General features: G+C 37.7%; 3 protein-coding genes across 3 annotated transcripts; 1 reads left to right on the forward strand and 2 right to left on the reverse strand.

Moving 5' to 3' along the window:
• The first annotated feature begins 6,345 nt into the window (after positions 1-6,345).
• Positions 6,346-30,700, forward strand: slc12a4 (solute carrier family 12 member 4). Its single transcript, XM_014977718.2, has 24 exons — positions 6,346-6,953; positions 16,126-16,223; positions 16,330-16,461; positions 16,780-16,926; positions 18,086-18,140; positions 19,517-19,647; positions 20,446-20,687; positions 20,913-21,127; positions 21,775-21,939; positions 22,066-22,164; positions 22,289-22,346; positions 22,474-22,648; positions 22,830-22,948; positions 23,494-23,592; positions 23,686-23,805; positions 23,944-24,048; positions 25,701-25,869; positions 26,154-26,349; positions 26,884-27,053; positions 27,298-27,429; positions 27,836-27,943; positions 28,025-28,212; positions 28,363-28,496; positions 28,610-30,700. The coding sequence occupies exons 1-24, from the start codon at positions 6,824-6,826 to the stop codon at positions 28,699-28,701; spliced, it is 3,279 nt and encodes a 1,092-aa protein (XP_014833204.2). The 5' UTR covers positions 6,346-6,823; the 3' UTR covers positions 28,702-30,700.
• A 361-nt stretch (positions 30,701-31,061) lies between these two features.
• Positions 31,062-38,782, reverse strand: dpep2 (dipeptidase 2). The gene is made up of 11 exons (XM_014977727.2): positions 37,823-38,782; positions 37,337-37,493; positions 37,104-37,230; positions 35,991-36,120; positions 35,713-35,863; positions 35,481-35,550; positions 34,929-35,105; positions 33,196-33,280; positions 33,027-33,102; positions 32,661-32,796; positions 31,062-31,988 (listed from the first exon to the last, which is right to left on the reverse strand). The coding sequence occupies exons 1-11, from the start codon at positions 37,995-37,997 to the stop codon at positions 31,803-31,805; spliced, it is 1,470 nt and encodes a 489-aa protein (XP_014833213.2). The 5' UTR covers positions 37,998-38,782; the 3' UTR covers positions 31,062-31,802.
• A 4,949-nt stretch (positions 38,783-43,731) lies between these two features.
• Positions 43,732-45,941, reverse strand: LOC106911010 (ribonuclease P protein subunit p25-like). Its single transcript, XM_014977742.2, has 2 exons — positions 45,633-45,941; positions 43,732-45,461 (listed from the first exon to the last, which is right to left on the reverse strand). Exon 2 carries the CDS (start codon positions 45,125-45,127, stop codon positions 44,288-44,290), a length of 840 nt encoding a protein of 279 aa, XP_014833228.2. The 5' UTR covers positions 45,128-45,461; positions 45,633-45,941; the 3' UTR covers positions 43,732-44,287.
• Positions 45,942-72,089: the final 26,148 nt, after the last annotated feature.

The raw sequence follows: 72,089 nt of genomic DNA on the forward strand, positions 1-72,089 counted from the left end.
CTTCCTCAGTCCACATGACTTTTACTCTCATTTAAAATCCTGTTTGAGCTGGTTCCTGGTGAGCAGTTCTTCAAAGAAGGAGTATTGCCCTGATGTTGTCAAACCTATCAGCAGCTGATATCTGCAAAAGATGGTTTGCATGTTTGGCTGAAATGTTTGGGTGTGCTTCTGCATGTGTAATCCCCTAAGCAAAACAGATGATTGTAATAAGTTCTTTGTGTCATGCACTAGCATCAAAACATTCCAAAACATCTAATTTATATTGAAAACTATCCGCATGTTAAGCTGCCAACTACTGAAATATTGAATGTTCCTGTGGACAGAAAAGACATTTACTGATTTATATGAAATTCTTTCTAACTTTAGGATTGATTGTATTTGACATTGATTCTCCTTTGCAAATGTGATTAAATGCGTTGTCTATGGTGAATCAGTGTAACTTATTCTGGTCTGAGACTGTATCTCTGTGATAAGACACGTAATGTGCATTTAGGTGTGTGAGAGGAGACATGGTGCTATGTTATCTGAGCTGTTTTCTTATCAGAGAGATTTATAGTCTCAGCCAGGGCATCTGGTCTCGGAGATGTGATCCGCAGATGTTTTAGAGAAACTGAGTGGCACACAGGGGGACACACAGATAGCTGGGTTGGTAGATAAGCACATTTGGCAAAATGGTCCTTAAGAAAGAGGAAACTCCATAGGTACTCTGTGTTCTTTGCACTTGCTTTTTTGATAGCGTCAGCTGTCACTCAAGTTTTATCTGTTATGTCAGTTGTGGAACTGCCTTTGCAAATTAGTCTCCAGTATCATTTTAACTGCAGTTTCTAGAAATAATACAGTTCATCACAGAAGAAGGAATTCCTTCAATACACACCATATTACATTCACATTACCATGTAACTTATGTGATGGACTCCAAGTTTAGTCATTCACTTTGATTTTCATCTTTAGCTTGAGTTCTGTAATTTCCCTACAGTGTTTACTTTGTATTTGGTTTATATAGCTTTTATTTTGTGTTTTACATTTAGTAGATTATTTGGTTGTTTTGCTATTTATTGGTTTCTCCACTGGCACTGTTATTGATATGATTGCAGACATTACCACCAATGCCTCTCTCTACAGTCCCTTGCTGCAGTATTAGATAAGGCAAAGCAAATAGAAGTTGCCCTCTAAGATCAGAGCAACATAGCAGAATGGCCCTGTGTCAAGAATCCAAGAATAATAATTTGGATTCAGGGAAGTTTGCTGTGTCAAAGGTTGCTGCTACATCAAAAAACTGCTGCAAATCATTTGATAGGAGTTTCTCAAATACCTTAAAGGGCAAACAGGTTAAATAAAAGAAATTAAAGGCCATGTGGATTTCTCATCAAGGACAAGGCCTCTGTTTGGGTTATTTCCTGATCACCCAATGTTTGACCAAACTTTGAAGCCTTACTTTTGGCAAATAATACCAGTCAATGCAAAGGGCTTCATGGGTGGTAGCTAATTGAAGATGAAGTATAAGAAACAATATCTGAGGTAAGAACAAGAAAACCTTTTTCCAGCAACGTTTGGCTTGAGCAGCACTAAAATACGAGAGGTTGCAGAAACTAGTCAACTTTTTTGATTAGACTAATCGATTCTTTGCTCTGCAATGACTTTGACGTGTCACGTTGACTAGTGGCAACCATGTGACAAAATTGCTTTTTCTAAGAAGATGAAATAGGAGGAATGGTCAGTTTTTCAGATAGTAGTATTGCTTATAAATGTAAACTATTTTACCAAAGAGATACAGAAAACTCTAATTTCGCACAAAACAGGTTATTTTATTTACAGAATTCAGTTAATTTTGTTTTCTTCACTACAAGAAAGTACTGGAAAGTATTTGTTTAGACATTCATCTACCTAACCAAAGCCTTATTTAGTAGATAAGGGTAGGTTTATTTAGAGAACCTAAAATTTGTTTAAATTGTTGAGCTTTTAAACAAAGCATATGGAAAAAATCCACAAATATCTAGGAAAACATTCTTCTGACTTATTTCTTTTACACTTTATTTTATGCATATTTGTGGGGGTTTGAGACCACAGCCTCTCTCAGTCAGTTAAGTCTTGCTGTTGAAAACTGGTATGGCTCCTTTCAGTGGCTCTCTCAGTCTAGCAGTAAGCACAAAGGGCCGCTGTGTCTCAGTGGTAGATTAGCCTACACGGAAAAAGGGGAATGGTTCTCCACCCCCACCTGAAATTCATTCGGTTGATTTATTTATTCATAACACTCGTTCCAAAAAGACAGACTCTTCATCTGAAGTCAACTTAGTTTTGGTGCTATGGAAAAAAAAAATAAGGAACCAAACATTTAAATGCTTATTTCCTTTTAAGTGACAAACATTAGTTGTTTTACCAATTGTGGCTCGTAAAAAGCAGCTTCTGAAGCATGCAACTGAATAAACACTCAAGTTAAGGACCCTAAAAGGATTTCATCTAAATGAAATTCAGCCATCTTAAATCCAATTAATTACAGCTGGGCTCGTTCATAGAAAAACATCTCAGTACCCTGAAGTAACTAATCAAAGGAAACTAGCTTCACATGGCTTTGCTGTAGCACAATGCAATCTTTTAGCGCACAGACTAAGGGACAATGTTGCAAAAGGAAAACCAGAGACTGATACATTGAAAAAGTAGCATACTTTCTTAACATTACTGTTGGATGTTTTTGTTGTCAGAGTGACAGAGCATCTGACTTTGCCTTTGAGATAAAATGTCTCTCAAAGGCATTGGCAATATGGACCACATATTGCTAATGCAATATGTGGTCCATCTGAAACCCAGAGGACCAAAACCCTCACTTTCATTAACTTAAGCGAAACTGCCTTCATTTACTCAGTGGTTTACCAATGAATAATTCAGATTTCATCTGAAATAGATCCTTTATGGTTTCATAATGACAGAGAATGGATGGAAAGCATAAGTTTGCTCTGTATGATAAAGGATAAAGGATGGAGAGTGATCACCTTAGAGATCAAAGAATTGCCTAAAATGCCATTTTCAGAGTCTTGGATCAAGTACCGCCTCACTGAATATTCCCAATTGCCAGAATGCTGTCAAGAGATTTTAAAAAAGGAACTACAGCAGCAGTTCCACTAGCTGTGTCTTTGTCACAGCAAGTGGAACTCTTTTTCTTTTTGTTACAAAAACAAAAAGACATTATCATCTGTCATGTTGTATATTGGTTGGTGAATGATGAAATACAGAAAGGCAGAGGCATCTCTGAAGAATGTTTTAATAAAAAAAATCATGAAAAAACTTACAAAAACCACAAGGAAGACAGGGAGCCAGAGCCAAAGCAAAAAACAGAAATCCAGAACAAAAGGACCTGCACTGATTAGTTAACTGATTGCAGGTATGAGGGGAGAAAACTGAAGACATTCTGAAGAGGAGAGGGAGAGAGAAAAAAAAGTGGCAAGGGGGCGATGAAGAGTATACAAGAGAATATGAAATGAATCTAATACTAAAGAATAACTAGACCTAAAAATATAATGAAACTAGGGTAATGAGGAATGATTAGAGGCAAGAAATAAACATCACTAGAAACACTAAGAAGAACTTAGCTAAAGTAAAACTAAAGAAAAACTGATCTAATCACAGGAAGAGACGAAGGAACACAGAATAATCCAACCTCAAAAACAACTCAAACAACCCAAGATCATGAAACTCGTCCATTTTTACTTTATGTTTTAAGTAAGAATGTACATTTTTAAATAAAAAAAACTAAAGAGAACCCTCCCCTCCAAATCAAGATTGTCAGTTACAACTTTGAAATCTGCATTGGCTGCTGTTGTTTAAAAAATAGTGACGACTGTAGCAGAAACTGTTTCTTTGGACTTCTAGTAGTTTGTATCTCGCTGGGTTTTTAGGAGGGTGAACTGTCCTCCGTATCTGGGTATTATCTATCCGGCATAGAGATCAGTCTACTTAAACCACTTATCATTTTGACTTTGTCGCTTTATATTACAGGTATTTGCTTTACGTTCATCTTGCAAATACTTGATACCAAAGTTAATCTGAGTAAATTTATTTGGGTCTGAACAGTAGATTTTCTCCTGATCTTTCTTCTTCCTTTCAGAACAAAAAAATTTACTCATAAAAATGTTAAAACTTCTAACATCCAAAATTGTTTTTCTATGGTCCTCTTCTATACTAACTCAATGACAAAACTGTAACACTAATAAATGGTTTAAGCTTTGCTACAGAAGGTTTGATTGTTTTTTTTCTGTCAAAGAATTAATGTCGCCAAGGTTTTGCTTGGCCAATCACACTTTGAAGTTTTTTTTTTTTCTTCAAATCCAAATCTTTAGTCCTGGACACAAACTGAAAAGGCCCCTGGGTTTACGTCGAGCTAATCACGGTATCCAAAGGTAATTGGATTGACTTAAATCCCCACAGGCAGAGTATTAGAAAATCCTAATCAGTGTCAGTGGTAGAAAGAAGACAAAGGGGCTCTTGGCTTTCACATACAATTAGTTTGCAAACCCACTAAGAAGAATTCATTCATAATGCATAGATATAAACCAATTCAGGCAGTAGCTTTAAAATATATCATACAATATTTAACGGACAGTTTAAAATGTGTGGAGTTTAGACGTAATAAGGCTGAAAAAAAGGGAATATTCTTTAATGCAAATCACATCAAATCACATTTTAGCAGCATCATTTTTTGTGTGTGTGCTTTTAAATAGTATCTTACCATTTTCTGTCTATGCCCATTGGGACACCAACTCACCTTTCTCAGTAAGGTTATTCTCAACTGTACTGCAACTTAGAGCCAGTCTCAAATATAATGTAAACATCTTGTTATAATATAAAATAAATACAGTCTGTCCAGCCCAATTGTTAGATATAAGATATATAATTATGGAACAAAGTAGAATAAAGAATTGACTGCTACTGCCTAAAATAGTTTAGGAAATACTTATGGTATTAACAGCGAAAAATATTTTCGCTGTTCTAATACAAACAATATCCAACATTTTATTGTCTAATATATCTAGTTATGATTATTTGTTATTCATTGACTATTAGTGGATTAGTTAAGCCTGTAATGTGATATCTTACCGCTAGAGGGAGATCTATTTGCAATTTCTCTTTAAAACTGAAAATCTAAGACCTTCACAGTTATGTTTATGACACATTCAAATGCTGCCATCTAGTGGATGATATTTTTAATTGCAAATCGGAAGGGTAAACTGGTTGCATCAAAAGCTAAATTCTTGTCCTACTATTAATTGTAGGATAGGAAGAAAAAAAAACTATTAGATTTTCTGTCGTTGGAAAGAGGTTGATTAACATCCTCCAGTTGACTTCTTTATATGATACCTTTGGACTTACAAATTTGAAGCAGGCTCTGAAGCATCTACCATAAGTTTTTCATCCCTAAGTTGACCATTCTGGGTCTTGTGTTTCTATGGACATTCCCCTCCTGCCTACGCTTCTTTGTGCCTCACTGAGTAATCATGATGGAAGAAACGAGTGTGGCAGTCTCTGACTTCCTGCTGGTCACTGACCTGCACAAAGCACCACATGAGTTACAGACTGACCTTGGTTGACAGCATTTCATAATTACTGCTTTGTAAAAAGTCATGGAAGGAAATCACTTTAGTCATTTGAAAGCATCAGGTTTCACATAAAGACAGCAAGCGAGGAGTCTTTTATTTTTCTTTATGGGAACTAATCTAGATAACTTACATTTATTACCTCTGAAAATGTGTGTTTAATTTACCACCATACTGACGTAGCAGTTTTACAACAGAATTTAAACTTTATACGTTTACTGTGTTATGTCATGAAAAAAGTCAAATAATCAAGTCTGCACTTTTGAGTTCCAGTCAAGTGGTTCTTCTTTTTTTTCTGTAAAATAATAAAGTAAATACAGACCATCTCCTTTCAAAAGTTTAACATTAGAAAATGGTTATTACAGAAAAAATTAAATGGAAAGACTTTTTAACTAAAAGAGCACAGCAGCAAGATTGGTAGCTGTCAGCTTACTAATAACAGGTTTTCTAAAGCATGCCCTTAATTGGCTATTTTAATGTTTACAGGCAAGCTCCTATTTTTGGAGAGACTGTGCATTACACTCTGTGTTTCGACAGCTCTGGACCATGACATTAAATAACATACAGCTAACATACAGTCTGTCTTATTTAGCACAGAATTTGGCAAATTTGTGTGAAGAAGCAGAATAGTCCTGAGTTCAAAGACTGCAATGACGTCTAATTGTTTACCTATTAAACATGGGCACCAGGAGTCGTTTGTTTTCTCTACTGAATAGCTGTCTAAATATTTTTTTAAAAACTTTTAACCGTCATTCCTTGCTGCTACAATGCGTCAGCCTGTGTTTTGGGGAAAGAAAACAGAAAAATATCGTTTGTGAACCTTTGAGCAGACAGAGGCCAGCCTGTTTACTGTCATTATGACACAGACATATGAAGGGGTCACTCTATTCTATTTCTCTGATGAGTGCATTGTCCTGCATTACTCGGGAGTGAAAATGTATCCCTGACTTCTCAGAGCAAACCTGAGTGCCATATCACTCCTTCTGGTTGAAGGGGTTTATTTTAACATGCGCCTCTCCCCAGACCTCCAGAGCCGCTGAGCACAGACAAAAAAAAAAAAAAAAAAAAAAACCCATCAGAGGCTGGCTCGGGGGCGGGGAGTATGATAATGCTCTTCAGAGGAAGTGAGCACAGTGTAGTGGAATGTAGTTGCCATTAGTGGGAGTTGAAGTGCTGGCTAACAGTTAGCCACACTAAGTTGAGTTTGAGCTGAAGGCGCAAAGAAGAGGAATGAAAACATGCCTCACTTCACAGTCGTACCAGTAAAGGATCAGGCTCAGTCCAGCTATGACAGTTTGGAAGGGATTAACTGGGTTGATTACAGGGACACTGGACAGGACTGCCCTGACCATCAAGATGGTGCTGATGGTAAGTCTCATAACTTTTATAGTCTATTTTTAACCCAGATGGAAAGTCAGCTTGAAGATCTACCTTTATGTGTATACATTTTTACTTGCTCAAACCACAGCACAAGCAAGTCAATTCTTGTCTTAGGAGCTTTGTGAACATCTGGTTGAATGGTTACCATGGCAATAGTCTATGACTGGAAAATGTTTTTCTAAAATAATCAGCTCTATTTTGCACAACTTACCTTAAGTTAAGTTGGAAAGAACATTTTTAATGTTCTGTTCTTCCTTTTTTCCCCACATAGTGCTGGATTTAAACAGAAATGCAAGCCTATAGCTGTGACAAAGGAAAAACAAAAGTGGTGAGAACTGTTGGGGAAAAAAAAAAAACACACACACACACATTGGGGGTGGGCCTGAAGTAGCTCTTCGCACAAAAGATGGGGCTTTCTTTGTGCCAGTAGAGGATCTCTTTTCACAAGAAAAGATTGGTTGCTCACAACACACGAGCAAATTTCTCCCCTCCTCCCTTCTCTGCCTCTCTGCATGTCTCGGCTGTCATTCACTTAAATCGACCCAGAAGAAGCAGGGCCAGCACATAAGTTATTGACAACACATGAAAGACGAGGAGAAAGAAGTCCAGACGGTAACTTCTGGAGACGGTTATTTTACTTTGCTTCATTTTTTGTGTGAAAGCGGCGTCTGTTTATGTGGGCTGAAACCAGAGAAACCTCACTTTTTTTCTGTCTCTCTCCAAGTGAAAGACTCACAAAGGCGTGGCCTTTAAATAAGGCAACCAGCTACCCCAAGGATGGGCTGAGCACCAGCTGTCTCACTGACATGTAGCATAAAGTTGAAGTCATAGTAATGCGGATTTGGTTGTGAACTGCTTTCCACTGAAAACACAAAATGGAGCAGAAATGAAATTTGAAAAACCTAACTAGTCACATGTTTTTCTAAGCTTTTAATAAATATGTAGATTTGTTGATATGTGAGTATTTTAGCTGGTATTTGAATTCTAAGACCTTAGCATGTAAGGTCTTGTTGCTCCAGCTGTTGGCTTGCATATTCCTGGAATGCATGAAAGCCTCCCACTGCAAGCAGCACAGGGAGACAAGTGCCTTCTAGTCTGCCTGTGTAAAACATTGTAGTACACCACAAAATACGCAAACCTGATGTCATAATGCATTCTAACCGAGTTATGGGAAATTTCTTGCACTATTAGAGTCTCAAGAAATAATCTTAAGGCATCATGTTTGTGTATTGCTTGAATTGAAACATGTTATTACGCTTTCTATTTTTGTGGATGTTAACACAAACAGAACATCTGTTTGGAACTTGGAGTAGTTGTATGCATGATTACAATATTCACTTCTGACTTTTTCCTAAAAGTGTGAAAAAACGGGTGGGGATGTGGTCAGATGATTAAAATCAGCATAACGTAAGAGAACATACTGCATGAATCCCAACAGGAGTAGGCGGCTGACCGTGTTAGATGCTATGAGTCGATGTCCAGAGTGTGACGTGTGGAGGAAGTGACACAGTGCAGAGTCTGTTCCAGGCACTGAACTCAGCTCTGTGAGCAAAGGGCAGTACCAACATTGTGGTTATTGCTCTGTCGAACTGCATCCCTTGAAATAGCACCAGGACTGGAAACTATTTGTTTTTGTTCTGGTCTTTCCTGCTACGTTGTCATGTGTAGAAAGCAGAGCACACATAAAGATGTGGGTAGCAGGCCGTAAAAAATGTTGTCACTTGTCTATAGTTAAGATGGCAGAGATAGATGAACTGATTATCAAAACAGTTTTGCAGTAGCATTTATGTTTTAAAATGTCTGAGTGGAATAGTTAAAGCTTCGTTTTAATTCAAACAACTTTTTGATAAAAGTTTGTCCCTTGTCCTACACCATCATCATCTTCTATATGAAATTCACTGGTTAAGCATTTAAACATCTACTATCCTCAAGAGGACTCTTTATAAATATTACTGCAAATGAATATTATAGTAAAATGTTAGATTTTGGTCAACATATTTTGGGAGTATAAAAAAAAGACTCTTATAAAAGAACTCCTACAGTGAAGCTAATTAATTGATCAGTCATGTAGCTAATTCTGCAGGCAAACATCTCAGTCTAATTAAAAAATGAATAGCCTCCATAACATAATGGTAATTAATACACCACTTTAAGTTTCTTGTTTACGTAAGAACCTTAAAGTATAAGAAACTTGTTTGGTGAAAGTTTAGCAATGAGTCAGAGTACAGTAAAAGTTCCATATGATAGAATATAAAGCAGAAAAAAATATTAATTTTTCAGTTTTTAGTTCAATTAAGCCTTAATGTTCAGATTTGTAAACTAAAAGAAATAAAGTCTTTAAAATCTGATGGAATGAGTTTGAAATTTAATTTAAGTGACAAGTTTTCTATATGGTACATCTTCTTTCTTAGAAGATGTACCATCCATCCCTCCATCCCTCCATCCATTCCTCGATAGATGGTACATCTCAGAAGATGTACCATCTTGCAGGGTACAACTTTCTCCCACAGTCTAAAAACATCCATGTTATGCTAACTGAATATTATGAATTGATTCATTGTCCCTAACCATAAATTAGATGATTCATTTTGTACCTATTGTCACCTGGACAAAGCTGACAGCCTTGTCTGACTGATGATTATTGATTTCTCCAATGCTTTTAACACAATTTAACCTGCTTAGCTGGGCAAATTGGCCTCCCGTGTCTTCCACACAAGAGGCCTGTGTGGAAGACACCGGCCTCCACAATTACTTGAATTAATGACTGCATGAAAAACAGAACACAATTTGTGGGACTAAAGGTTAGGAACAAAGGGGCACCTCAGGGTGATGTCCTCTCACCATTATCTTTCAATTTTTTTGCCTTTTTTTCCATCATGAGATAAATAGAAGTTGGAGTTGACTTTGCCTTTCTCCCATCTTCACTTAATTATTTTTTTTTTCTTTTTGTCTGAAGTTTAAATTGATGACATACTTGAAAATTCTGATACTTGGTCCATGTACATATTTTGTTTTGCTGATTATTCCTCAGAAATGTTGAATCTTTTTTTCCGTCACATCCAGTCAAGCATTCCTGTCCATTTCTATGAAAGTCGAGTTTTCCCAGGTTTTGGATGAGACTTTTGAACCTTAAAATTTGAGCTTCTCTTTTCTAGAACGTTCCCATCTCATCAGATCATCCCATTCATTATTTGCAAGTAACATGAAGATTGGTTTTGCAAATTACGTGTCAACATGTACCTACATTTTACGAAGGTATTTAAAGATGGACTGGCAGCCTCACTACTGAATTGGATGTTGGTTTTTGTAAACAACTATTTTTACTACTTGTCTAGATTTGAAGAAAAACTGTTTGTTCACATTTGCATTATTATTTTGTTTTTGTTATATTAGTTTGAGAATGTAGCTATGGACAGTGTAGAATCCAACTATAAGGTAAATGATGCTTTATTCTGCCAATGAAATAAAAAGTAAAAACGTTGTTTTAGTGTATTCCTCAAGTAAATTGTGCTGTTTGTGACAGCAGTATTCACAAATAAAATTCAAGTTAACCATAAAATCTTAAAACCCTGAACAATTTCCAAACACATTACATTTCCATGAACAGGCCACAATTTGTTTATCTGTTAGATCTACACACACTGACATCCTCATTTAGTTCATTTTTGTCTTTTTAGAAGTCTGTGCTGGAGCACCATGCTCGCCTTTCCGCCCACCTTCACCCCCTGAGGTGATCAGATGGAGCTGCCATCCCTTTTTCATCATTAGAGCACATCAAAGCTGATATGATTTGCTTTAAGGCACAGCAGGTTAGCGTTCCTCTGTTCAGCTTAGGTTTTACCCTGCATGAAACAGTGATTACAGCTAATATGGGTGTACTGCTGAAACAGAGTTATTTTGTTTTTTTGTTTTTTGCCAGAGGCTAAGGTTGGAAGAATACTAAAATCAATTCAAGAACAAAGCCATTTTTTTCATTTTTGCTTTGAATGTTAATGTACTTAGAAAAAAACTGCTTGTACTTTTGCAGTGTGTGTTTGATAGTCTTAGATCTCTGTGTTGTTTTTTTCTAATGATTATAGATGTTTTGCTAAAATAAGGTTGATTTGATTGATTCATTTCAGACATGTCACAACCATTGCGTTGAGCATATCCACATTAACACTAGTATGAATCTGTGCATCTATTCATGTAAACATACATACACGTGCATACACAAACACACACAGGAAAAAAGAGAAAAAGAAATCCTTTTAAAATAAATTTAGATCAATCAATACATCTACTGTAACAGAATGCACAAATCTATAAAGTAAGAATGTACCCAAAGTGAACACCTGTATCCACATATACAGACCTGCTTGCACACAACAATATATATAATACATAAATCCCATTTAACATGTCTGAACAGGTCTTTAAAGAATTTCAACTCTTCAGCATATTACATGTTTTTAAGTAAAAACATTGTGTACAGTGGCTATGTTCCTTCTCAAAAGTAATAAATCAATGAGAATGGTTGATAATTGTGCCTATATGTGGAATATTTTCCAAAATGTAATTAAATGAACCCACCCTTCCCAGATTTTGGACCGATGTCCTGATGGAGCAAACCTCACACTCTCTAAAAAATACACATAACTGCATAAACATAAACTATATTTTCTCAGCCCAATGTCACCGTCACATATTCCTTCTTAGTGTATGAAACACAGCAAATAAAGTGAACATGTGGCAGAATGAGAGCAAACAGATTTTTCTACCAGCCAGCCCTTTCTGCTCATTCTCTGTCTGCCACATTTATTTGTTCCCCTTTTAACTATTTATTTATTTGATTACATAAGAAACCTTTCTAACACTGAGATGTTTTGGAAGATCCCACCCTGAATATAAATGAGTTTAATCAGTTGCGGGTTGAGCACAAACATTAATTTGGATTTTCTAAATTTAAGTCTGATACCAGTATAATTTCTTTAAGGACCTTTTGCACGACTTTACGAGGCATTCAAATAAATGTATCTAGTACTTAATTTGTTTACTTGGAATTGACATAATTATGAATGTGTCGTGTCATTTACAATTTCCCTTAATCATAGCAAATGAGTGTTACATAAGTCTACTTGAGAGCTGTCTTTTCTTCAGGAACCTTTCAGCCCCAGCAAAGCGTGCTCACACACGTATGTGTGCACACTTACATAAATCTGCTTCTTCTGAGGGTGTGTAAGCATTACCATTCCACATGAAGTGTCCTGAGCTTTGACATTTTTGCCTCATGTTGTTACAGTCTTAAATACTGCACAAAGAGAAGATTTGCAAAGAGGATTCTTTTTCTTTAACTGTTAGAGCTTATGAAAATGATATTGTTTCCCAATCCACTTTAAGCAGTGCCAACAGATTACTGTAAGATGAAGTTGTAATGTTCTTTGGAAGTTGTTCACTTTGACCTTTGTAAAGCACTGATACGTTATTAAATTGTTGTTAGGCCATAATATCTGCTGGTTTTGTTCAAGACAATCAATAGGAATATAGTTGAAAGTCATTTTATGCAGTGTATGTAAACGTCTGGTTGGAACTGTAATGCACACAATAAGGGGTTGATTATATCTTTAAAAAGAACTTTTCCATTGTTTGCAAGAGTTTACAAACAAAGTTTGTAAAAGTAATTTCCACTTTTTAGTGTTTAATCAACAAATGTCACACCTGAACAGAAAAGCTAGAGAGGTTATGGATTTAGGGTAACTTACCTCTTTGTTATTTTCTGAAAGTGCCTTGCAACATTTTTATCATCAAAAATCTTTATGTATTTGATTGGAACTGAAGATATTTGTTTTTATATGGTGTATGTTAGCTGGTTTCAGCTGTATGTTGGACCTTTTGGAACCAAAACCTTTTTTCTTATTTTAGAAGCTTATATAAACTCCTAGCGTCTTGAACATTAAAGGATTTTGTAGTGCTCTAGTTGCTTGAATTATTTCTTGCCAAGCAACTTCCAATGGGGGATCAATAAAGTACATTCTATTCTATTCTATTCTATTCTATTCTATTCTATTCTATTCTATTCTATTCTATTCTATCAATCAATCAAATTTTATTTGTATAGCAGTGAGGCATTTCAAGGTGCTTTACATAATTAAAGAAGAAATAAAAACAGTATGTGACATTGATTATGTCACATACATTCATTATGTCACATACTGTCACATTCTATTCTATAGCACAAACAGTAAACACAGGCTGTGGTGCTATGATTAAGTGAAAGAAATATGCATATTTCCCTGGAATTTTTTAAATCCTCTTCCCAGATGCTAGTATACATGCAAAGAAGCTATGATTAAATTCCCAGAAGGGGTTTGATCTCCTTGTTGGGGCTGTTAAGTATTTTGGGCAAGCTGTGTAAGACATGTAGACACATGTTGAGTAGAGGTTGTTGTTCTGTGCACAGAGCATATTTCCTATATGCATTCATAAAAGAGCACTTAATCTTTCCAATTAGACCTTTAGTGTGTTAGCTAGAGAACCCTGCTGCCTCCTTAGCCCATAAAACATAAGGCTGGTTGAGTATCGAACATCATGTTTTGTAAAGCCACGAATGGATAGGACGCTGAGGGTGTGGACACATTTTATTTCCTGTTTCCTTTTTTCTTTTCTCCTTTATTAATTTGCATCTGTTTCTGAACAGAAGAGAAAGATCATGCCCGATCCTATTTTTGTCTACAACGCAATACCTTCAAACCACACTAGAGGGCACTATTTATCTGTGCAGAAGAGTATTTGTTTTCCTTCCATATTGAATGCAAAGACTAAAGTTCAATCTAAAAACAACAAAAAATATTTCCTTTATGTAAGAGCTTTTTCCTTGTGAACTTTTATTTTTATTATGTATTCATCTCTGTTTGACAGCCGTTAATAAAGTTAGCTGCAAGCTATTGCTGTCTGAAGTTACTCAGGTTGTAAATTTGATCATTTTTGTAATTTTAACTCAATAAAAAGTTTTGGTTTGTGAAGGTCTTGTAGAGGAGGAGAACATTAGTGAACACATAAAGTCAAACATATCAAATATAGCAGAAAATTCAGATGAAAAGAAGAAAGAGGGCTGACAACATGATATCCAAAACTCTGCATATGTTAGACAGTTTAATCTGTTGTCTAAAAACAAAACGATTATAGGAAAATGACAAACCCACCAAAACATTTTACAGACAAGATAAGGCATCAATTGGAGAGGAAAACCTCTAGTAACTCTTGGGGAGCTACAGAAATCCACAACTAAGAATAAGTTGGAAGAACACATTTTTAAACAAAAAGTCTTGCCTGTAAGGAAGAGCAGAAATACTGTTGGGAAAAAAAACAACAAAAAAACATAACATGTTACATTTACAGTTTGGCATAAGCAATCTATTCAACATGACAACAACTTGTATAAGAATATCATAAGATGATATTGTTTGCATGCATCTGTAAGAGTGTAGCCTGCATTTTATTATTGTGTTGTCAAGAGACAAATATGAAAAGAGGAGATAATGTTTCTGTTTCATGCAAACAATAAGTAACTCAACCTCGTGGGAGTTGGTTGTTCTTTTACACAAAAAAACAGCTTTAAATCTCCGGTTTATGCCCTGTGACAAAATTGTAAGCTGTGTATCTGTCGTGGTGCGACTGTTTTTTCTTTTGTTTTGTTTTGTTTAGTTTCTTGTAAACTTCCGTCAGACACATGTGTTGTTAATTGGAGCCATATAAATAAACTGAACTGAATGGAATGACTAAAGTGACGATGCACAACTATTTCTGTTCCTGCACATTCATGTGAATTAGAACACATCTCTACCCACCCTACTGCTCCCCACTGTCTGCACACCATGTGTTAGATCAAGCCTCTGAGTGAGTTTTCGCTATGGGTGACCGGGTGTCCTGGATAGAAATCGACAATTCCCCAGGCTAGAGCACAGGGTACTCTCCTGCACTCTGCATACACCACATAGCTATGCTTCCCCACAGCATTCTTGTCAGCAGTGGGACACAGAGCACAGGTGAGTGAGGACCGGCCTTGAAGGTCATGAGGCACAGTTGAGAATACTTGTTTTTTCCATTTCGTGCCCCCTCGGTAAGTTGGCCAGTTTTTAGTAGCAGGATTAATTCAGGCTTCAAGACGGAGCCTGTTGAAGTTTACATGCTCTAATAATTTAGAGGTTAGGTAATTTCTTGGTAATGAGGTGCATGCCTGTGAGTGTGAGCGTGTGTGTGGGTGAAGTTTGCCGTAATGCTTTGTGTACAATAATTGGCCCAGCAGTGGTGCTTATCTCTGTTTGATTCTTTCCTCAAAAGCAAAAATAAATGAAAGTGGAATCTAATTAGTTGCCTGTTTATCACCTGGACTTTCTGTGCTATTGGTCGTTATTTTCCATTTCGCTGTGTGAATTGTGTTTCTGCTACACGGACATTGTTAAGATCTTTCAATTAAAATGAACAGAGACAGTTAAAAGCTGGAAGAGAAGACTATAAAAAGAGATTTGTTTTCCATTTTTAATTACTAACCAAAGAAACCTGCTTGTGTTTTTTTAGCCTATTTTTTTTCCATTTGGATTTTATCTCTGTAATGCCATTTTTTCCCCCCTAAATCTCAACAATGAAATTTCAGTAAGTGCAAGCTAAATGTTTTTTCTAATTGTTTGTGATTTAAAGACAAAGTTGTAAAGCCATCTTTTTGTTTTTGGAGCTCATGTTTTCAAAGCAAAATTGCTTAACTGATGTTTTTTTTTTTTTTTTTTTTTTAATTGTATGTCTGCCTTCAGACTGAAACAAACAAAATTGTTTAATGGCATCTGTCTTTTAGCATGCAAAAGCACACAGTACAGCTGTAGATAAAATATGAGACTTTTGCCCCATTAGAGATGCAGAATTTAAAATTTAAGAAATGCCAGAGTTGTAATCGTTGTTGTAATTTGATTGACTGGACTTTAAAATTTTAAGTGATTATCATGTGAAGCTTCCTCTGTATTGAGTATCATGTCACATCAGTATTTGTGCAGCTTTTAAGCAACTGATCATGTTTTCTTTTTAACTGTTGCAGTATTTATGACAATAATTGTTGTTATACTTTGTTTTCCTCCTAACAAAATAACTTCTTTTCAGTCTAAAAGCTTCACTTTATCTTACACTCTGACAGGACATGGGAATCATAAAGAGGACAGCCCTTTCCTTAGCAGTGCTGATACCTCTGGCAGGAGGAACGACTTCTATGACAGAAACCTGGCATTATTTGAGGTCTGTTGCTTTGTCCCTGCAAGACATCCATTATTTAAACCATTATTTAAAGGGGAAAAAAATCTAATCTACCAGGAAATTAGCTTCAGACAATCTCTCATTCCAGGAAGAGCTTGACATCCGGCCGAAGGTTTCCTCTCTGCTCAGCCGCTTGGTCAACTACACTAATGTCACACAGGGAGCCAAGGAGCATGAAGAGGAAGAAAGTGCTGAGGCCTCACGGAGGAAGACCCCCAAGGTCAGGAGTCAGGAAGCAAGTTTTGTTTTTGTGTTATGTGTACAGGGAGAACTTTTAGGCTCTGAAACATTATCCTTTCTTGATGGCTCACTTTGTGCTTTCTCGTTCAAGTTATTAAGTTTTGTTGATGGATTGCTTATGAAACAGGGCAGTCTGCAGTTAGACAGGGTCAATGTAAGACCTAAATACACGCAAAGTGCTGATAACATGATTGAACGACCTTTAAAAAGTACATCAGTCAATATTAATGATCACTGCACTTGTTTCCTGTAATGTCATGCTCAACACAGCCTTCCCCCCTCTCTGTCTCCCTGCTAGTCCCCCAACATGGGAACTCTGATGGGCGTCTACCTGCCGTGTCTCCAAAACATCTTTGGGGTCATTCTCTTCCTTCGACTCACTTGGATTGTGGGAATGGCCGGCATCATACAGTCCCTTCTGATCGTCCTGATGTGCTGCTCATGTGTTAGTATGAACATGTGCAATGTCTACACACAGTTACCGTTACCTAGAAAGTTAACCACAACCAAACAAACTGAGAATAAGAATGTGGTCAAGGTTATGCATACAAACACAGACTTTGACTTTGGTTCCACTTTGATCTTAGTATACAGACATTTAAAATGCAAATTTATATATGGAAACTGAAAAAAAATATTTTTAAGCAAATGTGTATTTACAGTGTTATTACAAAATAATAGTGCAAGAATGAAGGAGTGCAAATATGCCTATTATTGAAAAACACTTTGATAGTTAAATGTTTATCAGAAACAGTCTGTAGGAAGGAACTGTCTCTGTGACGTCATGTTTGTGTAAATAACCTTTAGCGCGAACCCAAAAGTAAAAGTAAAAACTGCTTTGTGTCCAACATGTTTGTGGTCTGCAGACCCTTAACTCTCTTTCCTCCCCTAAGACCTATAAAAGTCCTGGGTTATGGGGAAGATCACCTCTGATGTTCTCTTCTGCATTCTGGATTGTTGGTGTATTCTGGAGTTGTGCTATTTTGTGGCTCATCTAACTCAGGTGGTGATAAACAAACACATGACAGACTGAATAACAGCAGTGTAGGAGATGAGTACAACCTAATGTTGCAGGTTGTACTTCTTTAAAGGAAGAAGTACAATCTCTATTGGGCCTATATGATGAGCATCTCAGGTATGGACTGACGGTGGGTCTTAGGAACCAGAAGCGATTCACGGTAGACACGTTGTTATGTAAAAAAAAGTTGAGGAGCGGACTGAAGGTGAATTCCCAGACATCCACTGTAATACCCATAGTCTTGGACCATTGAGAAGTGGATATCCACCTCCTGTGTGTTCGCAGACTCATTAACCATCCAATGACAATGGTGTCATCAACTACTGAAGATTCATGAGTGCACTGAAGTGCAGTTATGTGTGTAAAGCAAACTGTTACTTTGACATTTCCTGTACTTTTTTGACCATCATCCTCACTCTCAGTCCATAGGACGTAAATGTGTATTATGTTGGCCATTGCTGTCACCACTTTCATAAAAATGTGTTTTCAACTTTTACATTTGCCTTGAAAAGCTATCAGGGTTTGAAGTTACACCAAATTATGTTGAAATATGTTCTAATGTAACATTTTCTTCTTTCTCTTACAGACAATGCTAACAGCCATATCAATGAGCGCCATTGCTACTAATGGTGTTGTCCCAGGTAAAGTGTAGGACACAGACATTCCCAGTTTATTTACCTTCTTTAAAATGTTTTGACTCGTGGTCATAGTTTGGGGGGGCATAGACTTTTTTGGGGGCAAAATGAATGTACGTAGCTGAAAATAGACACCAACATCGGTAGCCTACAAGGTACTTGTTAAGCTTAAGGTTCTGTATTGATATTAGCTAGTCATCTTTTAGCTAACATTACCTGCATCCAACAGCTTTACTCAACTGAGTCGGTTAGTTTGGAGGGAAAAACTGAAAAGTTCTTTGCGTTTTGCTGGTTTGCTGCAGTGATTCTAACACAAACCTACGTAGCTCCGTACAGCAGCAGCAGGTCTCCTTCACAGGCGTAAACCCAGTGCGAGCGTCGTAGCGCTCATGTTGCGTTTAAAGGCGGCTCGGAAAAACAGGTTACAACATGTTAACAACGGATTAAACAGTTTTAACTGCTGATAAAAGTGACAGAGGACAGAGAGTTGGCCATTCTAAGGTAAAAACCCAGCGCATACAGTGTTCATGTTTTGTTTTGTTTTTTTTTTCATCCAGACGGCTCCCCCCCCCCCTGCAATGACACGGCGCCCCCCCTAGGGGGCGCGCCCCACACAGTTTGGGAACCTCTGGTCTATGCCAATGCTTAGCATATTTTTTCTCCTGCTGAAGTTTAAAGCAACAGCTTCTGTTCTCTCTCTCTCTCCAGTCAATAAACAAGAAACAAGTAAACAAATAATTTAAAAAACACCACATAATTTTTATAGTTTTGAGGGTTGTAGCTTAAGCCTTCAGTTATTATCCTTGCATATAAAGTGAAGATAAAGTCAATGTAGCCAAGAATGGGAAATTAATAAATCTAAATGTCCTGACAGTATGTTACGAGGCATAAATTCTGTGAAAATATTGATCTCCTCCACCGGCTCCCTGAGCTACTGTTACCGTCTAAAGAAATGCACCACTCCGGATTTGTTCCTACCAAAAACAGCCGATCACAGCCAGGCCAGGAGGATTATTTTAGCAGGGTTAATCAATCTCATACACTCGCTGCTAAATGTGCTAATGCTGGAGAAACAACTTGCAGAAAAATAACACTTATCTGCAGTCATTGATGGACATGTTAATTAGCCTGAGCATTCATGACAGGCTGTGCTAGCTGCAGCTTAGCAGAAAGCAAAGTAGAGGAAGAAGTGATGATGAACAGCACCACATGGAGGGGAGACTGCCAAGTCCTGCCTCCTCTGATGTTGTGGTAAACTACTAAATGACAGTTAAAATGTTTTTTGCATGTTCTGCTGCTTTAGGACAAAATACTTTGTAACATCAAGATCAAGTAAAATAGAAGGACTTTTGGAAACTGACCGTTGTTCTTCTCTTTCATAGCTGGAGGGGCATATTTCATGATCTCACGCTCACTTGGCCCTGAGTTTGGAGGAGCTGTGGGGCTCTGCTTCTACTTGGGCACCACCTTTGCCTCTGCAATGTACATTCTTGGAGCCATTGAAATCTTCTTGGTTAGTTTGTTACAATATATTTCCTCCATTATATTTTCACTAATGTTTCATACTAACTTGGGTGGGAAATTAGTAATAAAATGTCTTCCACCAGTCTCTGTCTACAAAAAAAGAAAAAAAAAGGTGGTAGAGAGTCTCTACCACTACACATAAATACAATTTAAAAATCCCATAATGGAAGGCTTCTATCAGGAGAGTGTTTGAAGCTGGCATCTATAATAGAAATGACTTCATTTTGGGAAGAGATTGATAAAAAGGCTACTTTTTAAAGCACTAAAGTTAGTTAGTGGGCAGAGAGTGGTTTGCTGCTAGCGTGTAGAAATGCATGCTGTTTGTTTACTTCCCTGGAAGTTAATGCCAAGAAGTTAAAATTGTTGCCATATGCTTCCTCATGCTAAATGCTGCCGGAACTCCTGGATATATGGGGGAATTCCCTGGATCTGCATGTTTGTTTTCACAAACATCCAACAAGTGATCTGATGTATCAGGATAACTAGTTGTGCAAAGGGTCATATCGCTCATTCCCAAAAAATATGGAGCAAATATTGCAGAATTTTATATGCTTGAATGAAGGTGATTTGTGAGTTTTGTATTGAATAATAATTGCTAACACATACTTAAACCTGTTGCTGGTGGTGCATTTCTTTTTTTTTTTTTTCTTTTTTTTTTGGAGTGGGAAAAAGTTAGAATTTAAAAAATACTGTGCAGTGATTTATTTTTGTCTGCTTCATACTGTTAATTTTTACAAATCTTGTGTAAGCTGTGCGTATTAACCTATCTGCTGCTATTTTGTTTCAGAAATATCTGGTTCCTCAGGCAGCTATTTTTCACTCCACCGATCACCTTGGCCGTGACAGTGCCCTGCTAAACAACATGCGAGTGTATGGAACGCTGTGCCTCAGTCTCATGGCTGTGGTGGTTTTTGTGGGGGTCAAATATGTCAATAAGTTGGCCTCCCTTTTCCTGGCTTGTGTTATTATCTCAATTATCTCCATCTATGCTGGGGCAATAAAATCCATGACGCATCCACCAAAATTCCAGTAAGTGCTGTGAAAACAGATATGTATGAGAAGAAAGCTGAGAGATTTGTTAAGCGATTTAACATTTGTTTAACATCATGAGAAAAGCAAGTGCGTTTCTTGCACTTTTCCACATGAAAACCATGAAATAGAATAACCATTTTAGGTCTTTTAGTGTCAGTATTGTTCCCTTCATTTTTTTTAAAATGTGTAAGTAATTATCCTCTGTGTATTCTCTTGCTGCAGGATATGCATGTTGGGCAACAGGACTTTGGTGAGAGATGGCTTTGATGTATGTGCTAAAACTGAGGTGAAGGGGAACATTACAGAGCCCAGTCAACTGTGGAATCGGTTCTGCGTTGGTGGGAACTTGAGCAGTGCTCAGTGTGATGACTATTTCATCCAGAACAACGTGACAGAGATACAGGGCATCCCTGGACTGGGCAGTGGGATTATCAGAGGTAAATCCAACATGCGACTGAGGCATATGTGGAGTTGCTGCTTTGAAGTAGCCCAGTTAGTATTCCACTTAGAAATTTTGGTTTGGACAAATAAACCATCTGTACATTCACACGTCAAGAATGGTGTTCCTCATGGTTCTGGACTTGGATGCGTTGTTTTCATTCTTCATCTGAATCCTCAGGGAAATAGGATAGGAAAAAATAGTAGTATTGTGATCTGATTCTATCTGGATGTCTAGATAACTCCTCTTTGTTCCTGGGGTTGATAACATTCTTCTTCTACCAAAACCAATTGTAAAACATACTGTTTTGAAAAAGAATTGATTTAGCTTATTGAGCATTGTACAGTTTCATTTTTAAAATATTTTATGTTTTGTTTGGACATGCTCTTTATTTGTTTTATTTTTTCCATTATTACATGAATTGTTGAACTGTTTGCTTGTGTTATTGAATTTTGTTGTGTTGTAAAGCATTTTGAAATATATAATTGCAACTGAGTTTAGTTGTTTTCTATATTAAGTGCAATCTAATTTGAAGATCTAACTATTATATAATTTTTTACATTTTCTGCTGTATAAAGATATAGACTTTATGTGTTAATCTAATGTGACATGATTTTTCCCTAAAATATATTTTTGCTGTGATAGAAAACATGTGGAGCAACTACTTACAGAAGGGCGAGATCTTGGAAAAGGCCGGGCTGCGGTCAGTGGATGCTCATAGTCCGTTAGAGAACTTTGTCAACTACGTGTCAGCAGACATTGCTACATCCTTTACACTTTTGGTGGGGATCTTTTTCCCATCTGCCACGGGTAAGACACACTATTTTCTTGTTTACAGAGTTCACTGAGAAGACACAGAAGTGTTGGTATCAGCCGTTAGGCGGCATTTTGTAGCATGTTTTAAATGTCCTAAGGTTACATGTTCTTGTTCTGCAGGTATCATGGCAGGCTCCAACAGATCCGGTGATCTCAGGGACGCTCAGAAGTCCATTCCCGTGGGAACAATTTTAGCCATTACGACTACTTCTCTTGTTTGTATCCTTTAGGTTATCAGACACTTGACGATGTTTACTCTTAAGGAGAATGTGAAAGCTGACTTGATAAAGTTGTAAAAAGACTTGTGCCACTACACTTTACACTCCTTGATCATGTTGTTTAGATTTAAGTTCTGTGGTCCTGTTTGGGTCCTGTATAGAAGGAGTAGTCCTGAGGGACAAGTAAGTTTATTTAATCTCCTATAGTTTCAGTGCCATATGTGATTGCTTACAATTAAATAGGAAAATAGAAACAGCAGAAATGGCCGGCTCATTATTGGCAATCATACTCAAATCTGCTTCCTTGCAGATTTGGAAATGCTGTAAAACAGAACCTTGTTGTTGGCACTCTCTCCTGGCCATCTCCTTGGGTTATTGTCATTGGCTCTTTCTTCTCTACTGTTGGAGCGGGCCTGCAGTCCCTCACTGGTGCGCCACGGCTTTTACAAGCTATCGCCAAGGACAACATTATTCCCTTCCTTAGGGTGCGGTAAATTATTCACTTCCTATTTCTTCTAAAAAAAACTCTCCCAATGTCTGTCAGTGTTTTAAGAGACAAATATTTGCATTGGGAAAAGCTTATCTGTAAATGTATTTGAATATGTTAAATAACTAAACAAGAAGAGATTTGCATTACTGCGTGTAAATGTGTTGACTTTTGCCTAGGTGTTCGGCCATGGAAAGGCTAATGGAGAGCCAACGTGGGCTCTGCTGCTAACTGGCCTTATAGCTGAGCTGGGGATACTAATTGCCTCGCTGGACATGGTCGCTCCCATCCTGTCCATGTAAGCAAACATGAAACGTTTGACTGATTCCCCGTAAACAAACCCCTCATCAGTCACATTTTTCTATATTTTTAACCAGGTACAGCTACTCAGTGAATAAGAAAATAATCAAAAACTTTGTTTTATTATTTTTATGTTCTAAAGTTAATACACACAGTAATACATTTAGTTAGGTAACTCCATCCATCTCTGCCACTGTGACGTGTGCAGCAAATTTCTCAGAAAGTGTTATGATGACATAGTACGCACACAAAAGATGTTAAGCCTGATATAAAGTTACGGAAAGGCCTTTGTTGCACCATATGCAAGCAAGAGGCTGTCTTCACAGTTGTCCTTGACACCATCCTCAAAGAGGTTTAGTCACAAATAGCTTTACTGAAGAATGTAGCTATTCCTAAAGGGCTACATGCATTCATATTAATCCAACACTGAATGGAAGAAAATGTAAAATACATTAATTTTCAACTATATCCCAATGTATTAAGACACACCAGTGAATTACTTCATTTAAATGTTTGTTTTGACAATGTTTAATTTTTCTCCAGGTTCTTCTTGATGTGCTACCTCTTTGTAAACTTGGCTTGTGCAGTGCAAACTCTCCTACGGACACCCAACTGGAGGCCAAGATTCAAATATTACCACTGGTTAGTTTATTTAGCAATGTTTTGATCTTTGCAACAATCAAAGCAGTGAAGGATACCCATTATAATGTAACCAAATATGTATCGCCCCTGCAGGGCGTTATCGTTCCTTGGTATGAGTATGTGTCTGGCTCTCATGTTCATATCCTCCTGGTACTATGCCATAGTGGCCATGGGCATTGCAGGGATGATCTACAAATACATTGAATACCAAGGGTATGTAAAAAGTGTTCTACTAAATTGAATTCTTAAAATGGTTGTTTTTTCTGTTTGACTGCAACATATCTCTAGCTGACAACAACTTATTTCCTCAATCTTTTTTTTTTTTGTATTTCAATTACTAAATAAAATTAGGGCAGAGAAGGAGTGGGGAGATGGAATAAGAGGACTGTCTCTCAGTGGTGCACGTTATGCCCTGCTGAGGCTGGAAGCTGGACCTCCCCACACCAAGAACTGGAGGTATTATCACAACAGCAGGAGAGAACAGAAGTGATTCATCATTAGAAACTGACAACTTCATGATATTTATATAAAAAAGAAGTACCTGTATGTCCTAGTGAAATAGTCTGCTAAGTTTGTGTTCAGATTCTGGGAAACTACAAGCATCAGTTTTATTGCTGTGCTTTTGTTTTGCCCGTCTGTCTATTTTAAGTATGTAGGAAAGTGTTAGTAGGAACTCAGATGCATGCCCAAATAACAATCGGTTTTTCAAACAAGTTGCCACCCACAAGAACAGCTTTATAAAAGCTCTCTCTAATTTTTGACCACAACATGTGCCAGTAAACTGTGGATCAATGAGAAGAGCTGCCATTTTGCAATCAGACATTTATGAGTTTTCTTCCAGCTTCCTTCCTGATGGGCTCATGGGCACAGCCCTATATTCAATTAACTACCAATATGTGTGCCAGTATATGAATGTATGTTTTGAGTGCAGCTAGAAAAAGAGCATTTAAAACCGCCGTTTGTAGAGAAAGTGCCATATAGGTTTGGTTTGTCTATGCAAAAATTCAAGGGAAATGGAATGATAAAAGCATATTTGCAGAACAGCTTCACTCAGAAAATTTACATCCCATCTCACAATAACCTCACAGAAGCAGTTCTCTCCCACAAGCAACACAACAGTCAAATTTTTTCCTGGCATGTTTAAAAGCAAAAAAAGGGACGGAAAATGTAAATTCATGCAACCCAGCACTTGTTTTTTGAATCTGTGAAAATCTCATGACCTTGTCAAAAGGTGAGATTCTTCTAAGTAAGATTTTCAGTGTGGTTTGGACTCTATGGTTACTCCTGCTCACCGGCCTTGTTTGTGGTGTTCATGGACATGATCTCAAGGTGTAAGTCAGAGAGGAGGCCTTTGATCTTCAGTGTGAAGTGGCACAATTTGCAGCCAAGTCTGAAGTGGCCAAGACTCCAATAAGCTCCATTTCCTCCATTTCAGGTGGAGGAAATGGTTCTCCACCTGAAAAGGGTGGACTGTTTCCTTCAGGTCACAGGTCATTCTTCATCTTAAGTGGAGGGATTCAAAGTATCTCGGTACTTTGAGTGGTGGTAGGATGAAGTGGAGATGAATAGAAGCTTCAGGGCTTTATCTATAGCACTGCTCCTCTCTGCTGTGGTGAAGAAAGAGTGAAATGATAAAGCCAAAGCTTTCAATTTACTGGCCTATCTGCAGTCCAGCCACAGAAAGGACATCATCCCAGGTACCAACAGCTGAAATGAGCTCCCGTTTTACAGTTGCTCTATCAACCAGGGAAGTCTGGAGTACAGCTGTTGCTGCTTCACATTAAAAAGAATTGAAGTGGTTCAGGCATAGGATCAGAATACCTCCTCTGCATCTTAGTTTGGAAACATGCTAGATTCAACCCAATATGTAGAAATACCTATGTTGAAATCAGTCTGTCATGTAAATCGTTTATAAGCATGTTGAATAACAACTTATCACCTAAAACCTGTGGTTCAGTAATCCAGACTGATTAACAAGCTTTCAATATGTTGTCTCTCTCATAGCAGCGATTGGCTAATCGCATTAAAATTAACAATTTGTAATTGTGTCCAGTGGGGATGATATTGGTAAGTTGATTCATCAACTGTGAGTGATTTGTGCTCTCCAGGCCACAGTTACTGGTTCTGTTGAAGCTAGATGAGGACCTCCATGTGAAATATCCACGAATGCTCACCTTCGCCTCCCAGTTAAAGGCAGGAAAGGGCCTGACCATCGTTGGCTCTGTCATCCAGGGAAACTTTTTGGACAGCTATGGGGAAATGCAAGCAGCTGAACAGGTAAAAGGTGGAAACGTTTCTGGATTGTATGTCACAGTGGAGAAGTTAACATTTTCTGGTATGTTCATAGGATATTTTTTTGTTTCTGTATAGATAGTTTAATTATTCTTATATTGTTTATAATTATAACCATGTATCCCAATGCAAGTCATTAATCACCTCAAATTACTGTTTTTGGTTAGATTTTTTTTTTAAATGTTACTTTTGAAAGATTTGAGCTTGGATATCAATTAGCAATGGCTAAAATGAGCTAAAATTGAATATAAGTGCAACTGTCCTCCTAGGCCATTAAGAACATGATGGAGATTGAGCGGGTCAAAGGTTTCTGTCAAGTTGTTGTGGCAACTAAGGTACGAGAAGGCATAGCCCACCTGATCCAGTCCTGTGGTCTGGGTGGGATGAAACACAACACCGTGGTGATGGGTTGGCCATACGGCTGGAGACAGAGCGAAGACCCTCGAGCCTGGAAAACCTTTATCAGTAAGAGTATTCCCACAGTTTAGCAGTCCAATCTGCAAAACACTATGCTCCTTCTTCAGCATGTTAATGCCTTGAACAAAAAGTTTTTTGTTGTTTTTTTTTATTTATTTTATCCACTGTAAGCAATTTTGTGGAGCTTTTAGCTTGGTCTTATTGGCAGTGTTATAATGAGAACCAACACTGATTTGGGTGTTTTTATTTTTCTGAAGTCATTAAAAAGTATTTTTTTCATCCCATATATATATAAATTAGTAGACAAAAAAGTCTTCTCCACCAAAGCTAAAGAGAAACAAAATTTTAGAAATTATGTAGAGCAGAGTTTTCCAACAGTATGGGTGTTCAGTTTTCAGTCAGTATAACATTCCTTTCATTTTCCCAATTTAATCTACCACACTAAATTGTGATGCATTTCAGCACTTCCATGATAAAATGTGGTGTGCGGTGAGACTCTGCAGAGACTGTATTGCCCTATGTGCGGTAATGGTAATGTCATATGTAAATATCACAGCCTGTGTGTTGCCTTCTCTGCCCCAGACACAGTCCGCTGCACAACAGCTGCCCACCTGGCCCTGATGGTCCCCAAAAATGTCTCATTTTATCCAAGCAACCATGAACGCTTCACAGATGGGAACATTGATGTGTGGTGGATTGTTCATGACGGAGGAATGCTGATGCTGCTGCCTTTCCTGCTCAAACAGCACAAGGTTAATGAACAACACTTCCTATTCGCTTAGTTAACTATTTAACAGTAGTTTTATGGGGAGATTTTTTTCAATGCTCACAAACCATCTTCATTTTGTGTGTGACATACAGTATAGGTGATAAGCATCTTTCAAATTCTGATTTTAAATTGAGTTTTAATGCCAGCTTTTTGGCAAATTATTTCAGCGCGTAAAACCAGCTTTCACAATAATGCGCCGAAAAGATCACAAGACTTTTGCATTTTAGGTGTGGAGAAAATGCAAGATGCGCATCTTCACTGTGGCCCAGATGGACGACAACAGCATCCAGATGAAGAAAGACCTGGCCACATTCCTGTACCAGCTGAGAATAGAGGCAGAGGTGGAGGTGGTGGAGATGGTGAGGGCTCCTCTCACACAGTAACTCATTACTGGTAGAAAATAGTCCAATGAAATACATTTTATGATACCGCCAAACAGGACGTTAGATCACCTTGGTGCAACAAAGCAGATATGTTTCAGACTAACACAGAGTGGTTGCTTTCAGCAAGATAAGAAAAAACATGGATCATAAACAAAATAAAATGACTTAAACATGCAAATGCAATTCCACAGAGGAAAAAAAAAACTTGTAGCCATATATCTGAAAACAGCTACAGAAAACACATTTTGTGGGAACCTTGAGTCTGTCATTGTTTGATGCAGTTTATGCAGTTTTCACATCTTCCACACCAAAAAATATGGAAAAATATAAACATTATGTTTCATCTGCATTACCAACTCATGTTTCTTAAATGGGATTTCAGCACGACAGTGACATCTCAGCTTACACTTACGAAAGAACACTAATGATGGAGCAGAGGTCCCAGATGTTACGGCAAATGAGGCTATCCAGTGCAGAAAGACAAAGAGAGGTATGTTGGGACTGAAAGAGAGAGATATATCCCTCTTCTAGAATTTGTTTCATATTTTTAACATTCTCGTGGAACCTACAGGCCCAGCTGGTTAAAGACAGACACTCACTGGTGCGCATGGGGAGTCTGTACTCCGACGAAGAGGAGGATGTGATGGAGGTTCCTCCAGAGAAAGTCCATATGACCTGGACCAAAGAGAAGTGTGAGGCAGAAAGGCGAAACCGAAACAATGCTCCTGAGAACTTCAGAGAACTCATGAGCCTCAAACCGTGAGCCATTTGTTTTTTCAAACATCTCTGGACATTTTATAATGACTAATTACACTTTTTTTTTGTTCTTTTTACTATTTTTGTGCTGATTTTAATTATCTCAACATTTTTACTGTAGCACTAATAAAACTCTCCCTTGCTGCTTTTTAGGGATCAGTCCAATGTGCGCCGCATGCATACAGCTGTGAAGCTTAATGAAGTAATAGTTAACAGGTCTCACGATGCCCGATTAGTGCTGCTCAACATGCCAGGCCCACCTCGCAATACAGATGGAGACGAAAACTGTATCCTTTGCCATTCCTATCAACAACAACAACAACACATGAGGCCTCAGTAATAACCAGGGGTGTGAAAATCCTATATGCTTTTGTTGTTAACTCCTTAATCTACTGCTCAGATATGGAGTTTCTGGAGGTGCTAACCGAGGGTTTGGAAAGAGTCATGTTGGTGAGAGGAGGAGGGCGAGAGGTCATCACTATCTACTCATAACCAGCTAGGATGGTTGTTATGGGCAGTGACATACAAATACATTCCAACATGGGACAGAAAGAGACACATGCTTTGCTTTTAAGCTTTGAGATGAGGGTTAGGCACAGAGAGGGGGGTGAGTTAAACTTTTGGGAGCAAAAGAGGTTGATTCTATTCTTGTGGAATATTTATAAATGCTGGAACCTGTCATCCTGTTCTTTCATTACGAATGAAAGCAGTCATTAGTTTCCTTAGAATTCACTTTCAGTTGACAAACCTTCATCATTTGCGTGGGCTGTAGCTCAAACTCTTGTTTGATCTACAGCGTCTTGTCATGAACCTGTATTTTGCTGTTTGGCCTGCAAGTCAAACAGAAACAAGAGTTGCCAGATCTCCTGTCAGAGCTTGTTGTAGCAACATTTGTCTACTAGACAAAAACTACCCCATGAAGCTATAAAAATCTCGATCTGTAGTCTTTCACATCAATAAATTCCTTCTCACAGACAAATACATATTAAGAACATATAAGGATGCACAATTTTACACCTTGAGAGGGGTAATATGACTTCAATCTATTCATCTTTTAAATGATGACGCACATACACAAGCATATGGTTACTTTATTGTTCCGATTGGAGAAGCTTTAAAATAATAAAAATGTTCTGAGGCCAATCATTATTTGTAGTAAAAAGGTTCATTCTGCTTGCTTGATGAAGGCCAGGCACATCCTAAGTTACCTGAAATCAGCCTGGGTTCCAGTGTCACTGCGGGGGGAAATAAAGATGGCACACTGTGTTTGTAAGACTGAGGTAATATTACAGTCATGCAGCTGCAACATTATAGAGCCTAAAACTTTATCATACACCCAAATTCACACCGGATGCTCTTTCTGCAATGAGACAACTAGTGGAGGTTTAAAGGTTCACGTAAGTGTGGTTATAGAAACACTAAAAAACACCAAAATGTATCTGCACTGCACTGAATTCCTTCAAAAGTAGTTTGTTACATCTGAACAGCTACCAAAACAAATCTGCTTTCCAGTAACATCATACTGGATGTTGTTCCCACAATCCATACCAGCAATACTGCCAGGAATAAGGTGGATAATATGAATACTAAATTAGATCGGCAGAAGATCTTTCAGTAAATTATTTTCTTAAAGGGCACTGCCGCCTCCAGGCAACCCAATCATGGTTAGATGACGTAATAAAAAAATTGAGATGTCATTTTTTACATGACTGAGGGTTTGTAATTATTTGGAAAGCCTTAGAATAAAATTCTAAATCTGTGTTTGAGTCTTAATATCTGTTTCACTTTAAGATGGGAGTCAGTGCAGAAGAACAACAGCTAGAAAAGCTAGCAGCAAAAACTTAAAAGTATTTTCTTTTGAAAGAATATTCTTATTTATTCTTTTCAAGAATAGAAGTATTTATATTATTTATTTTCTGAATATTTCCCCTCTATCACTACAGATACACTTTCTGAGACATCGCCTGATTTTGACTATAGACAAGTTTTTAAGAAATATGATTCATCTATTTGCAGTTATATTTTTGCTGTTGAATAGAAAACATAAAAAGCTACCTGTCAATGTTTTATGAATGTTTTTATTTAGCAGATTTGGAAACTTTAATGATAAGAAGTGTGGCTTAAGTTAAAGATTATTATTTTCAAGAGTTGGTGTTATAGGTTTTCATTGTATTTATATTACAATTTCTGTTTTGCTTTATATACAACAAACCAACATGTTGTTCCTGTTTCACAGCAAGTATAGTCCAAAATATTTCAGTTCATTACAAACGAGATACTCAAAGAAGCTTAGGTGTGATATGAAGAAAAACATGTAATAAAATGATCATAACTGATAACAAAATAACCTAAAATTAGAAAATAACTTTTGGGATACTCAGTTATTCTCAGAAACACAACTTTGCTTATTTAAAGAGTTTCTCTAAGAGTAATCTTTTTGTTTTCTGCTATATGCACAACAGAATGATAAATAAACATTTGTATTAAAGAAGTCTTAGTTTGTTTCTTCTTTTCCAATTCTCAAAATAAGATTTTTTTTATAAAGCACACAAAGAGAGAGCTTGGTGTATTCTTTTGGGTAAATTGGGATTGTATGGATGTATGAATGCATGTGTGTGTGCTACCTGGACCTATGAAAATGTAGCTGAGGTTATATAAAGGTAGATATAATCACTATAATTAATCTTACCAATGGATCTTTTCATCTGTTGATTCAAGTCCTGCCACAGCGACTACTCCGATTATTTGGTTTAATTCCTATATTTAAAGGAGCCGTGTAAGCTGTAAATGATCTGCTTTGATTTCACCTGACAACTTTCCCACTGGTCAACAACATTAATTAAGTCAGAAGCTCCATTTTAAACTTTTTATTTTTTTCTATACTGATTCTGAACTGCATACATCAGCAACAAAATATATGTTCTTATATATACATTCATACATTGGTTATTAAAGTGTATCCTATATAGCAGAATTTTAACAAATACAGGTAAGAAGTAGGGATGCACTGACAGCAATTCTTTGGCAGATCACCAATCTTAAAAAAGACTGATGTGACTATTTACACTTTTTGCAGATTCCCTTTTTTTTTCTTTATAAATGGTACTGTTGCCAAAGTTTCCAATGACTACATTTGTCACAAGTTACTTTTATGAAGAGAAAATCAATACAGAGGACTGTATTAGTATTAGTATTAGTATTTGGTTGACTATTGTTAACCAAATACCTGCAGATGTGACCTGGTGAGTGGATCTGTCAGTCAACCCTCTTGCACAGCAGAGCAAAAGAGGTCAGTGACTGATTTTCAGACCTTTACAGAGGTAGATAAGATTGGTGGTTACGATCAGTTTCACCCGAAAGTATTAGTCGATCGTCGATCACCCAAAATTATGGTATTCAGGCTGATCAATCAGTGCACCCCTAGTAAAAGATAATTGTAAAAAAATGTGAATAACTACTGTAACTATATGCTATAAGCATAGGTACATGTGTACCTACGAAATATGAGTGTAGACATGTGATTGGACATATGCACTCATCCTTCAAATACATAATATAAAGCTGAACTAAAGAAAAGGACAAAATGTAGTCAGTCAAGGAAAGAAGTAAAAAAGCAGTGCTAAGGCCAGGAATAATAAATTAAGTCCTTTTGCTTTTAAGGATGGGCTCTGGTTGGAGGGAATTATAGGTTGTTTGAGTTCCAATCTACATTTGTTCGCCACCTCTGTTAGAGGTATCTCTTCTTCACTTGGCTTCTTCCAGCTTAGCTCATTGCGAACCTAAAAGACAGAGTAGAAAACAAGTAGAAAATAAATATTGCACAAATGAATATGAAAACCCTAAAGACTTGGAGCACATTGGATTATCAGATAACTCATCAAAAACAGAACTAGAAACATGCAAAAGATTTGTAAATAATATTAAAAAGTATTTGACTGGGGCAAATAATGCGTTTTCACTGACTGCTGAGGCATGACGTTTTGCTCACCTAAGAGAAATTGTTTCATTTAGGAGAGTATTTCCAGAAAGAACGATAAAGAAAAGCATCAAACTGGCAGATTTCGAAAACTAGTTCAATACTTTGGTATGTGATGACAAAACTATAAAATTAGGACAGTTAGTTTTACAGGAATGACTGCTCAGCATTCAGAAGCATAGCTGTCCGACTCTGTTCAGAGAGGCATACCGTTTTCCTTCACTGTACTGAACTGTTCTCAGCTGGGTTCAGATCAGCTGAGGAAGGAGTCATGTCATAAATTGGAATGGTCTGTGATCATTCTCGAATATCCCTCTACTATAATTAAATACATAATGTATTCAACTTTATCCAGCTTGGAGTTAGAAAAATAACCCTAATAATGTATGTTCAAAATACTTACATGACTAATAATTGTGTACACAGTGAATAGTGGGATTCCTTAGTCAGGAAGTGAGTTATTTTCACAGCTTACCTTCTCAACTTCCTCAAACACTCGCAGGAAATTATTTCTAAGGACATCAGCCAAGTCCTCCTCTGTCCAGTTCCTCTTCAGGAGCTCCTGGACTATTACAGGATACTTTGAGACATCTTCTAATCCCACAGGAAAGCTGTAAATGAAACACATATGAGTAAATGATCACTATTCTTCCAACAGACATTAAAACCAAAGGGTGGATGGAAGGAGAAAAGGACGGAAGGACAGATGGATGGATGGATGGATGGATGGATGGATGGATGGATGGATGGATGGATGGATGGATGGATGGATGGATGGATGGATGGATGGATGGATGGATGGATGGATGGATGGATGGATGGATCCAGGTACATGTCTCACCTAGTGCCACCATCAAAGTCTCCTCCAATTCCTATTGACTTAGCTCCAATAAAACCCTTAATGTAATCAAAATGGTCTGTTGAAACAGTTGAAAATACACATAAGACTCAGGGATTAAAAGATTTAATGCCACATTCAAATACAATACTATTCAAGAAGAAAGGTTTACCAGCCAGATGAGAAACAGTAGCTTTCTTCTGACAGGAAATAAAAGGGCTGTAGAAATTCACCATGATCAGCCCTCTGTTGTCTTTCTGAAACACAAACAAATAGTATGAAGGAAGGCGCATCGTCATCTAAGCTAAGTTAGATATGTTTGTCAGGTTATTTACAATTAAACTTTGCCTGTGGAGAGAAATAAGGTCAAAAGTAGAAGTCTGTGTGTTGCTCCAGGCTCTGCTTAAACAAACACAACCATGTGAAATGATGAGAAACATGTCAAATCAAGATGTGTATAGCAGAAGTAAGGGTGGGATTACCTTGAGGCAACTACTCATGCCTAGTTCACTTTTTTCAGAACAAACTGTTACCAGATGCAGTTTTAAAGACAAGGGAAAGAAATGGCTGAAACTGTTTAATTTGCTTTGGCTCATTGTGTTTGCATAATGCATGCTCAAATGTTTCATTTAATGATAAGAATAATAAACAGATTAAAAAAACAATACATCAGTTTGAGAGAAACATGTTAGTAACTCAAACATGTGTGCTGATTCAGAGCTGTGTGCCCCAAGGACCAGGGTTGGTATATGCTGGAATAAATAATGAGATTCCTCTAAAAGTGTGTGTAAATGTAAAAGTGTGTGCGTGTGTGGAGGTGGCGCGGGGTCTGAGTGCCAAACGCACATGGGAGGCACATTTAGATTGAACCTCCTATTAGTCTATGTCTGAGTTTATCATTGTACTTATGAAAAAAGTATCAAAAATACTTTATTACAAAACATAATGCTTTTAAAGTTTGTGAAGAATACAAAATTTTCGGTAACACTTTATTTGAAGAGGGTTGAATAAGACTGACATGACACTGTCATAAACATGACATAACACCTGTCATGAACATGAATGAGCCTTCATGAATATTTATGACTGTTGTCATAAAGTGTCATTCGGTAAATTATGACACTTTTAATACAAAGTTGACATTATTCAAAATGTCTTTGTTATGACAACTTGACATTAACCAGGAAATCATTACTGATTAAACTTTACCTTTAATAACATAAAGTTATCTAAGTTTTAAAGTGCAATCAGTAATACTTTTATAACAAATTTATATCAGTAATGATTTCTTGGTTAATGTCAAGTTGTCATAACAAAGACATTTTGAATAATGTCAACTTTGTATTAAAAGTGTCATAATTTACCGAATGACGCTTTATGACAACAGTCATAAATATTCATGAAGGCTTATTCATGTTCATGACAGGCGTTATGTCATGTTTATGAAAGTGTCATGTCAGTCTTATTCAACCCCCTTCAAATAAAGTGTTACCAAATTTTCAAATGGCAAATTTCAAAAAGTTTTAACAAAAATTTCTAGAAGCTACTGAACATGATCAATACTTACCCGTACAAAACTTTTCTTTATTATTCCACAAATTAAGGCTCAAGTTTTTTTTTTTTTACACAGTATAAGAATTAAACTTAATTTGTTTATCCAGATTAATTATTATGCTGGCTTGGAGTAGATCATTTTGGTTGATATACATTGACATCTATTTTTCCAACATTATTATGAAGAGTCAGTAAGGACCTTTTTTATGAACACACATTTTATCATTTAGAAAAATTATCATAAATGTTAACAGGCTTTCATTTCTAAGCTGGAAATGTGCTTACAGATGTTCCATTACATTAGCATGAAAACAACAAACCACAGATGATTCAGCAAGCAGGTTTTCTCACCAGCTCTTGAAGCAACCAGTCAGGTACATTACGAGGGTTGTTACAGATCATGTAGGAGGACGAATGACTGAAAATGACTGGAGCCTTGGAATGGCTCAGAACGGCTGACGCTGTCTCAAAAGATGTGTGGGAAAGATCCACTATCATTCCCAGTCTGTTCATCTCATCCACCACAGCCTATTAAAAAAAGAAGGGATAACAAGTTGATAACCATTTAAGTGGACATTTACGAATCAGGAAAAGGAAGGAGATTAAATTAACCAGAAACAGCAGATCAGCAGATTATGAGGTGTACACAAGTAAATACTCTAGTACTGATAACTATCAAGGAAGTCCTACGGACAGAGGTCCAAAAATAAAAATACCAACCATCTACGACTGCTTTCACTCTTCCTTATTATTTTTAGGCAGAGTAAAATTTCCACAAATTCGAAAAACTAAATTTTATATTGACAAATTACATTCCTCCTAAAATGCATGAACAGTTTGTGAGCTTTGATGAGATGAGATGAGTAACTTCTATAGTTTACTGCCACCAAAGTTTAACCTTACCTTTCCAAATGTCGTCAGGCTATTATTGGACCTTACAAAGACTTTGTAATAGTTTGTAGAAGATTCAGCCCTGCACCAAAAAGAAAATATATATTAGTCAGAAGATGCAGAACAAAAGGCTAAGCATAGTCTTTATTCAAAATATGTTCATATTGAGCTTGTTTCTAATATGGGATTTACATCCTACATATAGGAAATATGATGTTTTGAAACGGCATGCTCTTTAGAATACCAGGGAGTATTGCAGGAATGAGTGAGGGACATGGAGCGGACTCCAAGCTGATAAAACATGCGCAGCGCAGGAAGGCTGCTATCAATGGAGTGGCCCCCTTCAATACTTATCAGACAAGCAATTTTACCCTTCGTCATGGAATCCCTCAGTTCTGCAAACACAGACACACTTTCATGATTCAAAAAAGCTGGCGTTGCACCTGTTCCCTTATTAATTTGAAAGCGTAGCAGTCAATGTACTGGTCACTGGGCTTGGTAACAAGACAATGAGTACCATACCCTGAGTGGAAGTGACCAGTTCAAAGTCAGGGTATTCTGTGCATATTCGTCTGATTACATCTATTTGCTCCAAAGTCAGTCGCACCGCATCCATGTGCTGGGCCCCACACAAAACATAGACTGCAAACATCTGACAAACAGAGATGAATGTCAAATAAATAATAATAATAATAATAATAATAATAATAATAATAATAAATCACAGATATTAACAACATATAATGTTATATTAGCTTATGCTGACATGATCACTCTATTGAGTTGAGACCTGGTGATTGTGGAGATCTTTGGAGTACAGTTAACTAAGTGTGTCATGTTATAGAAACCAACTGATGATTTTAACATTTGATATAATGCATTAAGCTGCGACTAGACTTCAGAAGATGGGAAAGCTAATCATAAAGTGATGGAGATCATTAGTAATATTACTCACACAATGTTCATTGATGCTTAATTGGTACTAGAGGTACTAATGTGGCTGAAAAATATCCTCCTCACCATAACACAACCTCTCAAATAGGGTGAACAATTGATACAACGAAGACTAGACAAATGCCTTTATGTCTTTATGTTGTTTAAACTAAATTCTCAACATGGTATTAGAATTTTTTAGGGTGACTCAGATCAGGGAACGTTTTCTCAATATGTTATTATGTAAATCTGCCGTGACAGTGTAAACTGTGGTCTCAATTTCCTGTTCTGAGCAGACAGAGGCACCACCCATTGTGGTCTTCTGCAGCCATAAACCATCTGCTTCAAGGTTCTGCATTAACAGAAGATACTCTGCATGCAACCGAGTGGTCATTTTAGACACTGTTACCTTTCTACCAGTCTCCTTATTGTCCTCCGATCCCAACTTCAGAAAGGCATTTCTGTACATACAGTTTATGTACAGTATTCCTCAGATAGCCCTTTCTTAGGGCTTTCTTAGAGCTATCTGAGAAATGGTTTTGCAATGAAAATCACAGCAAGAGCAATTTCTGAAATATTCAGACCATTCTAAAAAAATGTTTTGCCATGTTCAAAGTTATTTTGTAATTACTTATAAAGTGACCAGTAAATGTACATACCGAAACAGTGCCATGATGCTTACTCAGTCAGACTCTACAGTACCTGTGTCTGCACATGGCCTGCTCTGAGGCGGGAGATATCGGTGGCCACTCTGGTGAGATGAGTCAGATTGATCTTGCTCAGCTGGTTGTTGTAATGGATCCTCAGTCTTAGAGCTAGATCATTATGACTGTAGCAAGAAGAAGAAAGAGTGAGAAAAGGAACATTAAGCATTTTAATCTTAATTTCGAAGATTGTACACTTATGTATAGGATTAAACAATAATGATCCATTACCCATCAATGACAGGATATTTGGATAACAAATTATGTGCTCTGTCTTTGTCAGAGTATCCAGATATGAAGCAGCACAGAGAGAAAGCCAGCAGAGCTCTGAGAGAGTGCACACAAAGGCCGCATGAAGCACCTAATAAAGTTTTCCTATAAGACATTTCTGAAAAGAGAAAACCAACATTAGAATGAAATATATATAAAAACAGATTAAAAACATCAACATCAAATAATGAACTCTAATCTATAACTCATAGCCTAAAGCTGAATCCACCTTTTAGTTTATAAAATGTGAATTTATGGATCTTATAAAACACACAAGTCAAAACACTTAAACTCATCCTTGTTTAGGTTACCACATTCATCGCAAAGCAATTACGATGGCAACCGTAAAGAGTAAAAAACTCCTTTATATGACAGCAGTAAGTAAATGTATTTACATAATCAGTTAAATTTAAGAAAAGTTCATTTAAACTGCGCAAAGTATCCTACCAGACCGGCGACAGTGAAGGTATTGACAGTTTTGTTCGATCTTTCTACCTCTCAGCTCCGAAAATGAAGAAGACACAGCCGAGGAGAAAACAGCTGTTGGTCTGGTGCGTTCAAATGCGATCTGAAAAAGTGCAATACTATAGGGTCCGGCTTTACTTGATCCAGGTAGAAACATCTATGTTTGTTTGCTATTATTAGAAAGCACCGTTAGTTGGAGTAATGTTAGAAAAAAAAAAAATTAAGTATAAAATTTTCGCAGTCGAAAATCTTTCACCAATTTTCATGAAACAAGGAATTAACACTGAATAATAGGACATTTAAGCGCCATCTGCTGCGAGAATCAAGAAAACCAAACTTGGCTCTCAAATGTTAAACTACCATAACGTATAAGCTAAAATAAATAAAAAATTTAAAAATTACGAAACATTATGTTGCATACGCGGTACACTCTAAAGAAGCCTGACTCTATGACAAAAACTAATGGCATCCAACATGTAAAGTCGTTGGAAATCATCGACACAGAGAACCACAATTAAATGGAAACTCGTAGAATATTATTTGCATTGACGTCAAAATATTAATGTTTAAAGGAAAAGGCTGGTTATAAATATGTAAGAAATGGAAATAGGTCTGAGGAACCCTTACATTATACACAGACTTATTTTTTTGATAATTCAGTAAATAGTTCAGTAAATTTTGATCATTATGGCTTAATTGCAAAAAAAAAAAAAAAAAAGAAAGAATGTTGAATAAAATCAATACAAAGTGTTTTTAGTGGCAGTGGATTTTATTTAAGGGTATCCAAGTTAAGGGAGCTGAAGACAAATATCTTCAACATTAGTTGTCAAAATGTTTAAAAACCAAAGGCTCACTTTGTTTAAACGTAACATTTGTGCACCACATTGTATTACTGTCACATTATGTCCCATAAAATACTGTGTAGGCTGTGCAAGAAAGATTTGACATTTTATTGACAAAATGTAAAGAGTTAAATGGATATTTTTTGAGGGCAATGTTATTGTTTTATTTTAGCCTTTATTTAATTTCTCTTGAGATAAACATCTCTTTTTCGTGGATACTTTGACCATACAAAGTATTTCTGGCAATTCTCTGAAAAAGAGAATATCAAGCATAGTTTGTGTGCAGCATATCTAGATTACTGTACAGTATTCGCTTTTAAGAACCTTTAATTCTTTTAAATACACTAATGTTTCATTCCATACAAGGAACATAGCTTATCCTAGCCATTATGTTTGATTACAAAAGTCAAGGTTACAAATCATCTTCTCTGCTTTTACACATCCTTGAACTTGAAAAGCAAGTGCATGATGGGTAGTTGTGCAAATGTGAAAGAGTCTGGTGTTGATGGGGTAACATCAGAGTGCCAAAAATGAATTTCAATTATTTCAGAGAGAAAATGTGAAGTCTTACTCAGTGGTCCACCCACTGTGATTTGGCCTTGCAAACTATAATGAGGAGAGTGATTCGGCTCTGATTGGAGCAACCCACTGCTTCAATGGAGTAATCACAACTGTGTTGATATTACTCGACCAGTCCACCTGCTGTGCGGAGTGGAAACCCAGCAGAGACTGTTTGAATTGAAATTAACCAGACCATTTAGTAATATTGTCGACCTTGGTGTGGGTTGTAACTAGAAACATGACAGACGCATTCTTCGTCCCATTACCTATGCCCGAGATGTGTGATTTGAGACCTTAACATTTCCATAAACAATTTTTAAATTGTTTATCCAGTTAATTAAACTTTAAATTCTTAAAAGTAAACATTTTCCAACAAGAAGGTTAATACAATTTTAAAGGACACAAATTCAGAGTGATAATTTTATTTATGTATTTATATTTTGAAAAAAATAAATAAATAAAAATAAATAGTGACTCTGCCCAAACTACATGATAACTTATTCACTGTGTGAAAGTAATTGAACATACGTATGTGTCTCCCTTTCTTTATGGTTGACTCTGTTTCTGATATTCAAGAAAAACAACAAGGATTACATGTTTCCTCTGATTGTGAGCATATTATAGATACTCATTGCAAACAATTAACTTTTTATCTAATGAGTTCATGAGAATATTGTATAAACAGATTCAAACGAGGCTCCTCTGCATCAGTTAACAAACTGGTAGAAAAAAATTGATGACAACAGAAAACAATGAACTGAATATTGAGATATTATATCATTACTTGTACCATCCAGTGTGTGTGTTTGCACTCATCTTAACCAAAATGCACATTTTAATTGAATTGAAATTCTGCCAGATTAGATGAGTTACTATGAGAAGTACTATCTGTTAGATGGATGAGAAATAAACTCTGGCATTACTTCATAAATGCACAATTAGAACACGATGGTTCCTGTAAAGTCTTCTATTTCAACACTGCTAAGGTACAAGGGTGAAAGAGTACAACATGTCCAATAAAGTCAGTTTTAGCCATCGCAACATTTGAGTGCAAATGTAGCAAAATATAGTAATTATAAATTTACAATCTTTGTAAAACCAAAAAAGTCTATATATTATGACTTAAATTGGGTTTTTCTGTAAAGTGACTGTTGTGTCACTTTATGTTGTGAACTGGAAATGTATAAATATTGTTTAAATACTTTTTATAGGTGAAATAAAATTCTAAACTTTTTTTTGTCTTTTTTATATCTATAGTACATAAAGACAAATATGTGCACTATACTGAAACCCGCTGCAGTTTATCCTGTCAGAGATTTGCTGTGAACACGTAGTTGAATTGTGCTCTCTTGACTCTTAGCGTCTTTCTTCACTAGAGGGCAGCAACACTCAGCTCCTACATTTCATTTTCTTAGCGTACCAAGAGTTTCAGATTCATGTACATATAAATTAGCAAAGCACCATGGCTTGATCGCAGAACAGGCATCTACTAAATATATAAACAAACTATCAGATAATTTTGAAAGTTTGGGAAAAGCCTCAAAGCACAAGGAATTATTTTAAAGTTGTTGCATGGTGTAATAAGATGCATTTTTAGACCTACTGATCCCTTTTTAAGTGTGTAAATATAGTGGACCTTTATATTGTTTCTGTTTAAATAATGCTGAAGACATTCTTATGTTCAAACTTGCCATTTTCTATTTTTTTTGCCCTGGATTCTGGCAGCCATGGAGTTAGTGTTCATTATCTGTTCTTACAGCTTTCACTTCAGCACAGCAATTACATCCTCAGCTGCACTGATTAATCCAACATGGAGACATTTCGCAAAATGGTTTTGAAAAGACATTTCCAGACACTTACCAGGGAGTAGCTGTGGCACAGCTTGTTTATGCAGATAGACCACAGCCAGTCAAATGGCAATAAGATGTTTTCAATGGCTGCTTAAGGGTTCTCTTATCCTCTTGTGTATGCTGTGCATGAAACAATAGACTGCTTAGAAAATGATTAATATATTTTATTTTGCCCCTGACATAAACTGAAGGTGCCTGATGTCATGTTTGGGTAATGTACATTTCTCCATTGTTCCTCATATTCCCTCTCTGGCTATTTGTTACAATGCCCCCCCTCCAGCTCTCAGCCTAACTGCTTAACCTTCCATTCTCTTCCAGCAATCACATAATCAATCACTGTCCTATTGCTTGACAAAACGGACAATGGAAGTGTGTGAGCGAGAAAAACCTTTTGGCCTGTCTGAACAAGCAAAAGGAATGTCGACTTCTGAGGGCTAACGCCGGCAGAAAACACAGGCCCAGTAAATATTCAATTTAAAGGATTCCCAGATAAGGCGAGTTGAAAAATTGAGGCGGCACCCATTCTTCTAGATAAGAGAAGACGGAGCCATCTGGAGGCTGGGAGATAGCGAACTCCCACGCCATCCCAAAGACCTCACTCTCATCTGCTGCAGAGGCAGAGAGGGAAGAAATGGAGTGCCAACACTTTCTTTATGTTAACTTCACAACAAATTTATTCACATTCAGGGCACGCAGTTACTTACTGACTTTGGTCAACAAAATGTTACTGCTGTGTCCACCTATCTTTTTTTCATAGTGCTGTCTGTCATACAGTTTGGTGTATATTAAAGCTGCACAATAAGTTTAACTTGAATGATACTCTTGAAAGTAAACAAAGATAATGGTAACACCACCTTTCTTCTGTGTTTCAATAACAATTTCATAAGAATTTTTTTCAGTTTATTTAAATTGCTGAATTAAAGTGAATATCTATCCAAACAGGTCAGATTCATGGGCAGCTGTATAATCTGGTTCAGTCCAAATTCAGTTTCCAATAATCCGTTAATTTCTTTCAATTTATTTCAAAATCAAAATGAATGATTAAAGTATTTTCTCCTCTCTGTTTAAATACTTTAAGGCCACACTGAATTGCATTTTCTTTTTCTATTTATGTCTGTATTGCCTTATATACACTTTGAATGGATCTTTGAAAACAAACAATACCGGCAAACAGACTCACAGTCTGTGAATAACCTTGTCCACAATCCTATAATGCACCTATTTGACTCCTCCACCAACCTATTTCGCGGCAGCCACATTGGATTTAGCTCTGGGATAATGTTTTTGTCAGTATGTTTTATCTGTTCTCTCACTCAGGTAACGCTTTGCCGTTATCCCTAATTACCCGTCTGCATTTCACACTTGGCCCTGAATCCTCAATGCATGATAACAAATGCAGGTCGATTTGAAATTTACTTGTAGGGATTATCTTTTTTTTCTTTTTGACCCGGACTTCAGACTGGCTGGCCCATAGGCTCCTGGGTGAAAGCTGTTAACTCTGTGATAACGGTGACCTAAAATGATAACCTTCCGGCAGTCTTGAGGACACACAGTTTGCTTCATGTGAGCTGTTTTGCAGTGGCAGCATTTCTTCAACCTTGGTCGTTCTGCTTTGCTCCGATTCATTTAATGGGATTGAGCGGGCAAGTGATCACGTTTTTCGCCACCAAAAACAGTTAACGACTTTGTGGTCACTTTGATATATTTTAGATTCTTTATTGTTTTGTAAAATAAATGTGATTCAAGGGTCCAAAGTTTTTTTTTTCACATATTTATATGAAATAGTATTGCCTCAACAAACACATTTTTTTTTCCGTGATTGCTACTGCATTTGAAGAATATTGCAAAGGGAAAATTATGAAAAAAGTAGAAAAAGGCTGTAAACTGACAATTAAAATGATCAAGAAGTTTAAGCAGCAAAAACACAATTTAATGCATTTATTTCTATTTCGTTTTAGCTTTGGCTTGTTCTCTGCAGGCCATTCTCCGTCACTGCTGCAAATATCAGCATTTTCTGTTGAAACTTTTGTAATATCGCTGTTGCCACTGTAATAACATCCAAATAGAATAAAAGCAGAAAAGCGATGCATAAAAAAGCAACTTGAAAAGTCAGCATCTATTCCATTTATTTTCGTCTCAGAAGCTGCATGTCGCCGTTTTAAAATTTTCTTCTGTATACACTTGAGTTTTCTGTGTGATATTTTCCTGACAAATAGAAGATGATGGAGAGGAGAAAAAAAGATGACAAAAGACGCGCTGCTGCTGTACAGGAAGGCCTGCAGGCCGAAATGAAAAGGAGTGTACCTTATTGCCTTGGTTTCATATTTTGCAGCAACAGTGCAGTGTAAAGCTCCGTCAAGCCTAGTTTAAATCCTTTTCTCCTCTGTGTTGTGTGATGTTATGTAGTTATCTTAATGATAATCTCTGCCTGTATTTCTCCCCCTGGCATTTCTGTCAGGCTGGGTTGGTTTGGTCCTTATCAACAGCTTTGTCATTAAATCAGCTTTTCTACAGACAAATTTCACTGCTGGTACTCTTATCAAAACATCAGCACACTGTGATTTTTTTTTTTTTTGTTCCATTAGAGCTTTGCATAGTGATGTATGAATAAAAAGATAAAATGCAAAAGAAAACTTAATTTGGAAAGAAAATGTTTATTTTTGTGGGGAGATTGATAGTCAGACAAACTAAAATGGTACATTTTCTCATTTGTTATACCACCAATATTTTCGGTTTATTTCTTTTACAAAATTGTATTTATTTATTTATTTATTCATTTGAAAAGCTCAGTTTCAGAGTACTTATGAACAAAAGGTTTTCATACCAAGAAGTAGTTTTTTCCACAACTCAAACATAGTTGACTTGGGTAATCAATGGCTTCATTTTGATGTTGTTGTCATTGTGGGATATGATTGCATTCTGTTCGGCATCACACAGTAAAAGCACACATTATCACAGTTGTGATGTCGGAGGCCATAAATCTGTTCTGTGAATGCTCTTTGTACAGAAGCAAGCTTTTCAATCTCAGTCAAACTGACCTACTGAGGCTTGAATTTGGGATTCAGTTCTTCTAAGAAAGCACTGTTCTAACTGAGTGAATGTTCTGATTGTCTCAGCATTGTGCTAGACTGGAGTGCAGCGCCAAATGAACTTTGCTGATTCAATCCTCTCCACTGTGACAAGGGTTTAGCCAGTCAGTTAGGAGGAAGGACTGAGACTCCTTCCTCCAAGCACAGCTTCTTACAGTGAGGGAAGCCGCTGTATGGCAATTGTCCAAGAGGTCTCTTGTATGTTGTTTGTGCTGAAGGCTCAGTCCCTGCTCTGTCCTCCCACAATGCACTTAGAGCCTCTGGAGGCTGATAGCCTGGCTCTTGTGGATCCAGAGGATCCTTAGAAAGAAGGATGCTGATGGAAGGTACAGTCCTGTGCACCGTCATCTCGGATGCCGCCCCCTGGTTGCTCTCCCACACTTCTTTCACCACTTTGTACCTTAGCTTGGTCATCTGATGCAGGCAGCCCACTTTTCGTTTCATAATCTCAGCACAGGTGATTGTCTTTGTGACCGCGCGACCTGACCCAGTAAAGATGACCTGCCTGAGTCCGGCAACTGTTCCGCCCGCCGCACTTCCAGTCTTTTCTCCTTGCATCCGAGCCATAGCAAATCCCATTAGGTTGCGAATCTTGCTACCCTCTTTGACACGCATCTCCAGCACCCCAGAAGCCAGACCTGGAAAGGGACAGGGGCTGTCCTCCTCAACGCGGCCGACTTTTTTGAAACCTTCCTGGCCTAGTTTAACTGCTGTTGGAGAAGCTGGCAACACTGAAGGTTTTAGCGGATTAGAATCACTGTTGAACACTGCTGGCTGCATTGCAGCGCTTGTGTAAGTTTGACCCTGATAAAAGGGGCACGTCCCCTGGTTTACTCCATTGGCAGTTTGGTTTGGTCTCTTTACCTCCAGTCCTGGTTGGGGTTTGACATTGTTGTTAGCCAAGCACTGGTTATGGCCACTGAACACTCCACATCCCGTAAACATTTCTGCAGTCCCTTGTGCGTCAACGAATTGTTAGTCCAGACACACGCGTCTCCCCCATAGAGTACACCATAACATAATTTTCTTATGCACTTGGCAGTTCTGTTTCCTTCCAGTCAACAACTGTAAAGTTTTAAGACTTCATATAAGAAATATTACTCACTCCCCAAGAGCTCTATCAACAAAGTCTTTAATGTCCCCTCTCAGAGAAAGCTGGAGAAATAAGATAAACGCCTGACTGATGAATTAAAAGCACTGTTGGGACCTTTCAAGATGTTCTTTAAAGAGCTGCTCATTTTCAAACCATCAATGTCTTTTCGGAACGTGTTCCAGATTCCTATGAAAAGACAAAGAAAAAAAAACACTGGAAGGTAAAATTAGCCTTTTCTTCTGCTACATGTATTACTAGCAATTGTATCTTAATTTCTGCACATACTACAGTGTTCTTCGAGTCTTCTTTAACAAAACTTTTTAAAAGAGAAACTCAAAGCTCTTATCAGGACTCCACCTTTTTCTTTCGCGGTCCAATCCAGCGCTGATGAGTCTGCCCTGCTGATCATCTTCTCTTCATTTCAGAAGTGACCTCTGGGATAGTTTGTATTTTTCTTTTCCACTTATTCCTCAAGACTTCTGAATTATGCTCCTCCAGCTCAAGTTGGTCTGTCTTTCCTCTCCACGTGCCCACTCTGGAATCCGCTGCAGCTGAGACCAGGGCTGCACAGGGGTGTGCAGCTCGGGTGTAGTCCCCAGAGTTGTATCTTGTCTTCAGTGATGCTCTGGGAAGTCTGCTCTGTTCCCTACAAAGAGACATAAGGGACAGGAGCTGCCTCACAAATGCTCACAGGAGGAGTGTCTGTGTGGCTGAGGGGGAGCAAGAGGGGAAGGGGAGACAGCCCTCTTAAAGGCGCAGGTCTTTTCATCTTTTAGACGAACACCCTCCCCTCCACAACTGAAGCCTGCCATCTGAGGGAAAAGAAAAGGGAAGGGCTACTGCGTCCCTTTAAAACCTGGAATGCAGATCCCCGGCAACTTTGTCAATCTCTTTAGAGGACGTTCCAGTGTTTAATGTACATGACTGATTAAACCTGAGTTCTGAAATAGAGAGTCAGTCAAGCTTTAAAAATGCATTTTCAGCTGTGAAACAATGAATTAAATTAGCTGTGTTATAATTGAAAACATCCTTCAAAGGGCTGCTGAAAGTCAGCAGCATTAAATTGCACTGTACTTAGGCGTTATCCTGTTAGATGTTTGTGGCCATTTCAATTTACATAATGCAACATTAATAGCTTCATTGTTGGGGCAATCAAGTGGCGCGGTAAAAATGTCTGTCTCTTAACGCATGGATTGTTATATTGTCACAAGCTGGGGGGAGCCCTTGTGATCAAGGACACAAGGACCACAAAAAGCAAGGAAGCATGACTGCCATGCTCAAGGTGCTGTAATCGTAACCGTTATCATTAGGCTGGCTTATGGGTGCAAGTGCAAAGATAGCGCTGACAGGTGAAGTAATAAGTGTCCTAATGGACTTTCTGCCACCAGTGGAGGGCGCTGGCTCGCACCCTACTGTTCCGAGCCGAGCCTCGACAGCTGTGCCGCTGCCCTGTTCAGCCCAGTCTCCCGGTCGACAGGTGGATTTGTTTTTGTGTGTGACTGACAGATAAAAGAATGAGTAAAGACAGCCCACTGAGGCTGAACCTATAAGGCTGAGAGAGAGAAACAGACAAGTCCTAACTACTCTCTGCTCTGTACATCCCCTGGTGTACGCACAGTATAAACTCACTGTGACTTTCTCGGTCCATAATATGAGCCTAATTCACACTGGCATGTGTATTATATTGGATCTCTATGGTAATCAAGGAAAAAATAAGGAATCCCCCCAAGTCCCACAGCTAAAGTGGAAACCTCTTTTATTAGCGGAGCCTGAATTTAACCAGAAGATGTGTAGATTTGTTAGATCTGTTTGAATGATTTACTGTTTTTTTGTTGTTGGTAAATTCATTTATGTAAGACAGCGGTGCTATTCATCTCTGAAAGCATTCCAGGCTCTGCATGAGACAGGGTAACAAATGTCTGTCTTTTTCTTGCCTTTTTGTAAGCTAAAAGGAAAGAGGGAGAAAGAAGACAAGGGGAGGAGGGGGTGTCTGTCGCACTCACCACTAAAGTGATCATTCTGTTGTTTGGGAGAAATTACCCTCATCAGTCATACAGAGATGCACAGCTGCCTAAGGGGATCTGGTAATGTTACTGCATAATAAACTGTGTTTATGTGTGCACACATATGTGTATGTTCAAAATGACAGAAAGAAGGCATGAAAGCCGTGGAAAAAGACAACGGGCAAAAGAAATCTAATTTAAACACAGGGAGGTTAAAAATGATGCCCTCTAATTATTGCTTTTTTTTCCTATTACATGACGTTTGGGTATTATTTCACGGATTAGGCTTAGGAAACTGTTTTCTTGTGGGAATGGGATGAATCACATGGTGGTTTCTGCTGCAGAAAATATGTTTTCTTCCGTTTCGATGAAATAATTGTGAAACTCTTCGAAGCCGAAACATGTGAAAGTGCAGCGTATCGACCTTTGTAAGAGGAGCCTTTTTCCTTTAAGTGCCTTCATTTAATGATGGGTTGAGATGGTGCTCATGCTTGGTCACCCAAGTTTTTACACCTCCTTCACATTTCTGGCCTCTGCCCCCGTAGCTCTCTAAGCACTTACTCCTCACTTTATCTGACCTTGGTTGGCATTTGTGACAATCTTGGAATTCTCTCCAGCACGCTGACTCCACTGTCGTCGTTCATCAACCACCTTCGGCTTTTTCCTTTTACCCCTCTAGGATTTAAGTAAAGAAAACCATTTGTTCGGAAAAGATTTGACAAATACGAATGGCTTTTTTTCTCCCATGCCTCCTGACTTTGTATTTCGGGTGTCTGAAATGGATGATGTTGTAAATTATTAGGCTTCAAACTATTTGTAGCATCGCTGCAGAGTCGAGTTGTAGCAGCTTGTTGTGCTGCACGTAACCACAGTGTCTCACTGTGACAGCCGGTCTCTCACTTTACGTTAACTGCAAGTGTTTTCACGGTCATCAACCAATGGTGGCCTGGAGGCTGTCATTTCACTCTGTGTGGAGCTCGCCTGCAGCTCGGTTCTGCCCCACAAACTCACAGCCGGCCCTTGTGGGGTGGGGGACTGTGGAACATCCACACACACACACACACGCATATGCACAAGCTCACATGCACGCTCACGCATGCACGCGCTCTCACACAAACTTTATACTCAGCATAAGGCAAGCTGTTGGAGCAATTACAGAAACATGACAGAACACGATGAAGCAGGCCCCACTATCAAAAAGGAAATAGAGTGAGTGGAGGAAAAATGATGACGCCATTAATAACGGCGGAGCTCAGAGGCTCGCGGGAAAGAGGGGGTGGATGACCCTCTCTTTGATTTCCCTGTGACAGCACTTTGAGGTGCAAATGGTTATGTTTGTGTTAGTCTGTTAACGTTTAAATTGGCATGTTTTTCACGTCAAAAGCAAGAACACTGGCAAACAAACAATGCATAAATTGGCGTTTTTGCTGTCACTCAGACTTCTGTTATTTGGGTAAATGACTGATAAGTCTCTCCAATCCTCCATCTCAAGCCACTCATGCGTCTCCATCTCTTGTCCTCCAGCTGCTGCTTTATACAGTCAGTGCTGCAATGCAGATGTGTCACACATAGGGCCAGGAAACTTTCACTGAAGATGTTTTTGGAAAAAAACATGACAGACACAAGGGGCATGAAAGAGCCACAGGTAGGAGGCGGCAGAAAATGATGCGATTATACAGGAAAAATATTAATTTATAAATAAATAGTACTACCTGAAAAAATGGATAGAAAGTAGCGAAAAAAAAGAAGAAAATGAAGGAAGTATTTGAACTTAGCTGTAATAGTGTTTCAAAGCAGTTGCACCTTAAAGCAAATGTTTGGATTTCTTTTTATAGGCTCACTCTGATACAAACGGGAGGATTTCTGCCTGCACATTTAATTGAAATAGGAGACATTTAACCATATTGGCTCATGCTTTTAGGTTTGCTTCATTCACAGACATTTTTGATTAATTGTACTATCTTTAATTTCCGGTGGCGGTGGCATTTAAAAACAGCATGTGTTTATTGCTCGTGTTTTGTCTGGCCTCAGGGTGAAAGTTAATGGACTTGATAAAAAAATGTTTTGATCAATTACATTAAGAATTAATTTTCCGTGTTATAATGAATGCACAAAGCTAATGAAAGCCTCGGAGGTCTTCCTGAATATTGCAGATTTTAACCAATTTCTGTGTATTTATAGATGAGCCGCTAAACATACCATAATACGTAAAGTATGGGTTGCTCATAAGGATTCCAAAGCAACCAGAACTGTTTGGTTCTGGTTGTGTTTTCATTGTTGTTTTAAACCTATTTAATATTACACATTGGTTGGCAAGAAACTGTTTCATTTTATATGACTGTTTAAATAGCTCACTCTATTCAGATTTAAGGAGATCTCATATCTAAATCTACTACATAAGAGATTTGACAGCAAAATAATTGCAGTCAAATTTGACTTAGACTAAGATGAAAATGTGAAATTCCACCCAATTGTGAAAAATACCTGAGCTTTGTTAACATATAACTTGTTTTCTCCTTCACCTGAGTTGTAAATTTGTGCGTAAACATGTTCAGACCCAAGAGGTTTCATCTCGAATATTACAACTGATCATTTTAAGCTTCTCTTACATCAGGACTCAGGTTTGTTTATAGCAATTCAGACTGATCCGTTACCAACAATTGATTGATTATGTCTTTGGGTAAAGCTTTTTTGAGGGCTTCCATACCAAATGTGGCACCAAATCCACTTAACTTTAAAATAAACACATTTCCATAGCATGCTTCGAACAACACTGGAATGTGCGTGGCTCAAAGACAAAATTTGTTGAAATCTGTGATGTTACAGGTAACAATGGAGCTCAGAGATTCAAGATATCTACTAAATTGTTCTAGTCTGAATAAAGAGAAATCAGTGTGGAAGGAGAGTTTCTTCACAACCTCCATGCTGCTCTCTGATACATTGAATTTCATTATAAATTTCTCTCCATCTGTAATAGTGGAGAGAAACTTGCTATTGTTTCACTATAGCAAGTTTTCTTTAATTGTTAGTTTTAACCTGAAAACTTATTCTTAATGGTTTTATTAGTTAAGCAAACATGATTTACCTTAAAGGAAATCCAGCAGCTACCTTAACTTCAAATACTTTGGGTATTTTACCTTTTGTGTTTAGTATCTCTTGTCTTTTTCCATCACAGTTAATGTAAACACAACTATGTTGTGCAATTATAAAATATCTTGTGAAGACATCACTTCCTGGGAAATTGTTTTTAGGGATTTGGGGATTTGTAAAATGTGTAATCTTTGGAGTCATTTGAGAAATATTGCAACCCATAAACATGTTAAAAACCATTACACTGCAGTCAAGATATTTTAACTTCAATTATAGTTTGGTGACTTTTTGATGTACATCTTGAATACCCTATGAAATGTATTGTAAAATTTTTTTTGTTTGTTTGTTTATTTCATTGTGAGTTCTTACCCATAAACTGGATTCCTGAGATCTGAATTTTGAGACTTTGGGATTTTCTAACAGAAACCAGAAGTCAGGACTGACCTTCAAGTTTAGATTGGATTGTTTTCTGAATTTTCTGCCTTACCAAGTCAATGCAGATTTTGTATCAGTGTCACATTTGTGCAGTATATATGGTGCCTATAAGTCCCAATGCTCATGCAATGGAATATTTTAACATGTCTAAAAATGTAAGGCAGCCTAGCTTAACTAGAAATCAACTACGTGCTACAGAATTAGGTGTGTAGAAAGAAAATTATGAAGTAATTTTTTCTTAAAGTAATGTATCTTCATACATCATTGAAATGCAAGGCAGGTATGCATAGTGTGATGGTAATATTAGCTTGTGACTATTCTGTTTGCTACATTTTAAGCTAATCTTAAGAAGACCAACACTGTCCCAACCGTAAAGTAATTAAAAATGTTCTTATCTATCCAATTGGTGCAGAAGACCCAATACTAAAGCTAGAGATTAAGTAGATAGTTTTTCTTTTTTCCGTTGGTGAGCGCAATAACATTGCTTTCATTAAGTCTGCAGGATAAGATAATAGTGTCAAATGTTTTAATTGAAACTGCCCTAGAAGATCTAAAATTAATCAAAAGATCCTTTCTTTCCAAAGCGTTCAAAATGTAATCCATTTGCTTTTCAGGAAAACATAAATGAGATTTATGTTGAACAGCAGTCTGTAAGGCCAGCTTGTATTCAAGGTCTGAATACAAGGTAAGCTTGCATAACTTGTGTAAACTGTTTAGGTCCAATTCTTTATTTTCTGTTTGTTTGTTTTAGAAATGGACATCATGCAATGTTTTCCAGACTGACGAGTATCAATTAATTTGTGCCTTGTCTGTTTTTAAATGTATTTAGATTTTGCTTTTTGAGATTGTTTAATATGCTTCATATTAGCTGACAGATTATATTGAAGTTACTTACTGATTGGAGAAAAGTAGTCAGGTCTGGGTTTGACTAGCAAAAATGTGGTAAATTATAGTTAAATCACCTTTAACTTAACAAGGGGGCAAGTTGGTTTGGGTAACTTATTCCCTTAATAAATTACATTATAATGTAAAAACAAAAAAACAATACTTCCATTTAGTCAGCCTTTCTTTCTCAGATTAAAATTTTGCTTGATGGTGAATCATTAAAGTATTGACCAAAAAGCAGATACCAAAAAAAAAAATCTGTAATTGAGCAAATTTTGAATACTTATTCATTCCAAATTAACAAGTTAGCAGAATCTTGACTCTACTGCTTGCAAGCTTTCAATTGATTACTGCGGATGTTTGTTTACATCAAGCATAAAAACAAATGCAAAATAAGAGGCCACTCTTTCCTTAATTTAGGAATGCCTAATAAAGTTCATCAATATTTACCCAGTGTGTAAAAATGTAAAATCTTATAGTTGGTTAATGGTAAAGTTTTGACTGTTACTTTGACCATGTTTTTTGTTTAATGTTGGACCCTAACCCAACCTAATTGACAACAGTGAACTCAATCATTGGCTTTTCAACAGGAACATGAGGAGAGAGTGTGTCTGTTTGTTTCCCCTGCTCTCTCTGTCACTGAGTTTCCAGATGGCCATGCTCCTCTGTATTCAACTGTTCATAGCCCTAAACTTCCTAGTGCACACATTTGCATCAGGTCAAAGCACAATCTGACACGCTAGGGGAGGAAGAACTAATCCAACCCAGCATGCCATGAAAACACTCTATTCAAATCCCTGTTTTTACTTTATCTACTAATTTATTTATAAAAAGAAAAACCGAGAGGGTGATTTGGCTAAGAGAACATAGTAAAGAGATACATGCAGATCAGGTACTGTGTGTCACAGAGTCACTCGTTGAGTCGACCTGTATAAAGATCCTGTTCAGGTCTCTTGCTTGATGACTGATGTTAGAAAACACAGCGGTTAACTTTACAGGATATGTTCAGAGGTCTGTGGAAGTTTTATTCTGCATTTAATTGCATCAGTGAGCAATCATTCTCTGCCCTACAAATCTTTGGTAAAGCTCTGCTTTACAATAGAACCATAATTGCAGGAGTTTAATTGCCTGCCAATGCTCTGCTCCCACTGCCTGCTTGCATTGAAGAGCCCAATAATTAGAAACAGGGAGGAATTACGTGGCAATTTTGTCTTGGCAATTATCATAATGCAAAAGAAGTGCCATTAGTATTGTTAGTCCCACAGTACATAATCCTTTGACACTGTCAAGTTCCTCTTCTGGCTGCTGGGTACAACAACTCTTGATTTCCCTGTAGCCTTTGCACTCCCCCAGTCTTAATTTTATTCATCAGCTATTCGGGCCAGTTGGTACATTTTGAGTCAAACTAGCAGACTGAACACATCCGTGCCTGGAGGGCTGGGAGGATTAGAAGTTGAGCATTAACACTTTCATTTAAAGGTATATAAATTGGGTGTTAATCCTCTTCTGCCTTGTCAACCATGAAATTGTGTTTGATTTAACTGAAAAAATAACACAGTTGACAGGAACTTTATTTGCCTCACACTGGTCTTACATTGTGATTGAGCAAAGTACAATGTGGTTTGGTTTTTTGCTAATTTAGAAGTACTGTTTAATATAGCTCCATGTATCTTACAGCCAGGGTCCATTTAGCTCAAAAGCTTTTTTTTTTTTTTTTAGTTTTTTTTTAGTTCTTGAAGCTGCTCTCCTACTTACAACTAAAGCAGTTTCTTTTTGTGTAATGTTATAAAAAATGCAATTTGTTCTCTTCCAAGTTTCTTGTGTTTGTTATTTTTGGGCTCATGTAAAATCGACTTTTTTGAGCTTTAATATATGTCATTCTCTCATAAAACACATACCTGGAGTGTTGCTTTTGATTCTTTCATGAATGTTTGGAAAATCCTTGAATCTCTCATGGCAGTCAGTCAAGGATTGCTTGTTCTAACTGACATATCATATAAACTACTTTTCAGTCAGCTCATAGGAATGTCTGTAAATGGCATAATCTGTAATGATGCCTTAGGTGAGTTTGGTTATGAGGAGTTTCCAAAAATCAATATTTTACTAATTTTAGGTCCCAGTTTGAACACATGCACCATAAATTAACTTTTCTTCTTTGCCCCCTGAGCCCTGGCTGTCTTGCAGTGTACATGCATCTGTTAGCGTCTTCTTAACTGCAGAATGTGTTTGGTAATTTAATAAATATTTTTGTAGTGAAATGTTCACTTTGTAAATGGTCCCTCACCACCTTGCTCAGTATCAGCTGCTCTTGAAAACTAATTTTATTTGTAGTTCTCTGAGGATAGTCTCTTCAATTAAAAAAATGTCATGTATTGTACTGTCCAGTTAACTGCAGTACAACAAAGATGTATTTCTCCCAGTCTGTCTTGTACTTTTATCCATGTTGCACGTTTTTCTCTTTGCAGGATAAGCAAACATTTTCACTCATTGGTCCAACGAGTCAGCTTATTGACTGGCAGAAGAATGAGCAGTGTTCACAAAAGGGAATGTACTAGAGTAAGCAGAATATTAAAATCAGACAAAGAGTGTGGCAGGTGATGTATGGTTGGCATATGCCACAAACCAGACATGGTATGCATATTTGCTTAACAATGACCGGACACACTGGAGAATTCCTAAATGGGAAACTACACATTCTAAACAAGTCCAAATAGTTGTGACTATCAATATTTTGAAGTAAACTTTCACACAAAAAAGCCTGAAGTCACTTATATTAACAGGATTTGGCAAATGTTTCTAGCCGTGTTCATGACACGTAGTGTTTTCTGCAGCCACACACCATCAGTAAACCTAATGAAGAACAAATATGAACTAGAGGCTTCATCCTTTGATTGGATGCAAGTCAACCAATTTGTAAATTGTTGACTTACAATTTACAACAAAATAGGAAAACCAATTGGGAAACTGACTGTGACATGCTATTTTGTAATAGATAAACTAAATTTTATGAGAGTTTCAATAATTTTCAGTCTAAGCCCCCTCAATACAGGAATATCTTATTCTAAACCATTGGGGTTTTTTTTACAGGGAGATATAAACTGTACTAATTAAAACAAGACGTACAAATAGAAAACAAGATAAGAAAACCACTAAAACATCAATGCAGTTTTGTGTTCCATCATAAGAAAAACGGGGCTTTTTAAACATTTTGCTTGCAAGCTAATTTGCAGTTTTCTGAATCTTTTCTATGCTTAGCACCACGCTTCGAATGTGAGTTGTACATATTCAGCATTGTCATAAAACCTTTGGGCTTGTTACCAAAATTTGCAGGGATTTCTTGCACGCCAATGTACAAATGTTGAAACGTGTCACACATGGCTTGATTAAACAGACAGTAGAGCGAATTGAGTTATGAAATCCACATTAATAAAACTGATTTGCTGCAAGTCTTTCATTTTGCAGTATAAAACATTGAAGACAGAGAAGAGGCAAAACACAAAACTTATTAGAGCATTTTTTTACCATCCTCAACTGCACAATGCACAATTTTAAATCTCTCATGGAAGCGCCAGAGTGATGCAGATCGTAGAGGGTTTGCATGACCTGTTTGTTTACTGAGCTAACTGCATTAGATGAGGCAGTTTAGTAGCAGGGTATTATCTCTGAGTGGAAAACAAAAAGGGACTAATACTCAGCTGAATAATGAAGAGAAAATGACTTTGAGAATCAGGAAGTCCTTCGCCATTAAGGGTGAACAAGTCTCTGCGGCTCTCAGGCAATCAAGCAATGGGGTTTACAAAAGATTTTAATTTGAATGCATTATCCAGAGTCCTTACCGACCAAAAGGCAGGCAATTGCTTTGACAAAAGATACGCACTGATAAGTTTGAAGGTCAGCAAGCTGCTCCAGCTGAGATATCAGCAGCTGGTGTGTTGCACTACACTTTGCATACAATAAAATATGTTGTGAAGTAAAATGCATGTACAGATTAGGGGGTGGCTAAGTGATACAAACACTTTTAAACATTTAAAATGAGTGTGCTATAACTGTTTTTACACTCCAGGAAAGTTTGTAATAGGTAAAATGGTTCTACTCCATCATACAGTCAAAACTCTCACAGCTTAAAAATTCCAAATCCCAAGAACCGGAAGAGCTAATGAGGCCCTGTGTTGAGAATAAAAGGGGGATTAATGAACAACACAGTCTGAAGAGACATGGCTCGTCCAAACCCCCTAAACTGTATGCATATACTAGGTGAGAATATTCTGAGCCTTTCACACGTCACCGCAGTATTGAATGGACGGTGCTGCGCTCAGAGGAGCATTCTGCTGATGGAATCAAAACCCCTTTCACAGATTCAAATGAGGTGCACTCAGCTGTGATTGGTATTGGAAAAGCATTTGTCGGAACAGAGGCTCACAGAAGGCTTCTTAAATACAAGGCAATCACAGTGTCTAACGTGGAGATGAGGCAAGAGGTGTGCCTGGACTGCAGAGTGGAAAACAGGACAAAGGATTATGATGGTAATAAGCAGTAAACCAAAACAAAGTCATCCCCTGATCCCTCATTCTCTCTCTCTTGCCCGTACTGTCTCTGTATCTCTCTCAGCCTTAAATCCTCTCACTCTCTCTCTCAGTCCTTTTTCCTCTCTGTTTTTCTGCATCACACTCACCACATATTGACGGGGCCCATTTTTCCACTGCGCCCGAACTACAATTTAAAACTCATTTCTCATTATTTGCGGTGAATCCTTACACATACAATTTCTAATCTGTCGAATGCTGTGATGGAAACCAGCAGAAGCACAGGTTTTTTTTTTTTTTTTTATGCGGGGGCCTGACTCGTACACCTACACGCAATGTCAACTCTTCCACACCCGGCTGGCCATATTTTATTATGGGCGTCAGCAAATCTGCATGCTGTCATCTACAAACCCTTGTGGTTATGTTCCCCCCGCCTTCCTCCCACAACTCCCACCCAGCCCAACTTCAGCTAAGCTTCTGGCATACAGAGTAAAAGTATTTTACATTCCAGTGAAAATGCGGAAGTGCAAATCAGAAACTCTTTCTATCGCACAAGCTTTAAGAGATACCCTCATGTGACAGACCTGAGATATGGGATCCGTGGGCCTACATATGAAAGATAAAATGGTGGAGGATGTGCTTGGGTGGCTGAGTAGGGAGACAGTTTACAAACCTCTAATTTGGCCTCTTTAATGAAAGGTTGTCAGGACTATATATATACCAAAATGGCTTTGCTCTTACATTTTCTAAACACAAGTGTTTGGATGTGTGAGATGAGAGAGAGACAGAAAGGGGGCAAAGGATAGAAGAAGCCATTATTATGCCTGCAACAACAGTGGTTGGCAGCGGAGAAAAGAGAAGAAAGGAGCAAGGAAGATTGTGTCTGGAATTGTCCAAGTGTAGCAGTAGTGGTCCTCACTCACTTTATCAGTGCCACAGCAGAGCATTTTCCTCCCATCTATCTGCCCAGTGACTACTCTTCCACCCTCTCAGAGCAGGCAAAAACACTTGGTCTCCTACCATGGCTGGCTCAACACAATCAACAACTTTTTTTTTTTTTTATCCCTTCCACCTACCCAGCTTGCGCTATCATTTCACTTAAGATCACTCTTTTCTAAATGCTTTTTCTCCTTTTTTCCATTGCTCAATGCCTTCATATTTGTGCAGAGAGCTGAAAAATTGCTACGCTTCACCTCCTCTATGCACTCCATTTCCAACTTTTCACTTAACACCCGGTCTGGGTGTAAACACCATACCATGCCTAGTTACTTAAAGGACTTAATACAGAAAGTGCTAGGATTTTAAACTCAAGAGTGTGTGGATTTTTTTCACGATGAGATTCAACACTTGTGTAGCTTTTGTCATAACTGACTGAAGACCTCACTTGTCTTTGCTTTTACTCGACATAATATTTAGACCACATTCTTCATCTAAAAATGTTACTTTGTGTCACATCTTCAGGTCGGAGTGCAGATCTAATATGAGTTGCTGACTCTCACACCTCTGAAGAAACAGTAGGCAGGTGCGATTACCCACAGCTGCAGCTCGTCACTCATCAGGAGGCAGCTCAGAAGCCACATTACGTGGTAAACTGGCTCCGTAGCTGCTGAGATATTTGTTTTCTCTAGTCCTCTCTTGTTGCTCCTTTTTCTTTAATTCTAGATCTTCCTTGAGTTGGTCCTCTGGTCCATCCCTTGTTCTAGTGACTTTTAAAAGCTGGATGCACCTTTGCTCCAAGACGCCTGATATAAATGGCTGAATTTCCTCATCAGCCATTCAACTCTGCAGCGGCTTGGTAATGAGCCATTTATTTGACATGAGGTATGTTAGAGAAGGATGCATCTAAAAGCTGCAGCATGGTAGAACTAGAGGACAAGATTTGAACACCCCTGAGCTAAAGACCAACTACAAAAAGAATCAAATTCAACAACAGAAAACAACTAAGAACTCAATTAATAAACGATTTAAGAAATGACAAAAACCATAAAATAATCATAGTGCAAAACAATCAAAATACAAGAACAAACTGAGCAACAAAACAGAAAAATTCTTATATCATGACTCTTAACAGGAATAACATTCAGCGGGCATGCTTACATTCAAAGTTAATTAAATTTTCCTAGTACTTAATCAGATCTATTGACTGCTTCACAACAAAAGATAAAAAACAATTACCTTTTAATTACTTGCTATTTAATTACAACATTTTTAAACAACCTGTTTTTAGCCCATACTGACTTTCCCTTTTTCTCATTACTTGCCACTGAAGCAGAACTCAAGTCTTGATCATTCAAAATACATATTAGCAGAGAAAATACCTAAGATTTAATTTTAAGCAAATTTGCTTCAGACATACTCAATTGTGTTTTCTTCCTGTGGGCTTGTGGCATTTATCAAAATCATAAATCATAAAAAATGTAATAAATGTTAAAATTAATAATATATAATTTTAGCAGCAGGAAGAACAATTGTTGGTTTTCTCAATTAATTAAAATTCAGAAGGAAGTATTGAAAAGTGAAAGCTGTAAATAACGATAACAGTAGAACAGTTTTTGTTTTAAATATTAATGTTAATGATATTGTGATATTTTTTTCCCAGGTTTGTTACACAATGACAATGTCATACCTGCTCATGCCTTGATATAAATAACTTTTGTGTCAATCCCCAGACAGAGAAAGAGACATTATATTATGTAATTTAAAACTATATTGGTGAAAGTATGAAAATGAGAAAGGAATCAATCTGAAGGTTCCTGTTGGAGAACGTTAAATTTAGCCTGACTTTGAAAGAAACTCAAAGAATTTATATCCTGACAAGACGTTCACTCTAAATTAAAATCTTACTGAGAAAATTTCACAACTTTCAAAGTCAGAAGTTGTAGGGTTTTTTTTTTCTTTGCACCTCTTCAAAAACATTTTTCTTGCATTTTCTGTAAAGCAGTTACTCAAGATATTGACAGTCAGCAAAAGTTATTTTAAAACGTAGTTGATAGAAAAATGTTTTCTAGTGTGAAAGAAAATGTTCAATATTTAAGTGACATATTCAAAAAGGTGGAAAATATAAAAAGTAGAAAACAAAAACCTGAAGGAGCATTTGTAAAAGTCTCCTTAGATGTGAATTATCAATGCTGCTGCGCACAGCAGCAGACTAAAACAAACAAAACTGAGAACGTGATGAGCTTGGGTGGATAATTGATCAAGTTGAAATTACCAATGGATTTGTGTAGAACTCTCACCTGAAAATCCATTGTGCTCCGGGTCATCTGCGAGGAATCGTAGATGTACGAAGCATGGTGAAAAGGGTTAGAGAACACAGTGTTAATATATTTACACTCCAAGCCCCTTTCCATTGATTTCCATTCATACCGTGAACAAAACAGGAATGCAGCACCTTCCAGAGGACTTCTGAGAGTTAGAATCAGTAAAGGCATTTGAACAATGACAGATAACTGCGTATGAAGTGTATTGGTGCATTTTACGTGTTCATGTCTGGCATTTATGGAGACCTAACAGCACATAAAAAACTTAATAAAAAGAGTCAATCATATGCAATCCAGGGAAACATGTAAGACTGTGACTGGTGTATTTCTACTCGTGAGCTAAAAGGTAATTTGAGTTATGTTCAGTATCTTAAAGATGGCTTCTTTGTGACAAAAAATAATAATAATAATAATCAAAGCTCAAGAAAAAAAAAGACCTGCAAACTACAAAAGCTAAACCTTGAGGCTCTTCATCTTGAGAAGGCAGCAATATGATATAGTGATTACCTTTTACTAAAGCTTTTACTAAGTCTTTTATGACACATGTAATCCATCTTGTTCAAATAAATATGATTCACTTAAATTGCTATTAAATTATTCAGTTCTTAATGTCTTTTGTGCAGTAATTTTGTGTGTGTGTTCATTGTGGCTCCCTTTCAACCGCACCTCCTTCTCACCATATGTTTGTGTGTGTTTATCACTGCCGCACTGTCTGCCTGCCCTTAAAGAGGCTGTGAATGATCTTATTTAGTGCACGCTGATTGCCGCTTTAACCTGGCGGCCACGCTGGCTGCTGCTGCATTAATAATCGGGGGAGTCGGGAGAGCTGCCGCGGCCCCGCACCTTGTTCGCCGCTCGCTCTCTCCCCTTTCTATCTCCATGGTACCAAGAAAAGAGCCAGCAAACAGCAGGGGAAGTGTGGCGGAAAATTACAGTCTTCACATGCCAGCCAGTAAGACAGCCTCTGCTGCTGTTCGGTGGGGGCCAGTGCTGGGTGAAGAAGACAGTGGGAATGGGAGGACGTTGTGTATAATGCCTGTGTGTGTGGTAGAGTGATGTTGTGTGACTTGACATGTGCTTTCCACTACTTTTTGTCCAGTGTTTGAGTTAAGGATCTGTGAGCCTTTCTTGTTAGAGAGGCTAGTATCTTCCAGGTTTGGGGGGGGAAAGTCCACAATCTGGCTCAGCCTTCAAAGGTTTACAGATGAATAATTTATTATAAAATGGATTGATAGTTTGATGTATCACCCAGTGTATTTCTTTGTCTTTGGGTTGGATTTTCAAATGAGAAAGGGCAGGGCAAAAAGAAGCAAAGAAAAACGTTGCAAACAGCATGCAGACAAACCACTTTTATGTCTTTTTAAGTAGATGGGTTAAAGTGTGCCCCCTTTTTTAAATGTAGCCAACAGTTCCCCCTTGCAGTTCCCATCCACATAACATTTTTGATTGGTTGTTTGAAGATTAAAGCTTTTTCACTCTCTGCCAGGGAGAACAGTATAATTGATATTTCAGCTCTGGGCAAACTCACTCTCATAGGCCAGTGGCTGTTTCAGCAGAAAATTAATGTTAGCACAGCTTGGCGGCAGAACGGTCGGCATGTTTTAGGAAATATACTCTGAGTTGGGTCTCTCTGGTCTGCTGGTTTCTGCTTTAACTCTCTCTCTGTGTAAAACGAATATGCTGCTCTGTCGCCTTATTGCTTGGATGCAAACACACATGACAAAGTAAATGATTGCATGAATTTGAAGCTGAGTTGAGTCGTATTTTGTGATGAGAGCAACCACACGCACACTTTATACGCAGTAGTTATTGTGACTGAGCACGCTTCAAAAGATTTCAAATTTGATCAGTTCCACTGCCTCTCTGCAAAATCAAGTTGCTCAACATCTCTTGTCTACTTCATTAACAAGTGTTATTCAGCTAGTTTGAAGATCATAAAAATCGACCTAGTATGAACCAACGTCAGAGTCATTGTTCTGACAGCTCCCTCGTGGTGCACTTGTCCTGAATGGGCCATTTACAGGGACACAGGGGATTAGGCAGATGACGGCAGCCGAGGTCCTCATATTGGTGCAGTGTGATTCGGACCACATTAACACAACATTAGTCTCATTTCCATTCTGACTGCGTGCGCTTTCACACAACAGTGGAGAGTGCCACCAAAATCATTGTGACCCTCACACTCCAGCCTTTCATTTCCTGTGGCCATTCAAGCCCCTCCTTATCTTTTTCTTTCTCTGTTCTCTCGTTTTCATTCTTGCCCTTTTCTCGACTGCGTTTCTTATTTTTTTCCTTGTCCTTGCCCCCTGCACACCCCCTTTTCTCCCCGTCATCCTCTCCTTTCTCTTTCTTCCCCTCTTGTTCCACATCAGCAGCTGGGTGAAGCCTCTTCCTATCACGCTTGGCTGCACTCCCCTTAATTACCATGTATTCTTCTTTAGCTAATAAAAAGCGCTGATGAAACTGATTATATGGAAGCGGGGCTTTGTATAAAGTTGGATTTAAGGCTGAAATGGAGAGAGAGAAGAATGGTTCAGAGAACGCAAAAAAAACAATAGATAAAAGGAGAGTATAAGCGAGAAAACAGAAGACAAAGAGGTTAAATCACATGGGGAAAGGAGAGTGAAAAGAAATACATTTTGTGTATATAAAAAAGAGGAAAAATTGGATATTTGGGCTTTAACCCATTTGTTGTCTTTGTTGTTGTTTGGGTCAAAGATGTTTCAGGCCCTGAGGGAACTTCCTCATCTTATCACAGTGAGCAGACGGCTGGCACATCTTTCTCATTACTAGCCTCTGAGTTATAGATTACTCCTGCCTTACTCCTCTCCCCAGCCACAGGCAGTCTCTGTTACAGTCTTCAGAGGCCTGCCTCCACCAAACGCAGCTTGAACCCCTGAATGTAGACTCTGCCTTTTCATTTTCCTTTCATGAGAATTAAGTCACTCTGTCTGTCCATGTAATCGGAGTTTCAACTGCAAGCAACTGCAGCTTGGAGGGGAAAAAAATGAATTAGGGCTCCCTGCTTGATTGAAAGGACTTCTGAGAGGAGCTAAGTAGCTGAGTTATGATACACTCTTTCTTTTTGCTTTATATTGTTTGCTGCTCAGTGGTACAAAGCCGAGCTTGTAATGTTTCAAACTCGACGCATTAGCGCCTGGGTGTTGCAAACACACACAGAGGGCTGCAAAAATATGCTGGTTTAGAAGCTGAGATTCCAAGAACTTTCTGTCCGTCTTTAGGGAGGTTAGACAAAATGTGTGCCTGAGGCATCGTGTTCTAGTACAGAAAGATGTTTAAATAAAGTCCCTCTCGAACGAAAATAATTTAAATGTGTTTTAAATGTGATAACAGAAGGGATGTGATGATACGTCAACAAGACGATTCTTGATATTGGGTTCAAGATAATCAGACGAGATAGTTCTGATCTTTCAGACTTTGATTTTGTACTATGATCTTGTTGCGGCAAAGTTTTATTTAGGCCTTGTGCATTGGTTATGATTTCGTTTTTAACTGTAAACCTTTGTTCCTATTTTAAGTCTGTTTTTTCTTGGACTTTTCTGGTGTTATTCTAGTTTCTTACTTACTTTACATTTGTTTGGTCACTTCTTCTTGCAGGGTTCTCTGTTGCCACCTATGGTTCGTGGTTCTCAAAGTTTTTTTTTTGTTTTGTTTCTGTGCCTTGTATTATTAAGTTTTAGACTTATTTATTAAAAAACATAATTCACTATTAGACTCTCACTCCTACCAGCACTTCTGTCATCAACAAAGACCAAATATTCTGAGATTTTAGCAATAACTTGGAGAAAACTAAGAATCCACTTTTTTGGCTTTCACAAAGCCAAATAAAGATATCATCTATTACTAACTGCTTTAAATAATCTCTAATCAATAAAGGACACTTTAGACCAGGTAAAGCTAATCAACATGTGTGGTTTATTTTTTAATTCTTATTAATATTTGAATAATATATGATCTCAATCTCACTCAAAGCATTTGTTGACATTTGCAGCACTCAAACCCTTCTTGCAATTTTTGGCCAGCTCAAAAGACTCCCTTGCCATTACACTAATCAAATTCAAATCTCATTAAATAGCTTTCTAAAACTGCCACCAGTAACCCCCTGAGTCAAAAAGTTAGAAAAAAAGCTACAACCTTTGTACCTTGTACAAGTATTTTGTAAGGATAGCTTTGCCCTTTAGCAAACAAACATTGCTTGACACTTTGTTGATGTACAAAGATGCTAGACAACAAGCAGCACCGATACTTTGTTTTCCTATTTCATAACTATTTTCAATGAATATGGAAGGCCTGTGAGGCATCCTCCACATTTACATGTTAATGTGTGCAATTTGTAAACACAAATTGAAAATGTCAGAAGCTCAATAGCTAAATGGAGATAAGTAAACACGTTATTGACGCAGTGGCCACTTAAAGTTGGACACCCATTCTGTACAAGAGACAAAAATTATTATGTGGATGAGGGGGAGGTGAGAGGTGGTGAAAAAGACAAAGAGGAGAGGAAGCAAAAAAAAGAGGGCAGGGGCGCTTTAATTCGCACAGCACGTACTTGCCGAAGGGGTGAGACGATTAGGTTTGTGATGAGAGGCAGCAGTGTGACGAAGAGGGCATGGGATGTGTCAGGATGAGCGAGGATGAGGGAGATGAGAAAGGGAGCAGGAGCTCGCTGTTCGTTTAGAATCCCACACATGCATTGCTATGCGCATTTGTTTGTGATGTTCTGGTCTCCAAACACGTGCACTCCACAAATTTTTTGAATCAATTTGCCCGCACAAAGACACTTCCAGTGTGCACGAATGCATGTCATGTTCACACTGTCAAACATAGACAGAGACGCGCACACACACACACACACACACACACACACACACACACACACACACACACACACACACACACACACACACACATACACAGTCAGTGAAGAAGAGGAGGCAGTGCAGTCAGCACCTGGTTCCCCTCGCTGCACGCACATTCATCATTCAGTCGCAGACCTGACAGGACCCTCTGCCCTACAGGCCATGGATTCACACATGCACATACACTTACACTTTTAGGCTTTAACAAACAAGAACAAAAGAGAGGTGGGTTGAAGATTCGCCAGTCAAGGAGAAATAAAATCCCTTTCTCCAGAAAGTCCGATCGTGTTTTTCCCAAGATAGAAAATCCAACAGTTTTACAAAGAAATGAGAGAGCGGTTTTAAAATGAAGGTTAATGACTTTATATTTTGTCCAGAATTTAGTTTTGTTAAAGTGGGAAGAGTAAATGTATTGCTCACTATTTCAAGTCAGAGCACACTTTTGAGTTTCTTACCGCCTCCTGCCACTCAACTCTGCAAGATCAACTGAAATACAGCAGAATTTGTAAACCAAGACATTTTTTTTATTCCCCCAAATGTAATGTCAGCTATCCTGTCTGAGTGTAGATAAATTATATTCTATATTCTGAAACTGCGTAGTTGACTTTTTATACAGCTGCTTTGCAAAGTTTATCCAGTTTTTATATAGAATCCAAACAAAGTATAATTCCAGGTATCTGCCGTTAAAAAGAAAAAAAAAATCAAAAAATGCTTGACTCTGCAAAGAAGTGAAGACTAATGAATCACAATTTCCACGCATTTCAGCTCTGAAATCAATTATTATGTCAATGAAAATACAGGAAGCAAAGCACCATAGTCCAAAAGTGTCGTCTCCTAAAATACCTCAAGTAAATTCTATTTTTCCTTTCTCAGATAAAAATTACAAAGCTCTTCACTGATAAAACAAGCTAAAAACAAAATACACATATTTTTGATGTCACCAGACACACTTCGTTGACATTTTATTAACTATTCCTCAAATAAGTCTGCAAGGGAAGTGTAGAGTGAAATGTTCTGATCCCTTTTATATGTTTCTACATACAAATGTCATCAGGGACCAAAATACTATTTACTCTTCTCAGATTTATCCACTTAGGAGTGAAATGTATTTGAAAGCAATACTGTATAATTTATTTAAAAATGCATTGTTAAATATTTAGAAAGTCTGCTGCTGCGGTTTTCTGTTTTATTTAATACATTCCACAAGCCTTCAATGTTTAACCTATAATGCTTAAAAAAGAGTAAAATCATCAGTTGTGAAGACAAATCTATCAAATAATACTGCTTTATCAGTAGGTTAAGTGTTTTGGGAAGCCAATACTCCCAAGTGACAAATCAGTAGAGCAGAAATCAGTCTTTAAAAGCACAGGCGAATTCCATTTGAGGTCTGTAATCAAATGACATGGTAGATCAACATTTTTCTAGGAGAGAAAACACGTTAAACCATGTCTCATTTCTGTGAGGCAGTATAAGCAAAAATTGCCTCCATTTTATGATACATTAGACAATTTCTTAAAGTGCAGCCTGAGAAAATTGCAAATGTGTATGTATGTGAAACTTCCCCTTAAGAACTGCATCAGTTTGCTCATTTGAATGTGAGCTCTTGTGTGTAGATTGCAAAATTAATGGACGTTCCAGTACATTTGGTCTGATGCCAATGTGCCCAATTGCTTAGCATGCCTGCAGGACATTAATTGATGGCCGGGTTACGCTTCCTAATAAGTATCATAAATAACAGTTTAGCAAGACGAGGGGGAAAATCTCAAATACATTAACCACTGCGTTGACATCTTAATGGAGATTCAACTGAGATGTGATCAAGCAGAATCCGTCAAGTAGAAATCCATTAATGCGGGGCCGAACCCTCTGCTGTTGCACACTGGTGACAGTGATTATGGGAATGGGACAGACCAGTTTTACAGCTGCACATGTGTCACCCGCAGCTGTAATGGAGAGTCCTGTCAGTATTCTCATCCCTGCTCACACATGGCCCTCCACCAATACAGCTGTTGAAGATCTGTCAAAGCTCCGTGCGAGAGAGCCACACACACCTCCCAAAGTCACTCATGGAGCCAGTAAAACTCACGGGCCGTGCACTGGCGGCATCATTGATTTTATCCTCGAAATATTGTTGAGGACATACTATGCCTTGCATACCAATTGACACAGGCAGACGAGGCAAAACGGTCAAATTATACTTGGATTGCTATAGTTTTTGTTGAGGGAATGAAAGTTGGAATTGCAGTGGCTGGCAGATTACATTGTTTATTGTAATCTGTGTGTGTGTTTGTATTCACTGTGTGCATGCAAACACACACACAGTGAATACATTTCTTGATCATACTTGAACAGTTCTATTACCGTGTTGGGTGAGCAGACAGGAAGCTCATCACTGTAAATGCAGGTGTGCCCAACTTAGTGGGTTTCTTTGTAACCAAGCCTCAAATTAATGCAATGAAAATGTCTGACTTCCCATGATAAAGCTAATGGGGAGATTCTGTGAGGGTGAGGGCATTAGTCTCATTGCTTGGCTTATATTACAAAGAAAAGTATTGGAGGGTGATGTGTGGGAGATATCTAGAGTGCATGTGTGTAATATCCCCACATTGTGTGGACTGGGTTGTTGAAGTGTGTCTATGACTGTTTACACAGTTCTTGTTAGTTTTTTGTTGTCTCACTAAAGACTTCATGCTCAGTTTTTCTATTTTCAATGCATCTGCTGTTCATTTGCTTTATTATTCTCAAAGTAAAAAGCAAATAAATCATCTACAACAGTCTATTTGCCAGGAACTTGTGAGGTTTTCCAAAGCTGAAATGAAAGGAGTTTTTCAGTCTCTCAGAAGCCTAAAGAGGGTATAGAAACAAGCCTTGAACTATTAGTTTAACCACTAGAGTTTCCACAACAGAAAAGGTCGGACATGGGTTGTGTAATCTTAAAAGAGCCAGCTTGCATTTCTGCCTAAATTGGTCCCACCTAAATCTGTCTGAGTAGCTCGATGGGCGAGTTTCTAGACAATGATGATTCTGTAAGCTAAAGGTCACTTAGAGACTGGGAGGGGCTACTGATGTCTTGATTTTAGATGTCTGGAGGTTTCCCACATTAGATTACCTAAAGAAGGCTGATGCGAAGAGAAATGTGCTTAAAGAAAACTAAGTGATGGTGAGCACATGCCTAAGATGTGTGGAGAAAAAATAAAATTCCAGGATCTTTGACATCATGGTCTCTTAAAATCATGCAAGTCACTTTGTTGAGATCAGTTCATATTGTAGCAATAACTGAACCAAATGGTTGGGACTTGAAACTCACAGCATTCATCTCAGCAATGAATAAAACATGTAAGGTGTCTGTGCATGATGTTTGTCATATGGTTTCCATATGCATTATTTAAACATCCGAGTTTCAAAAGTATCAATCTATAATTTTCACCAACATATTTGAAACTGATGAGCTGGGTTTTTTTTTTTTTTTTGAACTCCTGAACAGTTTTTGTTGTTTGTTTGACTCCTCTGTACTCTTAGTTTCCAGTCAGTAGAGAAACATTACCAGTCAAATGGTGTTGCATTTTGCTAAAGGGTTCTTGCTATTACGAGGTGTTCCTTTCAACAGTTGCCACAATAATTGCTTGGGATGAAGGACTGCTGCAATGCAGCCAACCATCCACTGCCACCATACAACTGCTCAGGTGGAGGGTTCTCTGGAATTTCAATGACTTGATACAATAGGCTGGGCTTCCTTCCATAACTTTTTACCAATTGACATTATTGTGTTATTATTGAATATATGCAAATTAATTCCAAATTTCTAAAATGCCTCTGACTCCGATTTAAAGATATAAATATGAATTGTCTGGTGAAATCCCTTTAGGTGTTTTGAAAAGGCTCTGAATTGAATTACTATTTCAAAGGTTTCTGAATTTCTATGCAAACAAATGAATACTGTATATACAAGAAAAACAGAATTTGAAGAATCCCATTAAGCTACTTCATCACTAAACTGAATTTTTGCATTAAGGAGTTATTTCTACCATAACTGAGTCCTTGCAGCATTGTTTTTAAAGAGATGATGTTATACCAGTCTTTTTTTGTGAGCCTCTTTACTGGAAACAACTGTTGAGTGATGCACCATTAGGAAGTGCCACGCTCAGCTCTTCCAGTACAATGGAAGATGTGGTCTATCATTAGCCTACACTGTCTTGACAAGCGCTTTTGATAAAGGAATTTCCTCAAGTCTACTGACAAGGTTCTCTGAAGTCTCTATTGTAAACGTGCCAGTTTTTCAGATGCAAGTTGAACTGCTGAAGTGACACGTACTGTGTTTTTGAGTGCGAGCGTTAGGGCGTGAGTGTGAATCTCAGTGAGGGTACGCGTTAGGACGCGTGCTGGTACGTTCATTTAAATGGCTATTGAGGCCTGTGGGGTGACACTTCTCTCGGCAAGTACGTAATTAGCATGCATTATTCAAATGAAAGACAGAGGGAATGAGGGTGGGGACCTGTCCACCTGGTTGTCAGCTTCGGGACCAATCTCGTTCAGCACCACTTATTTCACACATTTAGAACATCAGAGTGTGTCTCACATCAATGTATTACCTTCCTCTGAAGCGTTGGCTTAGTACACCTTCAGAGGTCCCCATTATGAAGCAAGATATGATCGAAGTAATAAAAAGTCAAAGCTATTTAATCTTCAGACTGAAAAATAAATGCCATTGTTACACTTTTATATTTAGGTCTAATTATGTCATTTTTCTGTACAGAAATGTCAGCAAATTCATCTGACAAAATGCCTTCTTGCTGAACAGCATTCCACGAGTGAAAAGGTCTTCATATAAAAATATATCATAGCATAATAAGATGATGTTGGCATCATTAAAGGGACTATTTGTCATGAACATTACAAAGCTGGCTTTTTATAAGAATGTCAAGATTTAAAAAAAAAATGCATTGTTGAAAGAAAGCCATAAGAATTAAAGTTTCTCAAATCTGTGGTCTTCAAGGAAAAAACTAACACAATTAGACTGCCCATCATCCTGGACATTTAAGGCTGCAAATAAATAAATACAGGCAAAATAATGTTGGAAGAAAACACTGCTGGAGACTTCAAAAGACCTGAGACTGGAGTGAAGGTTCACCTTTTCATCAAGATAGCCTTAAATACTAACCCAGAGCAGATATGATATGATACATCAGAGCATATTTTTGTTTTAAAATAGCCCAGACAAAAAATAAATCTCAGTAAGACCTGATAATTGATTATCAGAGATGATCCTCAACGAATCAGTTTTTTTTTTTTTTTGTTTTTATTTTTGCAAAGAACAAGTGGAAAAAGATGAAAATCTTATGATATGCAAAGTTGGTACACACACACACACGCACACACACGCATGCACGCACGCACACACACACACACACACACAAAAAAACACCTGTAATTGCTTTGAAAAATAGTTCTGCAAAGTATTGACTGAGGCAGGTTAGTCTTTTGGTTTTGTTAAAAATCAAAACTGTCTTCTTTTCATTCCATCTCACAATTATGCAATACTTTATGTTGGTCGCATAAAACCCAAATTAAACACAGTTAAGAATGTGAAAGGGTTCACTTTAGGCTTGGACATCCATAAACTTTGATCTGTACTCATCACATTTGCTATTTAAACATCATTCTTCAATAGCAAAAAAAAAGGCCTACAAGAAATTTTATTAAATCTTTGTTTATATTTTTGAACACAGGCATATGCCTCTGCACTAAAATGATGCAGATTAGTTTGTACGGTAATTGGAAAACATGTAACATGGAATAATGTTTGTGAATATGGGATACTGATAACAATATGACATGCAATAACAAATTGGTGTACATCATACGCACTCTCCAGCGTCTCCCATGCCCGGAACGCCTCACCGGGGAGGCATCCAGGAAGCATCCTAATCAGAAACCCGAGCCACCTCAACTGGCTCCTGGATGTAGAGAAACAGCAATTCCACTTTCAATATTCAGCAATATTATCACAATTATGTTTCCCTAATATTGCGCAACTCTGGTCACCAAACATATTACGGGCAAAGAGAGGTTGGGGATGTACTTTCAGAATTTTCCAGCATTTTTTGCAGGTTCAAGCAGTTCTTTGTAATATGTATTTCGCATAGAGTGAAATCTTGATGACATTACCTTATGGATATTGTGCAGATGCTGGATTATTCCAACTACACGCCTGATCTGGAGAATGTAAAGAGAATTATGAGTAAAAAAAGACATTAAGCTCAACCTGTTCAGCATTTTAAGAACTTTTTTCAGAAGTAAGAGAAAACTTTTTATCACCGTCTAATCAGTGAAATGAAATGCGTCCTTAGCATTGTAACCACAAAGGGTAACATAGTAAAACCTTAACTGTGACACATTCATTTAGAATGTGTAGGTCTTTACCATAGTACATGTCGAAGGCCTAAAATTGAACTGTGTTATTACACAAAATGAAGTTAGGGAGGCAAAGCATACGATAACTTAGATTCATACCATCCTGGATGTCAGATTTTCCACACTGCATAAATATTTTATGATTTGCCTGTTGTACTATTGAGCACGTTTATCTCATGGTCCAGTACACGTCAGAACAAAGTTGTCCTATCTCTTTAGGATGTCTTTGTTGGATTATCATCTCCAGACTCATATTTTAGAGACACATGAGTCATTAGCACCTTATCTTGCCATTCTCCTGCAGCACCTTTCCACCCCTGAAGGAGCGTCCCGTGCTTACTTAATTGATCAATTAGCTGCTTGAGAAGGTTTCCACTTCCCCTACCCCCACATCCTATTTAGTCTACATTTGCATGTGCCATTTTAATTGTGTCCCTATCTCCTTTCCCAAATTGTTTACTTGCTCCCTCTCCCTCACTGCTAAGTTCCTAAGTGACTGATGGCCACACTGGAATGGGCAATGTGTTGCTTTGATTATAATTTGATATTTGACTTAGAAATTACATTAAAAGCAAATAACGATCTTGCTTAAACAGTTGCTTATGCCTGCATCTCATCTTTTACTAAGTACACAACAGAAATTAAACTGACTTAAGTAAAACAATTGGTTAATATTTGAGCATTAATTTATATTTTTGTTGTTTCTTTTGAGTACTGCAGTCTGAACATGTAGGCAAGGAACCAGGGTCAACGGTTATCCCAGAAACAAACATATTTGCAGTTACACAGAATTAGTTCCATTGGTTGATTTTTTACAATGAGTGTTTTTCCCTCCATAGCCATTCAAACATGGAGTCCTCTGGCCTGTGGTCCATTTTCAGTGGGTCGGCTGGGCACAAAATCAGAATGGCATAACCCTCCTCTTCCACAGTGGATTTACATGATTTACATACAACATTCTGTTGATTGTGCTGGACCACCCACTAATCCTTTGTTCCCAGAAGAGTGTGGAGCTCTGCCCAGTGTGAATCTGGTAAGGACTCCTACTGCCCTCAAGTGGAAAAAATGTGTGTTACATCATGTTACAGAAATCCTTCTTTCTCGCTTATTCTTGGTGGCTGTGATTGCACCAGAATAAATAAAGAGCGTAAACCAGACATTACTGTAAAAACAACACGGAAAGAATAATTCCTAAAACTGTCAAAATTAGGAATCCATTCATTTGCGATCTCGAGTAGCACTGTATTAAATAGTAAAATAAAAAATTCCAAGATAATCAGATTGATCTCAGAAAGTTAGTATATTGTGTAAAAGTGCAATATTTTGT

This window comes from Poecilia mexicana, unplaced genomic scaffold (assembly GCF_051168715.1).
Source record: "Poecilia mexicana isolate PSO_F unplaced genomic scaffold, ASM5116871v1 scaffold_3, whole genome shotgun sequence".
Lineage (NCBI taxonomy): Eukaryota > Metazoa > Chordata > Actinopteri > Cyprinodontiformes > Poeciliidae > Poecilia > Poecilia mexicana.

Coding starts and splice junctions, on each gene's coding strand:
- slc12a4 (XM_014977718.2), top strand. CDS start 6,824: ATGCCTCACTTCACAGTCGTACCAGTAAAGGATCAGGCTCAGTCCAGC. Junction 16,224..16,329: donor GAAACCTGGCATTATTTGAG/GTCTGTTGCTTT, acceptor CTCTCATTCCAG/GAAGAGCTTGACATCCGGCC. Junction 19,648..20,445: donor GAGCCATTGAAATCTTCTTG/GTTAGTTTGTTA, acceptor ATTTTGTTTCAG/AAATATCTGGTTCCTCAGGC.
- dpep2 (XM_014977727.2), bottom strand. CDS start 37,997: ATGTTTCTACCTGGATCAAGTAAAGCCGGACCCTATAGTATTGCACTT. Junction 37,231..37,336: donor AAATATCCTGTCATTGATGG/GTAATGGATCAT, acceptor TTCTTGCTACAG/TCATAATGATCTAGCTCTAA. Junction 35,864..35,990: donor ACTGGTCACTTCCACTCAGG/GTATGGTACTCA, acceptor CTGTGTTTGCAG/AACTGAGGGATTCCATGACG.
- LOC106911010 (XM_014977742.2), bottom strand. CDS start 45,127: ATGTTTACGGGATGTGGAGTGTTCAGTGGCCATAACCAGTGCTTGGCT.